Genomic DNA, 72,089 nt, shown 5'->3' with positions numbered 1-72,089 from the left:
CTGGTTTCAACTACATTGTGACAAAGATTTATGTTGTATTCCAGTATTAGAAAAATACATATGTCAGTGTGAAGACTACTTGTATTGAACCAGGAGTTGCTGGAGCTTAGAGACTAAGACACTGCTGAATCACCAAGGCCATTTTTGAGTTCTGAAACCTTCTGCATCCACTTGAACTGTGCTGGAACATTGAAATGGCAAGGACAGTGTCTGTCCTAGTAAATGCCACTCACCGCAAAGTGGCTGCTCAGGATGAGAAAGAGTGTTAACTGTGTATGAGCTCATGCCAAGTTACAACCTTTGAGAACCCTCCTTGCCATTCAAGAAAGTTTGTTGTTGGGTTTATCTCCCTCTCTCATCTAGGAGTGTTCTGAGTTAGCCAATTTATTCCTCAAGCATTTTAATTATTATCCTGTTTGAAGATCATTAAATTTCACAGAAGGAAGGATTCGAACAGTGCAACACTGACAAGCTTGTCTAAGGCCTGCACATTTTCTTCAGACTTGTTCAGCACTGTATGTGACATAACCCAATGAAGCAGCAGGGAAAGCATCTTTTCTCAGCCAGTTCCTAGGGAGTAAATAACCTGCTTGACAAATCTGTCAAGAATCTTACTCAGGAAATAAAACTCAATGGTTATTACAGTTTAATAGATGGGCTGTATTGTCTTGCCAAAATAGATGTGTCCAGTGTCTCTCATATATCAAACGTCTCCCAGGGAGAGGGATTCATCTTTCAGAAGGTTTTGGAAGTGAAAGCAGACTTTACTTCCAAAACAGAATAGGCTTCATATTTGTTAGAGAACATTTGACTGATTAGATCAATCTGGCACCATCTGGAAAAGCTCATGTAAGCCAATTATCCGTGCTCAGATGTTCAAGTACAGAGTTTTCTAGGGCAGAAACTAATTTGGCTGAGAAATTTGAAACCAACTGTGTTCAAAACCCTCAGTACACCGCAAAAACTTGCTATCCCAGTGCTACTTTAGGCTAGAAATGTGGTCTTAATTCTGCTATACCGCGAATCAAACATTACCTGCTTCACATAGCGTGTTTACCTTTTCTATCAAAGTGCAGAAACAGCCAAAGTCTCACTTCTAGGTGGGTGGGCTAATGCAGATGGATTCACATATGCTCTGGCACAGGTGCCTCAACAGTTTCCAAATCCCAAAAACTCAAATAAGTTCTGTTATCACTGCAATTCTTACAAACACAAGCTATAGACTGGTTACCTGATCTTCTGGTAAATGTGAACTTGGGAGCACCTTATTTCAAAGTGATACACAGTGTCCCAGGCATGGTGAAACCATGATGTTAACTCCACAGGTTCAGTCTCTAAGATCCTTTGTAAGATTTCTGGGGAACCCTGAGAATCTTCCCCAGAAATCAGTTTTGCCATTACTCAGCTCACCTGCAGTGCATACAGAGGATACAGAGGAAAGGGAAGATCAGGGTAAAGTCTAAGCCCTATGCCTCTCCTGAAGGTTGTTTTTCCTTCCTTTGGATCACAGGAAAAGCCAGCTTGGTAACAATGGGAAAGACTGTGTGTAGGGATTTGAGCTGTAATAAGGGGTGAGTTCATGCCTGTGGTATAAAAGCCATCCGTTCCCACCTTTGCATAATACTCCTTGTGCAGCTTTGAGCACTTTTCTTCTCTATTCATTTTTTTCTCTGTGTAAAATAGAATTGCTAATTTGTGTTCCCTGTAATGCTGTAAGGACATATTTGTTGATATCTGAAAGATATTTGCTTGCTGCAGTCACCTGAAAGGTACATTGTTAGGTGCTGATGCCATTAGTGTTTCTTGGTATATTCAAGAACATATATTTACTGCATTAGTTCAGTGAAAATAAACATCATGAAATGCGTACCAGTAATGTGTCTGGGAAATTATTATGGCTACTAATAAGACAAGTACCACTTGCAAGTGCCACTGCAACTGTATCTATGTGTCCTGTTACTATAGAAAACTCTCTGTGATGTTCTGGCACTCCCCTTCTGCTTTTCACACTAAAGAATGCATATGAAATCACAGAATCACAGAATTGCTTTGTTTGGAAAAGACCCTTGGAAAAGTCATTGGGTCCAACAATTTGTCTAACATCACCATAGCCATTTAACCATGTGTCAAAGTCCCATGTCTGCATGTTTCTTAAACACCACCGGGAATGGTGACTCCACCACTTCCCTAGGCAGCCTGTTCCAATGCCTGACCACTCTTTCAGTACATAACTGTTTTCTAATCTGCAGATGAAACCTCCTCTGGCACAAACTCAAGGCCATTTCTTCTTGTTCTATCACTTCATACTAAGGAGAAAATACCAACACTCAGTTCATCACAATCTCCTTTCAGGTAGTTGTAGAGATCAGTGAGGTCTCCCATCAGCCTTCTCTTCCCCAGACTAAACAATGCCAGTTCCCCCAGCCATTCACAAGAGAACAAGACTTGTTCTCTAGATCCTTCTCCAGCTTTGTTGCCCACCTCTGGACACACTCCAGCAACTCACGCCCTTCTTCTAATGTGGGCCCCAAAACCGAACACAGTATTTGAGGTGCAGTTTCACCAGTGCTGACTACAGGGGCACAACAGGTTCCGTATTTCTGCTGGCCACACTATTCCTAGTACAGGCAAGGATGCTGTTGGTTTTCATGGCCACACTAGGCACTCTGCTGTGTAATGGTCAGCCAGCATTTCAATATTTCAGATTTTATAATCACAAGATTGCACCAGAATAATTGAATACATGCAAAGCTTGTGGCAGTATTCAGTTTAAGTATTAAGAGCAAAATTATAGAAGAACTTGAATAGGTACTGTGAGTACAATAACGCTTTTAAAGGTTTCTTTGAAACATGTTTTCCTCAACTACAAAAAGAGATGCATTCATATTGATTTTATTTTTTTTATTCATATTTGGTGTTTTTGCACATTGATTCGTATCACTTGTCCAGGTGGCCAGTGCTGAAAGAGCTTAGTCACTCTTCATAAAGCATAACTTTGCAGTCACAAACAAAAGTGAAAGTCACAGATTTACATTACTCTCACCTAAATTACATATCACTCTATGCAAAATTTCAGTACAAGTGTTTAGCAACTGATCTCATCCAGACTACAAACACAATGAGCAACAAGGGGTACATAGAATCATAGAATCATAGAATCAAGAAGGCTGGAAGAGACCTCAAAGATCATCGAGTCCAACCTGTCACCCTAAACCTCATGACTATCTAAACCATGGCACCAAGTGCCACGTCCAATCCCCTCTTGAACACCTCCAGGGATGGTGACTCCACCACCTCCCTGGGCAGCCCATTCCAATGGCCAACCACTCTCTCTGTGAAGAACTTTCTCCTCACCTCCAGCCTAAACCTCCCCTGGCGCAGCTTGAGACTGTGTCCTCTTGTTCTGGTGCTGGTTGCCTGGGAGAAGAGACCAACCCCCTCCTGGCTACAACCTCCCTTCAGGTAGTTGTAGACAGCAATGAGGTCACCCCTGAGTCTCCTCTTCTCCAGGCTAAACAGTCCCAGCTCCCTCAGCCTCTCCTCATAGGGCTTGTGCTCAAGGCCTCTCCCCAGCCTCGTTGCCCTTCTCTGGACATGCTCCAGCAATTCAACATCTTTCCTAAACTGAGGGGCCCAGAACTGGACACAGTACTCAAGGTGTGGCCTAACCAGTGCTGTGTACAGGGGTACAATGACCTCCCTGTTCCTGCTGGCCACACTATGCCTGATGCAGGCCAGGATGCCATTGGCCTTCTTGGCCACCTGGGCACACTGCTGGCTCATGTTCAGGCAGCTGTCAACCAGTACCCCCAGGTCCCTTTCCGCCTGGCTGCTCTCCAGCCACTCTGACCCCAGCCTGTAGCTCTGCATGGGGTTGTTGTGGCCAAAGTGCAGCACCTGGCACTTGGACTTGTTGAATGCCATCATGTTGGACTCTGCCCATCTGTCCAGCCTGTCAAGGTCCCTCTGCAGAGCCCTTCTACCTTCTAACAGATCAACACCTGCTCCCAGCTTGGTGTCATCTGCAAATTTACTGATGATGGACTCAATCCCCTCATCCAGATCATCAATAAAGATATTGAACAGGATGGGGCCCAGCACTGATCCCTGAGGGACACCACTAGTGACAGGCTGCCAGCTGGCAGTGGCACCATTCACCACCACTCTCTGGGCTCGGCCCTCCAGCCAGTTCCTAACCCAGTGCAGAGTGCTCCTGTCCAAGCCATGGGCTGCCAGCTTGGCCAGGAGTTTGCTGTGGGGGACAGTGTCAAAGGCCTTGCTGAAGTCCAGGTAGACTACATCCACAGCCTTTCCCACGTCCACCAGGCTGGTCACCTGATCATAGAAGGAGATCAGGTTGGTGAGGCAGGACCTGCCCTTCCTAAATCCATGTTGGCTGGGCCTGATTCCTTGGCTATCCTTCAGGTATGCAGTGATTGCCCCCAGGACAATCTGCTCCATGATTTTCCCTGGCACTGAGGTCAGGCTGACAGGCCTGTAGTTCCCAGGTTCTTCTGTCTGTCCCTTCTTGTGGATGGGTGTCACATTGGCCAGTTTCCAGTCTTCTGGGACCTCTCCAGTGAGCCAGGACTGGTGGAAAATGATGGAGAGAGGCTTGGCCAGCTCATCTGCCAGCTCTTTCAGCACCCTAGGATGAATCCCATCAGGTCCCATGGACTTGTGAATATCCAAGTGACTCAACAAGTCTCAAACTAATTCCACATGGATTTCAAGAGTACAACACTGCTCCTTGACCCCATCAACCAGCTCAGGAGGCCAGTTATCCTGAAGTCCTCCTGCCTTACTGCTGAAAATGAAGGCAAAGAGGGTATTGAGAATCTCAGCCTTCTCCTCATCCTTAGTTACAATGTTACCCTCCACGTCCAATAAAGAGTGGAGGCTCCTCTTGCCCCTCTTTTTAGCATTAATATATTTATAAAAATGCTTTTTGTTGTCCTTCACGGAAGCAGCCAGTTTAATTTCTAACTGTGCTTTTGCCTCTCTAATTTTTCTTCTACATGATCTAGCAACATCCTTAAACATATCACTAGTTGCCTCCCCCCCTTTCCAAAGGCGATAAACTCTCTTTTTTTCCCTTAAATCCTTCAGGAGCTCCTTGCTCATCCAGGCCGGTCGTCTTCCCCGCCGGCTCGTCTTACGGCATGTGGGAACTGCCAGTTCCTGTGCCTTTAAGAGCTCCTGTTTGAAGTAGGTCCAACCATCCTGGACCCCTTTCTTCTTAAGGGCTGTTACCCAGGGAACTTTCCGAATAAGTTGCCTGAACAACCTGAAGTTTGCCCTCCGGAAGTCCAAAGTGAGGGTTCTGTTACTGCTCCTCCCTATTTCCCTGCATATTGAAAACTCCACTATCTCATGGTCGCTGCACCCTAGACAGCCTCCAACCATCACATCTCCCACCAGCCCTTCTCTATTTGAGAACAGCAGATCAAGCAGAGCCTTATCCCTGGTAGCTTCACCTAAGAGCTGCATCAGGAAGTTGTCATCCATGCACTCTAGGAACCTTCTGGACTGTCTCCTCTCTGCTGAATTAAGTTCCCAGCAGATGTCTGGTAGGTTAAAGTCCCCCACAAGGACAAGGTCTGATGATCTTGAGACAGCTTCCAGCTGCTTATAGAATATCTCATCGGCCTCCTCGTCCTGGTTGGGTGATCTATAACAGACTCCAACCAGGATGTCAGTTTTTTGCGGCCTCCCTCTGATTTTAACCCACAAGCATTCAACCCTTTCATCTGCAACCTCAAGTTCTGAGGCATCAAAGGGTTCCCTAATACACAGGGCCACCCCTCCTCCTCTTCTCCCTTGCCTGTCTCTCCTAAAGAGCTTATAACCCCCCAGTGCGGTACTCCAATTGTGAGAACATGACTAACAAAAACTGGACTGTCAAAATTGTGAGGGCTCTTCTTTCATCCTGGGTTGGTACAAAGCAACAAATGGCCCTCATAATACTAGATACAGAACTTCCAGATCAGAATTTCAAACCCATAAAGTTTTTTCCAAATGAACTTGTGTTGGAATGTAGCTTTTTTGCAGCTTAAGATGTGAAGCTGTCTCAAATAAAAGTTAAATAAATAGTCTAGATAAGTTAATTTAGCACAAGTATAGGGCTGAGCCTGTCTCTCACTTTCTTGATGTGGCCTGGGCAGAGCTTCAAAATGTCTTTGAGAAGGAGCAACACAATTTGTTATTTTTTTATTTATGTGGAACGGGCCTATTTTAGAGATTCAGAAACTACTTTTATTACTACAAATACAGTTAGGCTCTGTTGCTCTCCTAAACAATAAAGCAGAAGGAGAATATGCACATGCAAGCTGAAGAAGTAGACACCTGAGTGGAGTTGAGAGTAGGCTATTTAAATCTTTGGAGCATGTAAACAATTCAAATCACCTTCTGATGACTCTGATAACATCTTACACCTTGACACTTCCACTGAGACTACGTTCTTTTTATTTGCTTTCTTTTTAGAGACTGATTTAGATGGAATTAATTCAGAGAGAAACTCTATTGATTTATATGATGGTTCTTAGACTAGTGGCTCACAGTTCAGAAACTTAGAATCTTGTATAATTTCCTCCCCTCCCCTTTGTTCTCACCTTCTTTCTTCTCCTCAAATCTCCTTGCCTCACCTCTCTTTTCCTTGCCTTGCCTCTCACCATTCCTAGCATCCTCCCTCTTCCCCTTCCCTCCCCTTAAGTCACAGGTTTGATGCTTTTTGCTTTTTAGTATTTGGGAAGCCCTCCACTCCACCCCAACACACTGGATATTGATGTCAGAGACTTCTAGAGTCAATGCTTGAGCAACAGTGTGGCCTGATTCTGGGTCCAGAAGGGAATGCAAACATGGGCAGACATATGTGGGAACAGAAAAGAAGGTTAACCATAGAACTATTGCGGTGTTATTCTAATCCATAAGTATACAAGAAGAACAAAGGAGATTTTTTTTCCCCCTGAGATTCATGATTTAGAGGGTGTTATCAAATATTTTATTAAATGAAGTGACCACAAAAGTTCAATACTATTACAGCTGTTGCCAATCGCTAACGACCAGACTTTGTATATATCAGAGGCCATCAACACTTCCAGCAGATGTCAGATCTATGTTATGTGGGTAAGCATTAGGTTTAGACTATGACTAGACTAGAATAACACCTTGTTTTTTGATTATGACACATTTTCAAGAGGGCAGAGAGGAATATGCTGATTGCATTCCTACACACAAATCCACATCTATTTTGGAAAATCTGTTTGACAGATTTTCTGTCGGTAAGAAGGAATATGCCAGCAAGCCTTTAATATATACATGTAACTATTAGTGTTTTCATTTTTAAAACATGCAGTGTAACTTCTTTTATCTTCCTTACATATTGTAACCCTATATATGAGAAATTACTGAAATATGTTGACTAATCACTTACTTCTGAAGTCACATAATACCAAAAAAAATACCACAACAGTAGACATCATTATGAGTTAAGAAGTAACTTTTTTTTTGAGTGCCAAAACGACTGAGAGAGACATCCTTGCTACTATGAATAGAAATAGTTCATCATAATCATCCCAACTTCTGCCACTCCTTGATGTGTTCCAGGATAACATTAGACATAACAAACTGTAGGTGTAAACAATAATTTATTTCAATGACATGTTATAAAATTGCCAAAGAATAATACAACTGAAGACAGTCTCCCCCTTCTTTTATTCCTTTGCTGTGTTGTACTGAAGTCTGAGCTTTCATGCACCTGACATCAGAAAAAAGATAATAATTGAAAAGAATGAAGATAAAGCATGCAAACTTTCCCCACCATTAATTACTGCCAGCTTTGTGAAATGAAAATCTCCTAGCACAACAGCTAGGATTTTAAAGTTCATTACACTGTACCCTCATTATGTTTGCAGATGACACTAATCTATGTGGGAGTGTTGATCTGCTTGAGGGTAGAAAGCTCTGCAAAGTGATCTGGACAGGCAGGATTGATGGCCCAAAGTCAACTGTATGAGGTTTAATGAGGCCACATGCCAGGTCCTGCACTTGAGTCACAACAACCCCACACAAAGATACAGGCCTGGGGTAGAGTGGCTGGAAAGTGACCCGGTGGAAAAGGATCTGAAGGTGCTGGTTGACAGCTGTCTGAACGTTACACATGAGAGTGTTCAGGTGGCCAAGAAGGCAAACAGCATCCTGGCTTGGATTAGGAATAGTGTGGCCAGCAGGAGTAGGGGAGTGATTGTGCCTCTCGCCCGGCCCTGGTGAAACTGCACCTCAAATACTGTCCTCAGTCTTGGGCCCCTTGCTAAAAAAAAAAAAGAGGCACTGAGTTGCAAAAGTGTGTCCACAGAAGGGCAACAGAGTTGGGAAAGGGTCTAGAGAACAAATCATATGAGGAGAGGCTGAGAGAACTGGGATTGTTTAGTCTGGAGAAGAGGAGGCTGAGGGGAGGACTCACTGCTCTCTACGACTACCTGAAAGGAGGTTGTAGTGAGGTGGGAGTCGGCTTGGTCTCTTCTTCCTTGTATCAGGTGCTATAATAAAAGGAAACCGCCTGAAACTGTGCGAGGGGAGGTTTCAACTGGATATCAGGGAAATTTTCTTTATGGAAAGAGTGGTCAGGCACTGCAATAAGTCACCTAGGGATGTGGCAGAGTCATCATCCCTGGAGGTGTTCAATGTGTAGACATGGTTTAATGGCTGTGGTGGTCTTAGGTTGAAAGTTAGACCTAATGATCTCAGAGGTCTTTTAAAACCAAAGCAATTGTATTATTCTATGATTCTGTAACAGTTCCTAGGGGGAAACAAAGAATTCAAACAAGTTCTAAATAACTTCTGCAACCTAATGTCAAAATTGAAGTTAAAACAGTAATACTACTTTCTTTTTACAGGATACATAACACTCTCCTCTAGTTATATACATAGATAAGACACATATATACATATACATGCACAGACACACGTTTGCACTGGCTAGAACTTTGACTAGTTATTCATGTCCTGGAGTCTTTATTTTAGGGAAAGGAAGGTGAAATGAAAAGTAATTGTGCTTGCAGAAGATAGGCCAGAAAGCCTTTAATGTATTAATATTGACTAAGGTATTAAAATTCTTGTGTTTATGTATGTAGGTACATATGCATCTTCATAAATGTATGCATAAATGTCTACAAAAAACAATCAGTATTATCTCTGATATTTTTACTGTGATTATTTCCATACTGAATGCAATGGAAATGTAACATTTTTTAACTTGGAGTCATACACAACTGACAAGCTAACCACTGTGATAGACCTTTGACTTACACTTCTCCTTTCAACTGCTCAGACATTCTTTAGCCCATGGAAATAAAAGGGTCAAACTGAATGTAGTAATTACCACTTTTTCCTTACAAAAGTGCATCACAGCCCCATTCAACCAAAATATGATAATTCTATTTTTGTAAAGGTAAAATGAAATAGTTATTTTCATGTTTGGATCATTTAGAATGTGGAAATAATCTTCTAGATTTACAGAGTTTAAATTCAAGGAATACCCAGCAACGTTCTAATCTAAACACAGGCATATAAAAGACCTCCAAAATTTCACCCAATTTTCCTTGTACTGAATCCAGAAAAGCAAAGAAAAGGAATTCTAATTTGTGAGGAAATCAATCACTTGGAGTGAGGTGTTAAATTCAGTCTTGGTTCTTGCATTTATTTCACATATACAAAAACTTTTATATATATATATTTATATACTGTATTAACAACAAGGCACTACTGTCTTCAGTGACTTAGACTAGCCAAATATTTGTCTATCCATATTGAATTCTGTATTAGATATAACTAAAGAAGTTTTCATTTAAGCAAAGCTTCATTGCAGTCAGCACAGTATCTCTGTCCATTTATTCAGGTTTTTTGGTCTCTTTCACACCACAGAGCTTGGAAATACAAAACACAAAATACTTTGAAATTATGGAACATATATAATAAAAATATATGTATAATCCAAACATACAATTTGAAATATAATACAAAATAGTTTAAGGGTCTTTAAAAAGACAGTAAATTACGTGACTCCAAATTCAATTTTGAAAATAACACGGAGCTCTTCTGATAAGTTGCTGATTATAGAAAGCAATTTTTTTCTGCAATAATTGCACTGATGTAAACATTGCTGTTTTGACCAGAAGGGTTCGCTGCTGGGCACATCATGGGAGGTGAAGAATCCTAGAATCAGAAATGTCCAGAAGGACACATGAAGAGACATTATCAAAAGCACTCTTAAAAGCTAAACCCCTCACATCCTCTGCCTTCCCCTTGGTCGGATAGATGAGTAATGTTCTCAGAAAAGGAAATTAAATTATTTAAGAAGGATTTTCCCCTTGTGAACCTCTGCTGGCTATGACTCGTAACGGTATTCTGTATTGTTTTTCAAGTGTTTTCAGTAACTCCCAGAATAAACTTCTACATAATTGTACCAGGCATTAAAGTGAAACTGACAAGCCTGTAGTTACTAAAGGTTTCCTTCTTAGTCTCCTTAAAAATTTGGACAATATTTCTCAGATTTCAGTTGACTGAAACCACACCAGACTTGAAAGATTCTTCAAAAATAATGGAGAGAGGTCTCATGAGAGGGAGGGAGAGAGATCTTCTGGATAGGTTAGAGAGCTGGGCTGTCAGCAGCAAGTGCCAGATTTTCCACCTGGGATGTGGTAGTCCTGTTTAAATGTACAAACAGAGGGACAAGAGGCTGGAGAGCAGACGTGAGAATAATCTGAGGGTTTAGATGGATGGGAAGTTGAATATGAGCCACAGTGCTCCCTGACAGCCAAAAAGGCAGCTGTGTCCTTAAGTGCATCAAGCAGAGCATAACTAGGTAGTTAAGAGAGGTGACTGTGCCAATCTACACTGCACTGATGAGACCTCATCTCAAGTCCTGTGCTTTGGGTGTCTCAATATAAGAAGGACATTACACAGTTAGAGTTCATCAGAGAAGGGCAACAAAGATCATGAAAGGGCTTGAGGGCAAGATTTGGCAAGAGTAGCTGAAGTCATTTGTTTTGGTCAACTTGGAGAAGGCTGGTGGGTGACCTCACTGCAGTCTACAAACTCCTCAAGAGGGACCTTCAATCCACTGGAACTGCTGAATCCACTGGAACAGTGCCAGGACCACTGAAAAATAATGGAAAGCAGCTTGGCTAGCACTTCACCAGCTTCTTCAGCACATGTGGGTGTATCCCATCCAGTCCCATAGACTTATGTATGTCTCAAGTGTGTATAAGGTTGCTAACCATTTCTCCTCAGAGCTTAGGAGCCTCATTCCCTTCCCCTTCTCTGTCTTCCAGTTTAGAGGGCTGGGTACCCAGAGGACAGCTACTCGTGCTACTAAAGACAGAGGCAAGGAAGGCATTAAGTAACTCAGCCTTTTCTTCTTCCTTTGTCACTGTATTTCCTTCCTCTTTGTAGTATTATATTTCCAGCAGACATCTGGGACATTGAAATCCTCCATGAAAAAAGCAACACAAGTGGCAGCGATTTATAAAACCTCTTGGATCTGCTTGTAGAGTATTTCATCGGCCTCATCATCCTGGCTGGGTGGTCTGTAGTAGACTCCCAGCATGGTATTTGCCTTCCCCTCAACTCCATCATCACTGTCAGTAAGTATTAGACACTCATATCCCTCCCTGACATGGAGGGTCACCCCACTGACTGCCTGTTTTTCTTTAAATATCCTTTTCTGAAAAGTTGGTATCCTTCTAAGGTTTGAAGGGGGAAGAGGATGTGGCTAGGGAAGCCACTGAGTATAATAGCTCAGCACATATGGGGCGGCGTGCCGCCATTTTTGATAATCATAATGCCTACCAACCCTCAAGGGCAAAAACGACGTGCTCAACTTCCTTCCTGAAGTCACAGAATCATAGAATGGTTTGGGTTGTAAGGGACCACTGAAGGTCATCTAGTCCAACCCCCCTGCAGTGAGCAGGGCCGTCCTCCAGTAGATGAGGTTGCTCTGAGCCTTGCTGAGCCTGACCTTGTATATCTCCAGGGCTGGTGTCTCAAACACTTCCCAAGGCAACCTGTTCCAGTGTTCCACCACCCTCATAGTAAGGACCTTGATCCTAACATCCAATCTAAGTCTACTCTTCTCTGATTTAAAAGCATTGCCCTTCATCCTATCACTGCAGGCCTTTGTAAACAGTCCTTTTCCAGCCTTCTTGTAGGCCCCCTTCAGGTACTGGAAGACTGCTATTAGGTCTCCCTGGAGAGCAATAGAGCTCACAGGGTTATGATAAATGGTGCAGAGTCCAGTTGGAGACCTGTAACAAGTAGTGCTCCCCAAGGGTCAGTAATGTTTTATTCAATGTCTTCATCAACTACCTGGATGAGGGGATAGAGTGTACCCTCATCAAGTTTGCTATGGAAAAATGGGAGGATCAGCTGACACACCTGAAGGCTGTCCATCCATTCAGTGAGACCTGGACAGAGTGGAGAGCTGGGCAAAGGAGAGCCTAATGAGGTTCAACAAGGGTAAGTGTAGAGCCCTGCACCTGGAGAGGAACAACACCGTGCACCAGTACAGATTAGAGGTTGACCTGCTGGAAAGCAGCTCCATGAAATCCTGGTGGCCAATAAGTTATCTGTGGGACAACAATGTGCCCTTGTGGCCAAGCAGGCCAAAGGTATCCTGAGGAGAAATAAGAGTGTGGCCAGCAAGACAAAGGAGGTTCTCCTCATCCTCTACTCTGCCCTAGTGAGACCACATTTGGAGTATTGTATCCAGTTCTTGGCTCTCAGTTCAAGAGAGACAGGGCTATACTAGAGTGTTCAACAGAGAGATACAAGAATGATTAAGGGACTGGAACATCTGTCTTATGAGGAAAGCCTGAGAGACCTCGGCCTGAAAGGAGATCTTCTTAATGTTTACAAATAACTTACAAATAACTTAAGGGTGGGTGTCAAGAAGAAGAGGCCAGTCTCTTTTCAATGGTATCCTGTGATAGGACAAGGGGCAATAGATACACTGGAAAATGGCAAGTTTCACCTCGGTATGGAGAAAAACTTCTTTACTGTAAGGGTGACAGAGCACTGGAGCAGGCTGCCCAGAGAGGCTGTGGAGTCTTCTCTAAAGACTTTCAAGACCCATCTGGATGTATTCCTGTGTGACCTGTCCTAGGTGATCCTGAATTGGGGGGAGGTTTGAACTCAATGATCTCTGGAGGTCCTTTCCAAACCCTATGATTCTAATTGCAGCACTCTGGTCATACGAGTTGTCCTGCCATGTTTCTGTGATGGTAACTGTATCATAATTAATTGTCTCACTGCAAAATGGCTTCAAGTTTCTCCTGCTTATTACCCATGCTACATGCATCGGTACAGATGCATTTCAGCTGCCACTTTTTTGGGGAGAGAGGCCCTAATTCCTACAAGGCCATTCACAGACATTCCCACAGTAAACAAACTATCAGACACACTGATCACCATCTCCCACCTCCACTGAGGTGACCAACTCCCACAGTTCACTAGCAAGCTGTCCCATAGGTATCAGCATGTCCCTTTCAGGTTTATCTCCAGAAAGCCCAGATTCATCCCCATTCAACTCTACTTTAGTAATAGGGTAGATTTAAAGTAGTCACAAGGGAGAAGTTCTTCACCATGAGGGTGGTAAGGCCCTGGAACACGTTGCCCAGAGAGGTTATGAATGCCCCATCCCGGCCAGAGTTCAAAAACAGGCTAGACGGGGCTTTGTGCAACATGGTTTAGTAGAAGGTGCTTCTGCTCATGGCAGAGGATTTGGAACTAGTTTATCTTTAAGATCCTTTCCAACCCAAGCCACTCTATGGTGCTTTGATTCCATATAATGTAATTATGATACATAGAAATGACGATGGTAGAGCAGTAGATGTAATTTATCTTGGTCTCAGACACCACCTTCCACAGCATCCTTGCAGCTAATCTGAGGCAGTGTAGTCTGGATGATCAGGTAGTGAGGTAGATTGTGCACTGGTTGAAGGAAAAAAGTCAGAGAGTTGTAATCAATGGGGCAGAGTCTAGTTGGAGACCTGTAGCTAGTGGAGTCCCTCAGGGGTCGATACTGGGACCAGTACTATTCAATATCTTCATCAGTGACCTGGATGAGGGCACAGAGTGCGCTGTCAGCAAGTTTGCTGATGACACAATGTAACAGTGTGAGAGCTGAAATCCCCCCACAACAACAATAACCAGGCTACCTCAGTCTGGAAGCAAAGGAAAGCTGTATTTACAAGCAAATCTACAATCTATGATGAAATGCAAGGAATATGTACAAATATACACGATTTACAACATTTACAAATATAGACAATCAACAGAAAAGCACAACCAAGCTCCCTTTGCTTCCCCCAAGGGACCTTTCCCAAGGGGCCTCCCCCCCAGCCAGAAGGAATCCCCCCAGGCTCCTTCTGGCAGAAGGCAGAGACTCAAGAAGCAGAGAGGCTGTTAGATTAGCTTGTCAAGGTCAGTGTGTTCTCTTCAGCCAGAATAGAAGAAGAAGCAGCAGCCAGACAGAAGCTGAGCAAGCAAGCTGAGTCCCAGACTGCCCAACTCCCCTAACCTTGTTTTCGAGTAGTAGTTCTTAAACATTTCTCTCTCCAATGGAAGTGTTTAGAACAATCATTATTTTGCTTTCTTACACTCAGTAGTGACTTATTTACATTCTTTCAATTTCTCTGCTCGAACTTTGTGAAGAAAAATTAAGAAGACAGACTTAAAACCATCGCACACAAAACTGGGAGGAGTGGCTGACACACCTGAAGGTTGTGCTGCCATTCAGTGGAACCTAGGCAGGCTGGAGAGTTGAGTGGGGAGAAATGTAATGAGATACAATTAAGAAAAGTATAAGAACAACCCCATGGAGCAGTATAGATTGGAGACTGACCTATTGGAGAGCAGTGCAGAGGAGAGGGACCTGGGGGTCCTTGTGGATAGAAGGATGATCATAAGCCAGAAATGTGCCTTGTGGCTGAAAAGGCCAACAGCATCCTGGGGTGTATTAGAACGGGTTTGGTTAGTAGGCTGCCCTGGTGAGGCCACAATTGGAATATTGTGTCCAGTTTCAGGCCCCTCATTTCAACAAGGACAGGACTGCTTGAAACAGTCCAGTGCAAATCCACAAAGATGATGTAGGGAGTGGAACAACTTACGAAGAAAGGTTGAGGGACCTGGGTCTTTTTAGTTTGGAGAAGTGGAGGCTGAGGGGTGACTTCATTAATGGTTGTAAATTTGTGAAGGGTGAGTGTCAGAAGGATGGAGCCAGGCTCTTCTCAGTGGTGTCCAATGACAGGACAAGGGGCAATGGATGCAAGCTGGAGCACAGGAGGTTCCATGTGAACATAGGGAGCAACTTTTTCACTGTGAAAGTGACAAAACACTGGAAGTGGCTGCCCAGACAGGTTGTAGAGTCTCCTTCTATGGAAACATTCAAAACCTGCCTGTACATGTTCCTGCATGACCTACTCAGGTAGGGGTTTGGACTAAGATGCTCTTTCAAGGTCCCTTCCAACCCCTAATATTCTATGATTCAGTGAATGATAGGTATAATGTATAAATAAACTGTTTATATAATAATATCACATTACATTATATCATACTTCTACATTATACATACGTTACACATACATAATACATACTTCTGTTTTCTATGGCACATTTAGTTCTTCAGGAAGTTATTTTTGCAGCCGGAAGAACACGTTACACTGTAATGGTATTGCTCTTTGAGGTACAAAAGAAAGACTGGGAAGATACATAAATTTTGCTGTTTCCACAAATACAAGAAGTTCACAAATTTGGGGTCTTATTATAAAGAGGATTGACTGCTTGCTGCATGGCAAATTTTCAGTTCAGTTAAAGTGAACTAGGAAAACCTGACTTTGCAAAGAATTACTCCTCACAGATGGGAAGTTTATCGGTCTGAGTAAAACAGGAAAACAGATCAAATTAAAAATGCGGTGAACCATACAGAGATCACAAAGAATATATCTGCTTTCAGTCACTGTGAAACCATTAACAGTATCATGTTAACTGATACCACAGAACTGATGCAACAACCTGCAAATAATAAAAATAACGCTTTTGCAAAGGCATATTTCTCTACATAAACTAAAAAATCACCTGAAAAAACCCTTTCAAACAGGAAGGCAGTGGCAAATTTGAATATAAGTTCATCACTATGTCATTGCTTGCCTTCACCTTCTGGTCTAGCATGGAACAAGTTTATATGTCACACAGAACAAGTGCAACATTGCAGATTGTCTTCTAAATTTAAATAAAATTTGGCCCTGCTATATTTTGGAACTGTCAGCAAGAAAAAGAAATAGAAACACAGGAGACTGCCTCCAACTCAAATCAAAACCATATCACAACTCACTGTCATCAGATCTAACACAGGAAAATGTTATGGCTTGTAGAATTACTGGATTTTTAATACCAGTACTTCACCGTAAAGAAAGGCTTACCTTATGCTGACCAAAGAACATGCCATCATCCATGTCCTTATAACCTCCTACCCTTAGTCTAGCTTTATCAGGCAGTGCCACTGATTTTTCAGCTTCAGATGTACAAAGCAGTGTCTCTAACAAATAAAACTCTGGACAGACAAAAGTAAGTCTTTCAGAAACAGTAAATTGATTATAAATTTGACGGGTACTTGAAATCAGCTTCCTAGGCTACTGAGCTGACTAGAACTCAAACGTCCTTGGAGACAGGAGACCCATCATCTGTTAACTTTGTGACCCAAGTCAAGAAGCTGGGTCAAGAACAATAAAAGGAGGTTAGTCAAGAATAATAAAAAGACTCTATACATGCTCAGCTTGTCTTATGTGTTCCCTGACATCTACAGACAGGATGCTATTGAAACCAGGACACTGGAATGGTGAATCTAGAACGGTTGTCTTGTTCTACTGGAGTATTCATCTCATGCACAGCTTAAGACCTTTCTCAAGGAGGACTTTACATCCAGTCATGACACATGTCCATAGCATAGGTGATTCAAAACATCTTGGCTCTTTGTAGCAGTGGGAACGTAACAAGCCTTGGGAAAGGGCTGAGGTATGACACAGAACATCCTCTAAAAACTGGAGGACACAAAGGCTGAGTACTTTCAAAAGATGGTGGAGTTGCTGACACCATGGTTTCTTTTCCACCAGGAATATTAAGAGATAAGAGTTTGGGGCAGGGCATTGCAGACACCTGAGTTCAGTCCAGTGCTAGGGGTGACGACAGCTATCTGTGTTTAATTGAGCTTTTCAGGTTTGTGACAAAAGGAGGAGAATTAGCAAATTATAAGAAGAAAAGGACAAGTGCAGCTGGAGAGACAAATCCAAAAGCTAAAATGACCACAACAGGCTAAACACAGTTTTTGTGTAATACTAAACCTATCTCTAGCCCTAAATCCTTCTACTAGCTCTAAACATAATCATAAACATAAACCCTAAATTCTAATGCTAACCCCAGCCCTAAGACTAATCCTCATCCTAACCCCTAACTGTAAATCTAAACATAACACTAGGCCCTAACACTAAGAGTGAATCTAACAACCCTAATAGTAAGCCTAACCCCAACCCTTAAGTACAACCTAAAATCCTAACACCATACCTAAACCTAGACCCTAATGCAAACCTCAAATCCTAACTCTAAACCCAAGCCTTACATAAGTGAACTAAATTGTAGGACCTAAACTTAACCAAAAAACTAACTTTAAAGACTCTATAGCAAACCCTAATCTCAAACACTAACCACAGACTCTAAATGTAACGCCAACCCAAACTCAAATCCTAAACCTCAGCTCTAACCCTAACTATAACCTTAAACCCTAACGTTAATCCTAACTCTAATATCTAACACCACTCCTAACCCTAACAACCTAAATATAAACCCTAGCTCCTTACAATCATAAAACTAATTGTAAACCTAGGCCCTAACCCTAAAACCAAACCTAACCCAAAAACTTAATCCTAACCATAAACGCAACAAACTTCACATTAAATCTATCTCTAAGACACAATGTTAACACTAAACCTAAGGCTACTTCAAACTTCTAAACTTAACACTAACCTTAACCCTTAATCCTAATACTAAATTTAGTCCTAAATATAACCCTTAACCCCAGCCACCAAAAATAACCCAAACTCTGACTCTAAACCTTACCCAAATTTAGATTCTAATCCAAATTGTAATCCTGTCCAAAATGTCTAATTCTAAAGACATTAAAAATACACCACTCCCTAACCCTGACCATAATGCCCCAATCCTAACTTTAACAATAAGTTTAACAACTGTAACCATAACAAAAACACTAACCCTTACACCCTATACCAAATAGTAAACCTATCCCCTAACCATAAAACTGACTCAAACTAACCCCATCCCTAAACATGACCTTAACCTTAAAACCAAGACTACATGTAAACAGAACCCTAACCCAATCCATAATGGCCCTAACTCCAACCCTAACCCTAACATGTAATGTTAACAGTAAACACTAACCATTACACTAATCCTAACCCCTATCGGAAAGATAACCCTAATCATAACCCTAAAACCTGTTCCTAAAACTAATACCAAATCCTGACTGTAACCTTAATTCTAATCCTAAACCTAAGCAACCCTAAACCCTAACCCTAATGCAAGCCCTAACCTTGAAATTTAAACCTAGTAGCATTAAATCTAACCCTAATTGAAGACCTAAATGCCCTAACCTTAATCTTAAAGGCCTTAATCCTAAACCAAACACTAATGCTCCTAACCCTAATCCTAGCCTTAATGCTAATGGCTCCAACCCTAGCACTAACTCTAACTCTAATAAGACTAAACTTAACCCTAAAAACGGGCCCTAACCATAACAGTAATTCAAACTGCAATGTTTACACCTAACTAAACACAGGCATTAACACTAAATGTAGACCTGAAACTAAACCTAAACCTAACCCATAACTCTAACCCTGATGGATATAGTCCTAAACCTAACTCTAGAGCTATCACTAATCCTAAATGTAAACCTAACACTAATCATAACCATAAGCACAAACCTAATCCTAATAGCTGTAGACCCTAATTAATCCTAAGTACAACCCCAAAAACTAAATTTAACCCTAAACATAACCTAAATCACATATCCTAAAACTGCCCCACCTGTTTGCACAGAGAAAGAGGCTGCAGAGCAGAGAGAAAGAGGCCTTGAGCAACCTGGCCTAGTCATGGTTTTAACATTAAACATTAACCCTAACAAAAATCTGAAATCTAATGAGACCAAGTACTAACCCAAAACTGTAGCACACTAAACCAAATGCTAACCCTGACCATAATCCTAACTATAAACCTAACCTTAACCCTAACTCTAAACCCCACACAGACAACTAAGTCTAAACATAAAACTAAACCTAAACCCTTACATTAATCCTAACTGCATTAACCGTAACCCTAACCTCGATGCTAATCCTAAACCTAACTCTAATACTAACTTTTAATCCTAACGCTATTGACAGTACACCTAATATTAATCACCTTAAAACTAACCTTATCAACAAACCCAATACTAATGGCTAAACCTAATCATAGCCCTAGTGACCTTAACCCTAATCCTAATCCTAAAACTAAAACTAACACTAAAACCTAAGACTAACACTAGATTTAACTGCAAGGGTAGTACTAGCAACAACTCTAACCCCTAACTCATATCCTACCCCTTACCCTATCCTAAACCCTAACATTAAAAACCCTAACCAAAATATAACACTAAATTTAACCCTAAACATAGTCCTAATACTAGCCCAAAAATTTAGGCCTTACTTTACTCCCATAACCTAAACCTAACCTTAACCACAAACCTTAAACCTAACTATAACCCTAACCATAAATCTAACCCTAAACTTAATCTTAAACTGTAAATGTAACCCTAACTGTAATTCTAACCCTAATCTAATTGCAACCATAATGGCTCTAACCCTGTTATCTAAACTCCTGTCCTGGTTTAAGACAGCCTGCTGTCACAGGCAAGCCCTCCACACAGAGATCGAGAGAGGAAAGTAACAGCAAAAAAAGACCTCCAGTTAAGATAAGGAATTTAATGGAAATAATGCAACGTACAATTACCTCACCCTGTTTTGCAGAAAAGCACAGAAAAGGCAGAAGCAGCAGCAGAAGCCAGTGATAGCATGATCCCAACCTCCAAGCAGGCAGACAGCCCAGCAGAAAACACCAACACCCCAAACCCAGAAACTAGAAGCAGGAACCAGAAAAGGAAACCCTCTCAATTTACAACCTGAACTACAAGCTCCATGATGCTTTGCTCTAGCCATCACTTTTATCTTAAGGCTAGCATGACATCAACATGGTATGGAACACTAATCAGCAAATTCAAATGGCAAAACCCATGACACTCCTAAAGGTAATACTAGCCTTAACCCTACAACTACTATTAACCGTAATAACCCTAATCCTACTCCAAATCCTAATGACACTAACTGTAACCCTAAAGATAGGCTCTACCCATAACACTTACTATAACATTAACCCTAATATTAACCTCTAACTGTAACCCTAATGACCTGAACCCTATCATCTAGAGCCTAACCCCAACCCTAAAACTAAACCTAAATGAATATGAATTCAACCCTAAACCCAAACCTTAACTCTAACCCTAAACCTAAACCCTCACATCAACCCATTTACCTCTGCCCTAATTCTAACATTAAACATAACCCTAACGATTAATGCTAACATGAACCCTAGCCTTTAACCCTTAAACCTAACCCTAATGGTAAACCTAATTGGAGTCTTAACACTAAGCCTGGTTTCTAACCTTAAGGATAATGCTTAACCAATAACCCCTAACCTTAATGATAACCCTAAATGAAAATCTAATGACCCTAACCCAGACACAAAGTCAGTTCCTCACACTACTGACACAAACATTCACACAAACACTAAGGCTAACACTGACCCTAGCGGCCCTAACCTGAACTGTAGTGCTAAACATCATGATCCGAACAATAATGCTAACCCTAAAGCTAATCACTGTAACAGAAACAAAAACCTCAACCTATCCTAACCTTGGACCCTAACCATAACCCTAACATTAAGCTATACCTAATAATGTATCCCCAACCCCTAACCCTAACCCTAATCCAAACACTAATGATATAAAATGCAACCCTAAAAATAGAGCTTCATCACTACATTGACCCTAAACCCACACCTTAACACTAATCCCAAACATAAAACTAAACCTAAACATAGGCCTTAACCTTAAAACTAGCCATAACCCAAACCCTAATTCTAATTTTAACCATTAATATTAACATGAACCTTTAACTCCTAAATCTAACTGTAACCCAAACCATAACCCTAAGCATAATGATACTAATCCTAACCTTAACTACCCTATACTTTAACCGTAAACCTATGCATGAACCCTAATCATAACTCCAAATAATATCCCTTTACCCTAGCCATAATCTCCCAAACACATCTTTTTACCTTAGCAATCATCTTGAACCTAAGAATAAATCCTAACTATAGTCCAAATCCTAACACTAAACCCTGTTTCTAATCCCAATGTTAAACTTCACCCCTAACCATAAAACTAATCCTAACAACCCTAACCTTAACACTAACCCTGATCCTAACACAAATGACACTAACACTTACACCATTAACCATAAATTCCATAATACATCTGCTGATGCATGACAACCATACTACCGAACAGCATAAATAGATTTATATTGTTTGCTCTTCCATTGATAGATGACAGAATTGATCTGTGCTATAAGATCAAAATAATGTCACATATATGCAAAAATAAGTGGGGGCAGGGAGGGGAAGGAGAGAGAGGAAGAAATGCACAGAAAAAACAAGTCCTGATCTTCCAATCCAAGTAGACTGCTGTGACATTAATTTGAAACTGGTAAAAGTATGCGGACACAGGAATCTGTTATCCCAGTACATCACTGCTGCGATCCCAGGCAAGTTTTTCAGTGAACAAACTGAACCTTCTTCTGTGTGTGTATGGAAAACTTTTTATATACTAAATCATATCAGAATCACACAACTGTTTCAAAGATTGGGTTAAAGCATTCTTAAAACTGAAAGAAGTAAAAATATCAACCATCATTTTAAGTGATGGCAGTTCTGTCTAAGTAGGAACAGGAAAGTAGTGATCAAAATAATGTTTCATGTCATTGCTTGCAATGGTGATAAAATTCACTGTCTCTTGTCAGGGCAACAGGAATTTGTTCATATGCAGTATCTCAATGAAGGATCATTTACTCCCTCCCTTCCTCCCTTCCTCCCTCCCTCTTTCCCTTCCTCTCTTCCCTTCTTCCTTTCTCTTTTTGTGCTTGGGTAAGTTCAGGAGCACCTTGTTCATCCATGCAGGCCTCCTGGCATTCTTGCCTGCCACCTTCTTTCTTGGAATACACTGCTCCTGAGCTTGGAGGGGATTATCCTTAAATACTGACCAGCTTCCTTGGGTACCTCTTCCCTCCAGGGCTTTATCCCATGACACTCTGCCAAGCAGATCCCTGAAGAGGATCAAGTCGTGAGGTTACTTTGCACCCTCTTTGAGGCCCTGAGGAACTTAAACTCTACCATTTCATGGCAGCTGCAGCAAAGGCTGCCCTTGAATTTCATACTGCTCACCAGCCCCTCCTTCTTGGTGAGGACAAGGTACAGCACAGCACCTTTTCTTGTGGGTTCCTTTACCACTTGGAGAAGAACATTATCAGTGATGCATTCCAGGATCCTCTTAGATTGCTGGTGCTCTGTTGTGTTGTGCTTTCAACAGATATCAAGGTGGTTGGAATCTCCTATGAGGACCAGGCTTGTGAAATTGAAGCTGGTCCTGTCTGTTCATAGAGGGCCTCATCCATTTGGTCTTCCTGCTCAGATGGCCTGTATTACACACTGGGCCCTGGCACCGAATGCTATTCTCTGTTTTGAAAACCCCTTGACAAATCATTCATAGACCCAAAGAATTTCAGCTTGTACCGAATTTAATTTAACTTACAACCTAACAATAGGCACAATGTGCTCTATCAGACTTCAGACAGGGCTTAGGTTCAAAACTAAAAATGCCAAGCACCCCTAGGGAAAGTGCCAGCACTGAATGCTGTTGTCCATTCTGACAAACTCTTGACAACTCATTCATAGCTGAGAGCAATTTGGGGCTACCACCTTTCCTTTAGCAAACAACTCAATATCATTGGACTAGATGATCCTTGAGGTCCTTTCCAACCTGTTATTCTATGAATCTGTGAATTTTGTGCGTTCTGATAGTCCCTTGACAAATCATTAACAGCTGCAAAGAATTGGGGACTACCACTTTAACCTAACTTACGACCCACTAACAGCTACAATGTACTCTACTCAGCCTTGGGAAAGCCTCAAGAGCCAAACTGAAAATATTGGACTCCTGATGGGAAATTGCCGGCACTGAATGCTCTTGTACATTCTGACAGACCACTGGCAACTCATTCATAACTGAGCAAATGTGGGACACCACTCTTCAAAGGCAAAGTGTTCACAATGTGCTTTATTTGGCTTCAGGAGGAGCTCAGATTCAAAACTGACATGACCATCTCCAGCTTTCCAAGGGAAAGCATCCACACTGAATTCTCATTCGTAGACCAGAGGAACTTTGGGCTATACCACATTTTCTCTGTCTTATAAGCAACTGACATTCATAATGAGCTCTCTTCAGCCTTGGGAAGGGCTCAGCTTCCAAACTGAAATTATTCAGGTCCTTTTGGGAAATCATGAGCACTGAATCCTCTTGTCTGTTTTGACAGACCCTTGACAACTCCTATATAGTCCCAAGAAATATCTATCTCCTTCCTTTAGCTTATAACCCATTAAAAGGCACAATGTGCAATATTAGGTCTTGGAAAGGGCTCAGGTAAAAACTGCAGCCTCCCCTAGGGAAATTGCTAGCACTGAAAGCTCTTGTCCATTCTCACAGTCCCTTGACAAATCATTAATAGCACTGCGGAATCTGGGACTCCCACCTTGCAAAGGAAAGATATTCATAATGTGCTTTATTTGCCTTTGGGAAGAGCTCACGTTCAAAATTTAAATGTCCATCTCCAGCTCACCCTTGAAAAGTGCCAGCACTGAACTCTCTTTTCCATTCTGAGAATCCTTGACTACTCATTCATATCGCCAAGGAACCTGGGGCTATACCACATTTTCTGTGCCTTATAAGCCACTAGCATTCATAATATGCTCTATTCAGCTTCGGGAAGGGCTCATGTTCCAAACTGAAAATGGCCACCTCCATCTGTCCCCTGGTAAGTGGTAGCACTGAAAGGTCTTGTTCATTCTGACAGTCCTTTGACAACTCATTCATAGTCCTGAAGAATACAGGGCTACACCACGTTTAATCTAACTTAAAACATACTAACATGCACTGTGTGCTCTCTTTGGCCTTGTGATGAGCTCCAGTTCAAAACTGTCTTGTCCATTCTGACACAACCTGGACAACTTATTCATAGCCTCAGTAATTTTGGGCTACCATCTTTTCTTCAGCAGTAATATTCACAGCATGCTCTAGTCAGCCTTGGGAAGGCCTTGGGTTCAAAACTGAAATTACTCAGCTATGCTTGGAAAAATGCCAGCACTGAATGCTCTTGACCATTCTGACAGTTCAATGACAGCTCATTCATAATCCCAAGCAATTTGGGTCTACCACCTTTCATAGGAAAGGTGTTCATAAAGTGCTTTATTTGGCTTCAGGAAGAGCTCAAGTTGAAAATGGAAATATCCACCTCCAGCTCCCCCTGGGAAAGTTCCAGCACTCTCATTCTGAGAGTCCTTGACAACTCATTCATAGCCCTAAGGAATCTGGGGCTATACCGTGTTTTTTCTGCTTTATAAGACACTAATATTCATAATACGATCTATTTGGCCTCCAGGAAAGGCTGAGGTTACAAAATGAAAATGCCCACTTCTGGATGTCCTTGGGAAAGCATTAGCACTGAGTGCTCTTATCCATTACAACAGTCCCCCAGTAAACCATTAATAGCCCTGAAGAATTTGGCACTACCGCTTTACCCTTGGTTATCACCCACTAACAGTTACAATGTGTTCTGTTCAGCCTTGGAAAGGCCTCAGGTTACAAATGAAAAATACCCAGTTCAAGCATCCCCTGGGAGACAGACAGCACTGAATGCTCTTGTCCATTCTGGCAGTCCTTGACAACTCATTCAAAGTCCCATGGAAATCTGGACTATGGCACATTAACTTATAAACCACTTGCTTGGCCTCAGGAAGGACTCAGGTTCCAAACTGAAATTACCCTTAGGGTATTGTGAGCACTGAATGCTCTTGTCTATTCTGACAAACACTTGAGAACTCATTCATAGCCCTGAGAAAATTTGGTCTACCACCTTACCTTAGATTATGACTGATTAAGGGGGCCAATGTGCTCTATTCAGCCTCAGGAAGGGCTCAGGTTCCAAAATGAAAATACCACGTTCCCTTAGGGAGAGTGCCAGCACTCAAGACTCTTGTCCATTCAGAGAGTCCTTGACAAGTCATTCATAGCTTCAAGGAAATTTGGGCTATGCCACATTTTCTTTACACTATAAGCCACTAAAATTTATAATGTGGTCAGTTCAGCCTCAGGAAGGGCTCCAGTTCAAAACTGAAAAAGTCCAGCTTCCCCTGGAAAGTACCAGCGTTGAAGTCTCTTGTCCATTCTGGCAGTTCCTTGACAACTCATTCATAGCCCTGAGGAAAATGGGTTTACCAACTTTCAAAGAAAAGGCGTTCACAGCGTGCTTTATTTGGCTTCAGGAAGAGCTCGGGTTCAAATTGAAATGTCCCCCTCCAGCTGTCCATGGAAAAGTGCCAGCATTGATGGCTCTTGTCTGTTCTGACTGTCCTTCAACAACTCATTCATAGGCCCAAACAATTTAGGTCTATGATCTTTTATTTAGCTGATAACTCACTAACATTCACTATGTGTTCAATGCATCCTCAGGAATGGCTCAGCAAAGGGTATGTCATGGCTGTATGTTGTGGTCTAGACTCAGACAGCAGCTCAGTTCCCACACAGCCACTCTCACAATGCCCCTGACACCTTGCTGGAGGGAAAGGAGGATAGAGAAGATTAAAACAGAAAGCCCTGTGGGTTGAAAGGAGGAAAGTTTAATAGACTAATGTCAAGAGATAGAGGATTTCACCTGACCCCGATTCCTTATGCAGGAAAGATAGAGAAGGGTGGGCATGCAAAAACATGGACGTGGATGAAGAGAGAGTGCATTGGAAGAGGAAGGATCTCATGTCTCAGGTCACAGTCTGAACTCCAAGCCTCACCTCCTGCTTTACCTCAGCAAGTCTTTCCCTTTTATAGCAGGCATGACACGGTATAGCATGATATCCAATACCCATCAGCTGGTTCAGCTGGCTGTCCTGGCCATGTTCCCTTCCAGCTTTTTGTGATGGAACCTTGCCCCAGCCACATCCCGGACACTGTACTTGTAAGGTTTTACATAATAATAGTAATTGTTTATATAATAGCCATAGGTATGAGTAGACCATCTAGAATAGAGAACAGACAGTCTCAGGTTTTTGAACTACATGCTGATGGTTCCCTGGTTGTAAAAAATACCAAACTAGACAATTTGATTTATAAGATGATACAAGATTTTTCTTGCATGCTTAACTTTTCTCATTTGCCTACCTGTCTGTTTTTATCACATACATCTATTCAGGGGATCCCCATAACAGCTCTGTCTCTGAAATTATAGGCAAAAGTCCATATTGGTTCTGGAATAAAAACAGTTGCCATTTGGGCCATGTTTAATCCCAGTGCCTTCAGATATTCCTCACAATACTTGTTTTCTAGACACTTCACCAGCTTTGCTGCCCTTCTCTGGACATATTCCAGCAACTCAATGTCTTTCCTGTAGTCAGGAGCCCAAAACTGAACAGAATATTTAAAGTGGAGTCTCACCAGTGCTGACTACAGGGGCATGGTCACTTCCCTATTCCTGTTGGCCACATCATTGCTCATACAGGCCAAGATGCTGTTGGTCCTCTTGGCCACCTCAGCACACTGTTTGCTCATGTTCAGACAGCTGTCAGTCAACACCTCCAGGTTCTCTTCCTCCAGGCAACATTGCAGCCAATCTGCCCCAACTCTGTAGTGTTGCATGGGGTTGTTGTGACCCAAGTGCTGAACCCAGCAGTTGGCTTTGTTAAAGTTCATACAAGCAACCTTGGCTTTTTGATCCAGCCTGTCTAGATCTCTTTGCAGAACCTTCCTACACTCAAGCAGATCAACACCCCCACCCAATTTAGTGTCATCTGCAAACTTACCGAGGGTGCACTCAATTCCCTTATCCAGATCACTCATAAAGATATTAAAGAGACCTGTCCCAAATATTGAGCCCTAACTGTCCACTACATATACACACCTGTAATCTATGGAGAGAAAGAGTGAAAGAGTTCTTCCATCAGGTTATCCACCACGTGCTGAAGCACATGAACCAATGAATGGAGAAAGAAAGAAAAGAACAGATGAAGAGTGAGTTGAGGGTTTCTTGGTATGGATTAAGGGGCAGGTTAACAAAAGAGACACTGTTGTGGGTGACGTAATGGAAGCATGACTGCTGAGAGAGCTGGCAGAAGTAATTGCTGGGCTTGAAAGGTCATCTTGAAAGGTCCTGGAGAACTGGTGAGGGTGCCTGAGGACTGGAGGAAAGCCAGTGCCACTCCAGGCTTCAAAAAGAGCAAGAAGGAAGATGGAGGAAGCTACAAGACAGTCAGCCTCACCTCCATTCCTGGAATGATGATGGAACCACTTGTTCTGGTTGCATCTGAAAGCATGTGGAGAAAAAGAAAGATACCAGAATTATCATAGTATCACAGTATACCAGAGGTTGAAAGGGGTCTCAAGAGATCATTGAGTCCAATCCCCCTGCCAGAGCAGGATCACTTAGGGTAGTCTGCACAGGAATGCATCCAGGTGGGTTTTAAAAGTCTCCAGAGAAGGAAACTCCACAACCCCCCTTGGGAGCCTGTTCCAGTGCTCCGTCACCCTCACTGTAAAGTTTCTCCTCATGTTGAGGTGAAATCTTCTAGGTTCAAATTTGAACCCATTGTTCCTTGTCTTATCACTGTGAACCACCGACAAGAGCCTGGCCCCCTCCAGATATTTAGCCACTCACCCCTCAGATATTTATAGACATTGATGAAATCCCCTCTCAGTCTTCTCTTCCCCAGACTAAACAGCCCCAGAGATCTCAGTCTCTCTTCACAGGGGAGATGCTCAAGTCCCCTAATCATCCTTGTGGCTCTCCATTGGATTCTCTCCAGCAGGGCTCTGTCTCTCTTGAACTAGAGAGCCCAAAACTGGATGCAGTATTCCAAGTGTGGTCTCACCAGTACAGAGTAGAGAGGTAGAAGAACTTCCCTAGGCCTACTGGGCACACCTTTCTTGATGCATCCCAGGATCCCATTGGCTCTCTTGGCCACAAGAGCACATTGTTGTTCCATGGAGAACTTGCTGTCCACCAGCATTCCAAGGTCTTTCTCTGTGGAGCTGCTTTCCAGCAGGGCAGCCCCTAACCTGTACTGGTGCCTGTTGTTATTCCTCCCCAGAAGTAGGACACTGCACTTGTCCTTATCAAACTTCATGAGGTTTGCCTGCACCCAGCTCTCCAGCCTGTCCAGGTCATGTTGGATGGCTGCACAGCCTGATGGGGTGTCAGCCAACCCCCCCTGTTTTGTGTCATCAGGAACTTGCTGAGGGTACTCTCAATGCCCTCATCCAGGTTGTTGATAAAGATATTGAACAAAACTGGACCCAGTACCAGTCCCTGGGGGACACCACTTGCCACAGGCCTCCAAGTTGACTCTGTGCCACTGATGACGACCCTCTGAACTCTGTTGTGAAGCCAGTTTTCAATCCACCTCACTGACCAACCATCTATCCCACATCTCCTGAGCTTTTTTATGAGGATGTTATGGGAGACAGTATCAAAAGCTTTACTGAAATTAAGGTTTATGACATCCACTGCTCTTCCCTCATCTACCCACTTGGTCATAACTTCATAGAAGGCTATCAGATTAGTCAGGCAGGATCTCCCCTTGGTAAATCCACGTTGGCTACTGATAACCTTCTTGTTTTCCATGTGGTTAGAGATGACCTCCAGGATGAACTGCTCCATCATCTTTCCAGGGATGGAGGTGAGGCTGACTGGTCTGTAGATGCCTGGGTCCTTCTTTTTGCCTTTTTGGAAGACTGGAGTGACATTTGGTTTCTTTCAGTCATCAGGCACCTCTCCTGTTCTCCAGGACTTTTCAAAGACAATGGAGAGAGATTCAGCAACAGTATCAGCCAGTAGTGAGCACAGATTCACCAAGTGGAAGATAGCCCTCTGGATGGACAGATGAGGGGAGGGCACTGGATGTTGTCTACCTTGACTTCAGCAAGGCTTTTGACACTGTCTCCCACAGCATCCACACAGGCAAGCTTACAAAGTGTGGGTTAGAGGAATAGACGCTGGAGAGGATTGAAAACTTACTGAAAGATAGAGCTCAGAGAGCAGTGGTCAGTGGAACAGTGTAGTTGGAGGCCTGTTACAATTGGTGTCCCCCTAGAAATTTATAGCATCTTGAGATGTTTAGCTTCAGACAGTCTTCTCAGCCAGTATTTTGGCTGCAATTTAAGTCAATCAGATGGCCTATATATGTCCAGGAGATATGGACACCACAGCCTGGACAGCACAGCTCCAGGCCAAACTCAGCAGATGAAAGTTGATACCCAACCTGAATCACTTAGATGCATATATTCAGCATGCACTGCTAAAATGTTTGTCTGCTCTTTACCAAGTTCCACATTTTGGTTACAAATGAATGAACTAACACGACTTGGCGTGTGCTTATTAACATAGCACATTTTTAAACCACTTTTGTTATAAACTAAACATTCCTGCTGAACATGTGAATTTAAGATAGTCAGTAACGCTATTGTCCATGCTGTTTAACATCTTTGTCACCACACAGACAGTAGGATTGAGTACATCCTCAGCAAGTCAGGGAATTATAGTAAGCTGTGTGGTGCAGTCAACATGCTAGAAGGAAGGGATATTATCCAGAGGGACCTTGTCATGTTTGAGGTGGGCCTGTGCAAACCTGAAGAAGTTCAAAGAAGCCTGTTGCAAGGTCCTTCCCTTGAGTTGGGGCAATCCCAAGCACAAATACAGGCTGGAAGATGAGTGGGTTGAGAGATGAAAATAGGCTTAATAAAGACATAATAAAATGTAACTTTGCATATTATTTCCTCCCTTGCTAACTCATCTCAGAAGAGTCTCATCTGGCAGAGTAAATAAAAATGGTAACTTACAGCCATCCATCAGTATACCCTTAAAGGAGTTAATGGATGTTTTAAAGGAACATTGTGAAAATAAACAGCAAGTATTTCCATAACCCTTTATTTTCTCACAGTGTTGAGTTAAACAGACAGAGTTTGTACATGTTTGAAACCAATTACCAAGAAAGATTTATGGTGGAACATTGAAAAGAACTCAATTCAGTGTCAGAGGTCCTAATTTAGAAGCTGTGCACCAACATCTTAGCCAAATGACAATCAATCTTTATAAGCTGTCATTTAACCAGACTCTTAAGAGAGAGGAATATGGAAAGATTTTTTTCCCATAATGTTTAAAGTAGAAGTGCAATTACATTCACTTAGTTCACCTTTCTACTCCTGCTACAATCAGTTCTAGCTGTATCAGAACTGGCCTACATGTCTTGATTGCAATCACTTACGTGCAAGATTCCACTGGACTTTGTCAACTTCTACCAAGACACTCCCATGCAGCTGTGATGCTACTTACCCACTGCATCTCTTCACTGACCTGCCATGGTTTTAAGACCATGTACAGTTGCTCACTAAGAATAGGTTTTGTATTGCTCCAGAGAGAAGAATTAAAAACTTTGAATGCAAAAGTACAGGACAGACGCTGCAGACCTTCAACAGGCTAAAACCTGAGTAAGGTATTACATGTGTCACAGGGCAAAGGGCACACAGCATCAAACATGTGAGCAGAAAACCACATCAGTCAAATCAAGGCCAAAGTCCTCATTTCTTATACTCAAGCAAGTAAAGGATTCCAAGATTTTCCAAACTATAGTTCAGTCATTTGAACTCTACAAAACTATCCTTCTCCAGCAGTGCTCCATTGCATATTTCAACAGTGAAAAGGTTAGAAGAACACAGAAAAATTTAAATTGCTCTCTTGCTTCTGTGTTCACAAACACTTTCCTCCTTATGTGTTTTTTAAATATAAGCACCATTAAACTTTATTACTAGACATTAAAAAACAAATACAAAAAATGAAGATACATGTTTATCTTCTACGTCTTCAGACCCCAAGGAGATAGCACTACAGAAGTCATGGTAATATTTTTGAAAAGAGAAGTTCCAAAACCTCATCACTTTACCTAAGTTAGTAGAGGAATTACATTTATAGGTAACCTTACAGGTACATTTATAGGTAATCTTGCTTGCCAGGTCTGTACAACACTGTTATTACTATACATGTCATCTTGGTGTGAAGGAAGAAGTAAGTAAGAATTCCTGGCTTCATGAATATGGATAGCTTATGTTTGTAAAGGTACAAAAGAAATCTGAGAGTACTAACTGCTAACAGGTTAGCATTTGTGATTTTTAATTAATCCAAACAAATATCTGTTATTACAGGGTAACATTTCAAATTTAAATTTCACATCATTGCAAATTAGGTTTAAAAAATTTCCCCTTCTCTCCCGCTTAAGCAAACAAGTGAATCTAAGAAAACACACTACTGCTGATTTACAAGATACTGTTGGAAATTACTAGATGTAAATTACTTTAGCCAGTACTCCTGATACAATTTAAATTACAGTCAACAGTTTTAATGACAAACACAAAACAAAATCCCCCTGTCAAAGTCACAGGAACCAGAATTACATTTACAAACTTCCAGAAAAATACTTGGTTGTATAGAAAGAGATTACTGCATTATATAAAAGTATTACTGATTATTAGCATAATTCTTTCAACTACACACATTTTGAGTTTGCTCATGTTCTATGGGAGCTTTAACACCTCATCCCCAGAAACTAGCTGCATCCAAGCTTGACTTGATGTTGTGCATATTTTCTCGACGTTGTTTCGTATAAATATTTGCCTCTCCTTTTTGCAGCCGTCGCCTCAGAGCAGATTTTTGATGTTTGGTAAGTTGATGTTTTACCTTCTGTTTCACCAGTTCCTACAAATAAAACAGTTTGGTATCAGAACTTTTGGAACATCATTCAGTGTTAAGATATGGTGTAATAGTGCACTTTCCATACCAGCATAAGCACACATACATCTAACCAGAAAACCTGTGTACATCAACAAGTTGGTGATCTACACAACAGTTAACATGAGTAAGCCCTGGTCTGTGCTGTGTTGTACTAAGCTGCACGTACACAGTCTTGAGGCCTGTACCGAGCTGCAGTAGGAGAAACTAAGATACCTCCTGCTCATTACTGGCAACTAGGCCTCCTGTGTGGTCCTGCTTTTACCTAGAAGCACAGCAAGGAGCTCTCATGTGAACATCAGTTCAGCTTGGCTAGAGAAATGATGAACAGAGTTGTATCCTTGTAAGAAAATCGTAAAATAGCTCAACTGACTGAGCAGAGAGGTTCTCTACAGACAAGGCCTGCATGGCATGCTGCACTGGGGTCCTGTTCATCCTACAGCCTCAGGGCTTCCAGCATCTAAAGATGCATGGAACTATCTAGTAAGTAGTGTTTAAAATCATACCTTACAGATCTTAAACATCTTTCCTGAAGGTATCATAAACGACCAGCACCTCTTGGTGCAAAACACAAGCCTTCCAGAAAAATGTAAAAGCTGATAATACTCTATGCCTGAAGATTAAACAAATGCTTTTTGAGTTTAAAAAGCAAACAAAAAAAAGAACAAGGACCTATAGAACATTTCACATCCTACAGTAGTTTGTGCCTTTTCTTTACCCTTTTTTTTTTTTAATAACCCTGTGTTTTCTAAAGTTTGGAATACAAAGATCTGAGTACTTTTTGTGGAAAACAACTACTCTTTACCACAAGCACAGCTAAACTGACAGGCAGTCAGAAGTGATGTACAATTCCTCCTCCAGAACTCCTGTTGCAAGGCACGAGGTCAGAATGGTCTCATGCCTCTACAGCAAAAGTACTGAAACAGCAAGAGCCACTGTTATTTCTATAACTTGAAAGCTTTTCTGCTAAAGAGCTTTTATCCTTTCAGAACAGAAAATTAGGTATGTACATAGCACTTACATATTTTTTAACACATTCTATGTTTCTGCCTACAGAATAAACATGCATCTTCTAAATATTCAAGGTTTCCATAGCTACATAATGATTACTGCCTCTACCAAGTGGTGTACAGGAGCACAATTTCAAGAAAATTTCCTTTATAGGAGTCAGTAGCACTAATTTTTATTTATTTATTAATTCTACACACTTGAATCAGCAAACTTGAAAGAAAAACAAAGCAGGGGAGGCAGGGAAGAATGGAAAGACTGTATGGACCAGAAGCTAGGGAATTCCTAGGTTATCCTGGTTCAGGTTATCCTGGTTCTTGTTTGCTTCATCCTGTAGGTCAAACCTAACATTACCCTTCTTTAAGAAGACACAATGCCATCCCCTAGAATAAGCTCTCGACCAACACCCCCAGGTCCTTTTTCCACCAGACAACTTTTCACTCACTCTGCCCCAAGCCTGTAGCACTGCATGGGGCTGTCCTGACCCAAGCACAAAACCTGGCATTTGGCTTGTTAACCTCATACGACTGAACTCAGCCCATCAATCCAGCCTGTCCAGATCTCTTTGCTGAGCCTTCCTACCCTCAAGCAGATCAAGTCTGTAAAACACATCTTAGACAAGATGCAAATATGCTGTTCTTTAACAGTTATTTACACATGTATCTTTATCAGTTATTTGTATATCTTTAAAATATTTACCGGAAAAAAAAATTCCAAACATTTACATACACATCAACCAACTATTCCATGAATATTATAGCCACCAGAAGCCATCCTGTTTAAAATAAGGCTGCTTTACAGAATAACATACCACCTACATTTGTTAGAAAAGTACTGATATAGCAAGGAGTAGACCATGAAGACTGTAAATGAGGAAGAACAAGTCTGACTAACAAACCAAACCAAACCAAAAAAAAAAACCAAGAACAAAAATGCACTTCTGTCACCCCTAGTTTTCAGACAGAGACTCCTAGAAGTTCTGAAATTAGACAATAGAAATGCTTTGAACTGACACAAATTCAAAAATCACGTGTTTACTTTTGACACACGTCATGAAAGAGCTGAAACTACTCTAACATCCTCCCCAAACCACATGTTTCAGATGACAATGAGACTGAACATATTTACAATAGCTTGTATGTAATCTGACCTAATTAAAAAAAAAAATCATGGATCAGCTGTCAGATGAAAAAAATTCCTTCCTGTTTTGTACAAGAATACTTTATAACCAGTAACAAAAAAACAGACTTTCTTCCCTTTACAAGTATTTCAAAAAAGTGACAGAGGTAGCCATACCGGTTAGTATATAGTCTGGGATTAAAGAAAAAAAGATGCCGAATTCTGCTAAAAACGAAAGTCCAATAAATTGACACTGCCAGAGAAATCACTATTAAAGTGAGTTCACACAAATATTTCAGAAAAGTGTGTGAGAGGTGAAAAAAGCCAAATTAAATCTTGACTCAGACATCCGCTTCTAAAATAAAAAAATACTGTGGTTATCAACAGAAACCAGAGTTAGTACATAGACACACACCAGGCCATTATTGGCTAATTGAGAGTTGTTAATACGGATGTAGAGCTTTGGTGAAAGAGCAAAGAGCAACACATGAGAGCAAGTGCTAGAAAAAATTCCCTGTAAACAACTGCAGATGTATCAGTCCTATTTTTCTCTGGGCATGGATGTATAAACCAGAGAGGAGCATAGTAATAGTCTTTTTAAATATAATTAATATTAGAGAACATTTTTACAAATAGGTATTAACAGCTATGTGCAATTTAAGGTAGTCTGAGAGTAAACAAGTTCATAACAAACCGTGCCAGTAACATCTAACAATAATATTTACCGCTGGAATGGTTGAACAGCTCCCAACACTTCTGACTGATGTGACACTTTTAGTCCTTGTTCTGTGTTCAGCAATATGAACGACACCATCTTCATTTCTAAAATACATCAATCAATATTTTATTCTGCTAGCAAGATGGACATATTTTGCCTCTATAAGCATTACATTTTAGCCTTAACTTTTAGAGATATAATCTGGAAACTCCCTACAGAACATGAAAGTACTATAAAGCATTTACATTTTAAATATTAACACTAGTCTAGTTGCTCAAAATACACATCATATAAAAGGAAGAACCTTATGAGAAGCTTCAGAACATGAAATATTTTCAGTTCTGCACAAGGTTTCAACGATTCATTGTACTAAAAAGCAAAGGCAGATGAGAGAGGGTATGAACTTGGTATGTGCATCCAGGTACACATACAAATAGCTAGCCTGAAGGTATTCAGGAATTTCTAAGTAGAACAATAATCAACACAATTTGTTTGAATAATACATTACAATGAGCTTCTTCCTACTAATTTGAGCTGAAAGAGCAGCAGAATATTTTGGCTTTGAGACAAAGCATTCAAATTGCCAACTTATTCACAAAACTTATTAGAAGCAGTATTTTAACATCAAGAATTCTTTCACCACCAATATTAACTGAAAAAAAGTGGAAAACTTCCACCATAGAAAACAGATTGGCCTATGAGTTAAATCCAAGACTTGTTCTCTCTACTACAGATGGACAAATGATCTGTCACACTTTACCTATGAACCATTACATATGGATTACCAGTCAACAGGCTACTTACCATGAGACCAGTAAGAAAACTACCATGTTTTCAAAATAAACCTTTTTTTTTTTTTTTCAGTCTTCAATTTAAACAAGGATAGCTGAAGAGTAGTCTTTTTGAGTTACCTGGAAGATTTACACTTATTGGGGTGAGGAATCACACTCCTGTACAGTAAACATGAATCTTTACCTGTAATTACTGAATTTCTCATTTAAAGTTGACAAGTCGATCAGATCAGGGCATTTTTCTTCATCTTCCTTATTACAGAACTCTCCTTGTTCTGTCTGGCTTTCAGTTTCAGCAGCATTTTCAGTTATGTTTTTGCCCTTAGAAATTGTAGAACTCTCTGCATCTTCACTGGACTTGCAAAGCACAGCTTCCTCTTCAACTTTTTCTAGGGCTGAACTCAACTTTGACATATTCAGTGTATTTTCACTACTTTCACTTGAACTGGCTTCTTCATTACTACACATGAAGCTGTTAAAGGTTCTGCTTTCAGAGAAATCACCTACTTTATCTATAAAGTCTGCATTGTTTTCCTTCTTTTTTCTGAAGGAGGTGAGCTTATTCTCAGCATCTTCTACAAATTCTGGTATCTCTGTTGTATTATCACCCTCATCAGAACCTGGTGGGTACAACAGTTCAGCATCTTCCTCCATTTCTTTTGCACAGCCACTGGCAGCAATCTCTCTGTCAAGAGAACACTCTTTCCTGCAAAAGAATCATGTTTTCTTTCAACATGATAAATAATCAAGTTAACAATATACCACATTAACTATTAATTAACAATATTAGTCAAGCTTGACTATAATTACTCATACTATTAACAAAGAGTATATACTCTGTTGAAACACACAGAATACCACCACAGTGCTGAACTTCAGGTATTAACAGAATGTGACCTAAGAGATTTCTACAAAAGAAGACTCCACCTTCATCATTTATTTGTCTGTTTATTTACAGGAAATTACTGCATCTTAGCAGGAATACAATTTGGCTTGAAGTTTAAATTCTGATTAAGCAAACAGAAGAATAAAGGATATGCTGATAGGCAGAGTGATTCAAGTGTACAATATCCCTTTGGGAAAGTCCTCAATGAAATAAACTCCCCTTTATTGCAACAGCTTCACTCTTAAAGTATAAACTTACTTTTTAGAAAGGACAAAAAAGACACAAGGAAGAAAACTTTGACTATAATAATGTTTGAAGTGTCAGTAGCCATATTTACTAGCATTTTAAATATAGATTTAAAATTAAAACTCAAATTAAACCTCATTACATTATAACTGTCAAAGAGGCTTTGAGAAGTGGGAGAAACTGATTCTGCATCACTGTTAACATTTCTTAGACATCTATTATTTGGATCAAACTTTTGGACTGCTGATCTGAAAGAGCAAAGGCAAAAGAGGCAGTACAGGATTTTGAAGCACACTTCAGCTTTTGGAAACTACTTACAATAATTTCAGCTGAATGAAAGACAATCACAATGACAAAATCATAATTTAAAATTGCACGGTTTGGCCTATTTTTTAATTTCTCCTACAAGCATCCCCCACAGACACCCATTTTCTTGCAAAACCAGCACAAACACCATAAATAGAACTGATATTCATCTGACAGTTTCTACCTGATGTCTTTGAATGATGGGAAGAGCTCACTCTCGTAGCTGAAGCGTTTCTTAAAGAACTCCTTAATACAGTTCACATCTCTGTCAAAATACCTGTAAAAAAATACATAATTCTACAAATACGAAATCAAAGTAAGTCTAATGCAATGACAATTTTTTAACCTACCTTTCTTGTCCTTTACTGGTTTTATTTGAAAAGTGTTTCTATTAGTGATTCCAAGACAAAAGGTAGGGAGACAAACTGCATGCAGTTTATTTCCAAGTATTTCTTCTCTCTACGAAGCAATTGCTTATCTATTTATCCAAAGGAGTCACTTCTACCTATTCATCAAACTACACTTGGAATGTTATTTGGGATGCATGACAACAACGGTAGAATCAGAAACAGGCTTACAAAAACATGTGATGGTTGACCGTTTCCTCGTTGGCACTCGCCAGATTTAATTTGACAACATCTTTAAATTTGAACCTACCATTCAGCATTCACATGAGATGTTGATATCATCTGAGGGAAGTCAATCATAGTGACACGGTCTTCATTATCCAGTATGAGATTAAATTCATTGAAATCACCATGGATCAAGCCGTGACTGGCGAGTTTTACAATCAGATCCATTAACTCACTGTAGACAGATGAAGGATCTTCCAGCTGGTGCACCTGACACCTGAAGAGTTAAAGAAAATAAAATATTCTGAACCTTGAAAGACTCTGAAACCACAAAGTATATTAAATACATCTGACAGAATGCCAGGGTAATTCAAGTTAAAAGGGCCCTCCAGTCACTAGTCTAATAGCCTCCACCAAGCTGAGTCAGCTCTGGGGATCAAACCAGATTGCTCAGGACTTGAAAAATTATGGGGATGGATACAGACTGTGTAATCTCCCCGAGCATCCTGTTCTACTGCCTCACTGTCCTCAATGGGAGAAAATGTCTCCTTATATCCAGGCTAATTCTCATTTCAAATTATGTCCACTGTATCCATCAGCATGTAGTGCCAAAATACATTATTTAAATAATATATCTGGAAATTTTTACATCTCTTCCATTTTAGCTAACCTTACAGTCTCAGTAGGAACTAGGTCTTCACGTATTCACATACCTTGTGCCCTTTTCTTTTACAAAAGCATATTTTCTAGACTAAGTTAGGTAAAGAAAAAAATAAAATAAAATTAAAAAAAGTTTAAAGTATTCCTGAACATATACCTGAGAAAGCAAAGTACCTTAAGTGGTGAAATGAAAATCAGCTGGTCTTTAGAAACAAGACAAGTAAAAAGGCAGCTATAATTATTGTACCATGAGCAGTCAGGAAGTGATCAGCATTTACAGTTCTTATGTGAAATATTTTGGTCTGAATGCAACACTGCAGTTATTATGAGAGTGAATGTACAGTCAAATAACAAACAATGCCATACTAGCAGCTCTCTGTAACAGGCTCCCATTGAATACTTTCAGACTCATACCAAAATTAACCTGTGACATTTCTCATAGCTGCAAGTCTGTACCACAAAATGTCCCACTTGCCCTTTGAATTTGGAAGTCATTAGCTGGCATCTTCCAAGATGGGAATCTCAGATCCCAGGGACCAAAAGGAAGAGATGGAGTAACAAAGATGCATTCTTGTTGTAGAATGTCGTTTGAGGGAATACTTAAACAAATTGGACCCTGGACCCTGATGTGATGTATCCCCGAACACTGAGTAAGCTGGCAGGTGTCATTGCTTGGTCACCCTTGATAATCACTTATGACCAATAGGAGAAGTATCTGAAGATCAGAAATAAGCAAACATCACTCCTATCTTCATGAAGAGCAAGAAGAAAGACTTGGGGGATTATAGGCAGTGGTAAGTCTCACCTCAAGCACTGTAAAGCTGACAGAGCTGCTAAATCCTGGAAAACAATGTCAGGCACATTAAGGACAAGAAAATTGTTCATAGTCAACTTCACCAAGTCATGCCTGACCAACCTGAATTTCTGTGATGAATGATGAAGTGACTGGCAGGTTAGATGAGGGGACAGCAGTTGCCATTATCTTTCTGGACTTCAGTACCGCTCTGACACTGTCTCCCTTAAGACTCACACAGAAAAGTACTGGATGTGTAGACAGTGAGGTGGTTTGAAAACTGCCTGAATTGCTGGACACAAAGTCTAAATGGAGCCCAGAGACTAGCAGCATAACGCAGCAGTCCAAAGTGGTTCCAGTCCTGTTTAACACCTTTGGCAATGAGCTGGATGATGGGGCAGAGTTTGCAGATGACTAGAATATAGTTGATATGCCTGAGGGTCATGAAGCTGCCATCCAGAGGGACCTCCAAAGGAGAAATAGGCGAGCATGGACCTCATAAAGTTCAATATGGAAAGTCTTGCACATGGGGAGGAACGACCTCATGAATCAGCTCACAGATGGAAAGTAGCTTGGCAGAAAAGGATCTGATGGTCCTGGCCAACATTCAGTTGAACATGAGCCAGGAATGTGCCTTCACTGCAAAGGTGGCTAACAGCATCCTTGGCTGCACTAGACAAAGCATATTATTCCACACAAGTGAGGGCACACCAGGAGTACCATGTCCAGTTCTGGCTTCCCTAGTATAAGAGACATGAACATACTGGAGACAGTCCAGCAAAGGGTCACAAGGATGATTAAGGGATTGGAACATCACTCCTATGTGAAAAAGGATGGAAGTGAAATATCGGACTGTTCAGCCTACAGATGAGAAGGCTTAGGGAATCTCACTGATGTTCTTAAAAACCTTAAGGAAGGTTCAAAGAGGACAAAGACAGGCTTCCTGTGGCAGGACATAAGCCAAGGAGCACAAACTGCAACACAACAGGATCTATCTTTTTCCACTGTAAGTGTGACCGGCAGAGGTTGCCCAAATAAGTTCTGAAGTCTCCCCTTCTTAGAGATTCAAAAGTCACCTCAGCATGGTCCTAGACAATCAGCTCTAAGTAGCCCTGCTCAGGCAGGGAGATTGGACCAGATGACCTCAGGAGGTCCCTTTCAACTTCAACTATTCTGAGAGATGTGAAATAAAGTAGGTAGACAAAGAAAAACTTAAGTCAAATTTGGCTCTTCTGCTCTTCTGACACATTCCTTAATTTAAAAGTTATTCTATTTCACCACTTTCTTTGAACTAAGGAAGAAACACTTTCTCTGAATAAAGAGGTAAGAGAAGAGAGACTACAACTAAATGGAACGGTAGTGAGTGTGGTTTGGAGAGCATTATTCAGCATGGTGAAGTCAGAATTCACTCATACGACAAGGAAAAACCCTAAGCCTGATGTTAAAATTTTTAGGTTTTCTGTAACATAGAGAATTCAAGATTCAGTACTTACAATGGATAGCCATCAATAAGTTCCATAACAACTGCATGCCTGTTGAAGTCTATAGGTTTTGGGACAGGAAAATTTCTGTCATGCAAAGCCTGGAAAGAAATTAAAACTAAAATATAAATGGTTAAGAATACATTAGATATGTTGACAAACTCCCATCTAAGATAAGCAACAAATATTACTGTGAAAGCAGCATACATTACTCAAATGTTACTCAAACTAGAAACACAAAATCACCTGCTTAAGAACGAAGACTGCAACAGCCATTTGAACTTACACTGAAAAGACAAACAACATCTGTATGTTTGTACACCAAGTGCACTGCTGTATTTTAGAGTTTAAATGCCATGCATCTGGAAGAAAAATACAACAGAATGGAAAACTTATACAATCATATTGAGTCTGTTAGCCCAAGCATCAACAGCAGAGAACTGGGAATGGATGTCAGCCATTAGAAAAAAATTCCACAGTGAGCTGCTGCCAATACAATTTTGCCTGACTAGTTGATTTATACTTAGTTGCTGCATGACAAAAACACATTTTTAAATATTAATAACCAGCACTACACATTAAGTAAATAAAGGTAGGTCACAGTATTTTGAAGCTATTTTTCTAATGCAAATTTAGCCATTCACTTGATCCACTCACTTCATTCAGCGTTCACTCTTTTTTGTCTCATCTTGTTACCAGTGAATTTTCCCTAAGAGTTCTACAATAAAGGAGCATAATTACAGCTTTTGTTACTTAATTATCACTTAATTTTGTTACTTATCATTTTTCAGCACATAATTCATCTTCCAGTCAAATCTCTTTTCAGGGAAACTGAACCCCATGACTCTTACAAGTTCAAACAACGTAATGTGTTAACAACTGGACCAAAGGGACCAATACAGAGGTTGAAAATGATGATAAAAGCTCTTTCTCTGTGAAAGGCCACTGGTAGAACCTATGAAGGTTTTAACAAAAAAATGAAAATAATATTTTATGTGCAGAGTATTGTTGAACAGCACAAAAAGGAGAAGGGAAGTTTTTTTTACAAATAAATCTTTTTCCACAACGAACTGTTTATCACTATATAACATTTGCATTTTTTTTAAGCAAGCAAAAAAATCTCAAACTCTAAGAGTAGCAATACATGTGTGGAAATGAAACCTTTTCCCATAGCATAGAACAAAATGCCTTTTCAAATCTGAACACTAGTCTGGACTGAAAGATTTCCTTCAAGGGCACAGCAACAACTGAAAACATGGTAAAAAAATTAATTAAAGAAATGACAACTGAACAACAACAACATAATAATTCTGATAAGTAGCTATAAATTTCCTTAGTTTTACAGATGTTCTTCCAAGCCTATGCAATTGATTTTTAAATTAAAACCAGCAGAATTAATCATATATAAATTATCTATCCATAAATAGCATGAAGTCCTTTCACAGTCTCTCTGCTTCTGCTCAATGCTTCCACTGCAGATTGATTATGTCATTGCAAAGTGTAAGGCATATAGCATTTGAAATTCTCTGAAATGTATACTGTAAGACCAACAGGACAACGAAGAGATTAATAAATGAGAGTTTAAACACATAAATCCTACCAATACTGCAATTATGAACTGACCAAAAGATACTCTGAAAAGCGTCTTCTAATCTATTACACCATTGCTCATACTGCGTAAAGGCCACCTACCTTCATGTAGGCAAACTCCTTCATTGCTGCTAGCCGGGATAAATACAGCCACGACATTTTATGCCTGTGCTTGTGGTAGTCACGTTTATTTTTCAGACTGCGAAAGGAAGTTCTTCCAAGCCTGTGCAACTTCAATGCAAACTGTTGCTCCTCTTCATTTGCAACAATATAAATATCTAAGAAGACACACAATGACACAGATCTAAGAAATAAATGATAACTAACAATCTAGTATCCAACAAAAAAGTGCAGACACAAGTTTATCTCTTTCTCACCACTGCTGTTTCTGGAATGGCAAATTCTATTGCAGTTAGTTACATTTACATATTGTATATTAAGAGATATGTACAAGATATGTACTCCATTAAAAAATACCGATGTGATCATCGAGCATGCTCTTTTGAAACATCTCTGAGAGTATGAAATCTTCAGCTTTCTATATTCAGGTTAACATCTCCAGGCTATTCACACAAAAACCAACAAATATAAGCTCTCCTTAACAGAAATCTAAGGCAGATGCTGTTTTTTCTTCATCACACTCTGGAAGAGTCATCTTCTTTCTAATAAGTGGACAGAAAACCCAAAGGACCAGCCTCTCAACTAAACAATGTTAACAATTAGACTATGTTTAGTCTCTACCATCTGTCCCAAATAATCCCCTTCTCATCCTACAATTATACAAGTCACATGCTATGTTCAAATTATGACCTACATGAACATAAGCAGAACCAAGACAGTACTGCCATAGTCTTGAGCCTATTTTACTTTACTTATTTTGAAGTGGAATGAAACAGATTAAATTATCTTTTTGCAAAAATGCTTCAAAACTCCTCACAAAGCATGAGACAAACAGCATCTGCCTGGGAAGCACTGTTTTAAGTGATAAACCAAGAATCAGACAAAATGGTTAAAGGAGAGTGACACAGGCCAGGAGCCTCACATAACATTTCAACAAGTGACCCATAAATCTTGGGGCTCGGCAGACTAACTGATGTGACTATCCAGAGGAAAATTTACCTAGTTTCTAGCAAAAAACCTGCATAATTACAACTGTATTTCCTTAAAAAAAATATTAAAACATTCTTATTACCTGATTCTTTGCCAACACCCATCTGGTTTCCAACAGAATTTATGACTTGTCGGGAAGACAGAGTTTTCAAAGCAAGGTAATCATATCCTGCATTAGTTAACCGATAACCCTGGACAGCTAGGTAAGAATAAAACACAAACCATTTCAGTCCTTATTATGTATACATTACTTCTTATATATGTCTCAATTTAGTAGTTTCTTTTTCAGCTTGCAGTACACAATACCCAAGCAATATTCCACTCATTGGCTAATATCAGCCCAATTTGGCAGAATGGTAAAGACATTTCAGTTCCTTCAAGTTTTATGAAAATTGACCACTGGGCTAGCTCTTCTCAAACAGAGGTAACGGCAATACTTTGAATAGCCTGGGAAAAGCCAGGTAGCATTTTGGAAGATAAACATGTAAGAGGCACAGCAGGGATCTGGGATTGTTGTGATGATCTAGGGTGACCCTTAATGTTTTAAAGAACTGGGACAAAATGGGTAAGAATTTCCTGTAAAATTCTACAGTGTTTGCAAAGCCAGGTGCAACTAAAAAGAAGGAAAAGGGAAAGGCCTGCACAAACTACTACTTGTCACATTAGAACAAAACCTTCTTTGGTAGCTGCTTTTGAGGGGGTAAAATGTACAAGGCTTTTCTGCTCCAGCTTGTGTACTGTAAGACTGTAACATTTGGGTTGATTCCTGCCTGTATGGAATGAAATATTGCCTTAAATGATGACTCTCTTATTTTTTTATCACTTTGGTGGCCTGAGAAAAGAAGAGTCAATTGTTCATCTCTTCACTGCTTTTATAGGCAGCTCAGCAGACAGCTAAACCATTTGGTGCTGCACAACTCCATATTTCCAGTGTAGGTCCAAAACAAGATAAGGCTAGCACATGGTCTGGATGCTCATGTGTGTCAAGCCGTGGTACTTCTGCAAGTACCACTGTGAGACATTGGGGACAGAATGAGAGAGGGAGCCAAACAAAAAATTCAAACTCACTTTTAGTTCGTTCATAAGCTAGAAGTTTATGCTTCACCAGCTCTCTCAAAATCTTATTACAGCCACCATGTTTAAGGCTGGCAATAGAAGCAATTAAGCTAGCAGGAACTATTTCATGGTTCTTCATGCCCATTTCCACCTAAAAAGAGTGAATAAAATTAAAACTTGTTAGCCCCTGTGTTCAACAATGAAATAATATCAGATCTCACTTGAGACTAAAATCACCTTCCATTCATTACTTTTTCTTTATTTTTTTAAATTGAAATGCGGATCTCCACCCCTTGAAATCCTTTGTGTAACTCAGGCTTGAAATTTCTACTGTACTGGCCAGAAAATGAACAGCTAATTAGATCTCAGTTTCAGGAGTGGATGAAAGAGCTGTTCTTCATTTTTTAAATGAGACTCTTATCATGCTTGCACAGTCATAACTCAGTTTGCCCTTCTACTAGGTACTCCTGCTCTCACCACTGTCAAATTGCGGCCTGCGCTTATCGTAGAGCTGGCCAAGGCAGCATGCTATGCACTCGTAAACGTTTGTTCGCTCCTCGTCAGAGAGTGTGCCAAATACAATCAGCACACGTGGAGGAACTGTTAACAGCATCGCACTGGGCAGCCACTACCTGCAATGCCCTTCCCACCCGCGCACGGAACCTGGCCGACCCCACTTAGCCAGCCGGCCATGCGGAACTCCGGGCGCAGCGCCCAGCTAGGCAGGCCTCCCCTCCTCCCCGCAGTGGCCCGTTCCCTCAGCCAGGCCCCCCACAGGCTCACCGCTATCAGGACTCTAAAGTGATCCCTGGAGAGGTACCGAAGCATCACCACGTCCAGCTTCCCCATGATCGCTGAGGCCAATGCAAGTTAGCGGCCTTCTTACTCCAAAGGAAACGGACAACTTTCTCTAACCCAAACGCAACACGGCACCAGGCCAACACATGCGCAGAACGCTCGGCATCGCTGCAGCAGGCACCTCCCAGGCCGAGGTTGCTGCAGGTCCTGGCAGATACATGATGCATACACTCATGTCCTCCGCCGGAGGACGTGAGTCCTTCATTCGTCACTAAGTCATTATCGGCTAGAAATCAAAACACAGCAAGCTTCTACTCCGAACCTCTACTCCGAGACGGGCTTGACCTCTTTCCCTACTGCGAATGAGTTAGTGGCTGGCGTGTGCATCTGCTGAGACCGACTTCCAGGAAAGGATCACTCTTCAGATGCGCAGGTTAGGAAGCTGTCTGGTCTCAGCACTGCTTCCTCGGAGCGCCGGCGGGACGCGGTGACGGCTGGCCCCTGCCTCACCCTGAGAGTCGCGCCTCCACTGCGACTGCACCTGCGCACAACCCGGGCACGGAGAGTATGTGAGGTGCTACGGAAGTAGTGCGAGGGATGGGCGAATTGTGTGTAGGGTGGTGTTGCACTACCGTGCTGTTTCCTCTGAGTACAGAGCGAAGCGAGCCGCGGCGGTGTCGTAGCTGTTGAGGGCGTTTCGGTGGTTTTTGGTTGGTTGTTTTTTTGTTTTTGTTTTTGTTTTTTTAATTTATCATGCGCGGTAGTAGGGCTAAAAGAAATAGAAGTACTAATGGGACAAAATCACAAACGCACACACACAAACCAATCAAAAAAACCCCCAACAATACCATTACACTTTTTCGATGAGAAACCTGGAATGGTTCTTCCCCTCTGTCCCAAGCTTAAACTCACGTTTACTACTAACTGGGAAAGGAAATGCTTTTACTGCTTTGTTAGTAACTATTCTTCATTGTGTATCAGACTACAGTGGTGCAGCAGTAATGAAAAATTGGACATCCTTTTCTCAATTGATTTGTAATAGAGCTAGTTGTGATTGAAATACATCTGGAGAACTTTGTCTACTGCGTTTTCCAGATTCTTTCAAACGGTCTGTGAATGGTGGAAAGTGTATCTATAGACTTAAACCTTGATACATTGTTGAGAAAAGTTTCGACAATGATAGCTCTGTGTATTTTTGTCCTTTTTCTTTTTTTTCTGGTAGTAAGTTGCCAGCAGTACAGGCACAAACCATACATAAACATCTGAACTGTATTAACTATGCAGTGCACTAGGCTGTGATGGAGTGTTCTTCAAGTAGTGAAAAAGAAATTATGTGGAAGAATGGCATATACTGTGTTGAAATTCTGTACATCATTTGTGCGTGCACAAGTCTAATAAGTGAGTTTCATCCCATGTGCCTTCTGCCAAACTGCTGATTACTATAATCTAAAGGTGATAAACCAGGAAAAAAGCACACACACCCCCCAACAAACAAACAAACAAACCCCACACAAAACAAAAAGAAAAAACAACCAACCAAAAAAAAAATCACCAAAAAACCAAACACCAACAACAGGTTAGCTTGGGCAGTTTGTGCCATCTCTGCAATTTAACCTCATTCTTGTCACCTGTAACTGAGTTCTTGCATCCTTATCACTGAAACTTCCACATACATCTTCCCTTAACTGACAAAAGGTCTTTCAAATCCAGAGGGAACTGGTTGATATGGTCCAGGACCTGACAATGTGATGAGCTAACTTGTGACACTATAAGGAAGAAGACTTCAAAGGTTCAAAGAAAGTTCAAGAAATGTTCATTTCCTGGTGACCATCAGGGACTGCTAAAGACCACCAAAGACCCCTGCCTAAAATAAACCTCTCGCTCTATAAACATAAGTAGTGAATTTAAGAGAAACTGTATCTTTAATGCAACCCAAGCAACAGAATGACCAATGGATGGTTAATAGGTTGACACGAGGCATTGCTAATACGTTTCCCTGTACCACAGACTTAAGGTGCTGTGCTAGATCTGTGGGAATGCCTGTAGCACCTGAACTTGCACAACTTTGTAATAAAGTAACATCTGCTTGTTAATGACAAACCCATTGTTAAAGTTTTATTCCTAATTTCAGTGACAGTTTGGCACCTTCAGGGTTCATGGATAAAAGCTTCTTCAGTTGACAAGTTCTTGTTTCTTTCCAAGTTCCAAGTTCCAAGATTCCAAGTTCTTGGAATCTTCTCACAGCCTTTTGGTTTGGTTTGGTGGGAATTTCCAGCACAGGCATCATCAATCTGCCAGCTGCTCTTCAAGGACATGGTTGCTAGCAAAGGATGCATTGCTTAGGCAAAACCCTTTTGAAGCCCAGGTAGATACACTCATGTGGAAGCAGATGTCATGATACAAGTTTGCTGGAAGTACAAGTGGTAGTGGCAGGACCTATGTACTTGGAATTGCCCTGTAACATGTCCTGAGATTTAGCAATAAAATTGCAGTGAAAAGAGAAGACAGAGGGGAAGCTGTGAATCGATTAAAAGAAAATTTACTCCAGAAAGCCAAACCTGAAACTGAATGGCAACACAGTCAGAAATCTCTGCCCAGGATGTGGGTTGCCTGAGCTCAAAGCAATGAGGAACGTGTTCATGACTGGTTTTGCTGATGGGAAGTTCTACCACGTACTATCAAGCAGTACATCTCACCTACCAAAAAGCATACATGTTGTTTCTTTCTAGACATATTATACACTCTTATTACTTGCTTTCATACCTTTCCCCAGCCTGGTCTCCTCTTTGTCCTTTATTCCTGATTAGCCTCTGAGCACAATGGGGCTGTGCCCATTACAGGAAATTTTGGAGACAAAGCAGTACAAGCAGGAAAAACTTGTAATAGCATGACTGTTCATTGTTATGTTTCACATCTGATTGTGCTTCATACCTCAAAAGAGTATAGCTCCAGGAAATCTAGTTCAACTATTTTAGAATAAAGAAGTATATGTAGAAAAGCTTTTCTATACGGTGTATAAGAAAAGCTTTTCTACTGTTTCACAGCATCCCTTTAAAGATACTTCCAACAAAATAAGACAGTGAAGATCTAGTATTGTCATAGTCCAAAGCAAACTGAGGGATAACTTCAGATCACCTTCTTATTATATTCCATTTTTGCTGACAGTTCTTTGAATCACAGAATCAATAAGGTTGGAAAAGACCTCAAGGATCATCAAATCCAACCTGTCACCCAAATGCTTTAAAAGCGCAGCTATATTCCAAAATACATTAATAATGTACAATTATGTGCCATGTGGTTGTTATTTTGACCCCAAAGAGTAACAGCTGAGAAGCAAATGACTTAAAGTCTCAAAGAGTATTCTACACTTATTTGCAAATAACTGTACCTCTTCCATACTTCTGTCACACAATCTCCTATTATCAATCATATTTTTAATGAGAAGTTTATTAATGTAGTCTCCTTTTACTAGGTTGATACTAAGCAGTTCTGTAATTCTTATAAAACAAGAATCAGCAAAACTAGAAATTTTGAAATTTGTAAAGGTTAGGCTTTTCTCAGGTGTATGTACACCCACCATTTCCACAGCACTTGTTCAAAATTATGTCCAATCTCATCCCTCTTCTTCAAATATACGTTGCTTGAATGCTACAAACATGAACATGAATTAAGTATACTCAGACACATGACCTCTAGCACTTCCATGAGGTATAAAATATATCATTTGTTAGATTGTGTTTACACTGCATGCAGGACGGGCTTAAATCAATATGCAAAGTATCTTTGTAATATTCGCTGCCGAACTGCTGGAAAGACAATAGCCAACTGTGAAAAGAACAGCTTTCCCCCCAGCCCTTCCATTCATAATCCCTGTAACTAGGGACAAACTAGACTGGATTTTCCATATCTCCCTTCAGGAGCCCTGTGTTGGTTGGAAAGTTTTCATCACACCTCTACTATTGACTCAAGAACTTTCTCTTGCTGTATGAACAATAAAATTATTATAATGAATCATGGAATGTGATCATCCTTCCCACCCCAGAGGGCTTCTGGACACAGAATTTATCCTTTCAGTATATCTCATACAATGACTCATCCTCACACTCTTATGAATACTCTAGGTGATGATCCGAGAAGTCATCTCTCATCAGGTCTCAGAGAACACTGCAACATCATGATTACACTTGCTTCCTAAAGTGCCTCTAATAGCTGATCTTATTAACACTGGAGTTGATACTCTCAGATACTCACATTTCAGGATCTGCTCCTTTGATACCAGACTAGGCATCCCAAGATAAAGGGATTATCTTTTAACTTTATCGTCATTTTCTTCTTACTCATTATGCCAGCCCTACAGAAATAATGTTGCACTGCCGTTCAGATTTTTTTTTTTAATATTTTGGAAGACAATTTTTTTTTACGTTCTGGAAGAAAGTCTATTAGAAAAGTCTAAGTATTTGCATTCTGCCAATAGGAAAAAAAAATGTCCAGGACATTATGTCTGTCTTGGTGTCTCACAGATACCTATTTTGGCTTCCTAAGTCTTAAGAAACCTCTTGGCTTTAGACTTTTTTTTCCCTGCCAAACTCTGCCTGGTTATCCTTACTTGCCTGTAATCATGTCACTGAAAATATCAGATTCCTACTCTCTGAGAACAGTTAGAAGGGTTTAGAGAGCAAAAAGGCATTTATTTACAGCTGAATGCATGAGCAAATCATTTCACAAAGGCCATGCATATCAAACAGGGTTTGGATACAGTCTTCTAAAACATGAATCAATGCATATTCATTGCTTTTCTGAGAAATCACAGAATCACAGAAAACATCAGGTTGGAAGAGACCTCAAAGATTACCCAGTTCAACCCTTGACCCAACACTGAAAGGTCAACACTAAACCATGTGCCTAAGTGTGAGGTCTACACACTGCTTAAACACCTCCATGGATGGTGGCTCCTGCTGCCCTGGGTAGATCATTCCAATGTTTCATATACCTTTCAGTGAAGAAATATTTCCTAATATCCAGCCTAAACCTCCCCTGACACAGCTTGAAATCATTTCCTCTAGTCCTGTCGCTTGCCACCAAGGAGAAGAGGCTGGCCCCCTCCTTGCTCCAGCCTCCTTTCAGGTAGTTGTAGAGAGTGATGAGATCTCCCCTCAGCCTCCTTTTCTCCAGATTGAACAATCCCAGCTCCCTCAGATGCTCCTAGTGGATCATATGATCCAGGCCGTTCATGAGTCATCTTGTCCTCCTCTGAACACACTCAGTGTCCCCTTGTGAGGAGCCCAGAACTGAACATAGTACTCAAGACGTGGCCTCACCAGTGCTTATTAGAGGGGGATGACCACCTCCCTGTTCCTCCTGGCCACCATGTTTCTAATATAAGCCAAGATGCTATTGGCTTTCTTGGCCACCTGAGCACTCACTTGGCCACTGCTGACTCATATTTAGTCAACTGACTCATATTTAGTTAACCTCTAGGTCCTTCTCCAAGTCCCAGCTTTTCAACCACACATCCCCAAGTCTGTAGCTTACCATGGGATTGTTGTGACCCAAGTGCAAGATCTAGTACTTGGCTTTCTTGAACTTCATACAATTAGCCTTGGCACATCAATCTAACCTGTCCAGATCCCACTGCAAAGCTTCCCCACTCTCTAGCAGATCAACACAACCACCCAGCTTAGTGTCATATGCAAAATTACTGAGGGTACACTCGATCCCCTCATCCAGATCATGGCTACAGATATGAACATATTAATTAATCTTCCAGGGCTCATACTAATATATGGAAATGTGTCTTCTGCATGCACACTCCCATCCTCTGGCAAATTTTGGGGAAGGATATTCAAGAAAAATCCCCCTGACTTCCTCTCCTTCTGATACTCTGATGGTCTTCATCAGTCTGTTCACTAGTTAACCCTAAGGTTCATGCGTATTGAAAGAGTTGTGGACTCATTATTGAATGTCATATTTAGAAGACTCTGTTCTTTCTTACCTATTTACTGCTGGACTGAGGAACAGAGAAACCAGTGACGTGTAGCAAAGGGGTGGTCATTTTAAGATGTACCTGCTCAAGGGCACAACACAGCCCCTAGCCCCCAAAACACCAGAGACACATCTGCTACTTCAAAAGACAGTGTAGTAAATTCAGGAGTTAAAAGGTAATGAGCCAGAGAAAGAACATCAGGCTGGATCTGTAGGTTTTATAGTAACCCAACCAAGACTTTCCTAGCCACAAGGCTGGAAGGTTTTTTTCCTCTTTGTTCACCCTTCTGCTCAACTACTAGACTCTGCCTTTGCTTTTGTGAGGCTCCCAGTACTCTAATAAGTATAAGGCTATTGGCTGCTGAGGGGGCTGAGAATCAGAGGCATGTGAAGAGGATAAGCACTGCGCCACGGCAGGAACAGAAAGCTGCTCAGGGCTGCCCCGCAGGTGCAGAGTTCAAGCAAGTTGTCGGGGCGAGAGATCAAGGGGCTGGGGTCAGACCGATGATTCGTATACGGGCCGATGAGTACTGACTGCGGGCGCGATCGAGTAGCCAAGAACCAAGAGGAGAGTGGAGAAGCAGGCGGAGGGGCATCCCTGCCCTTCCGGGTGTGCTGCTCGTACTCCTTGTTTTCTCCCCATGTCCTCTAAATTAGCTTTCTATAGGTGGCTGACACTGAAAGCCTATCTCATCCTTCTGTGCCCATGCCAGAGAAAGAGGACGGACGGCAGACACGCTGAGGCGCGCAGCTCGCTTTCGCTGACACTTCTCCGACGCCAGCCACTGTCTGGGCTGCCGCTAAGGGGGTGGCATCCCGGCCGCAGGGCCCGGCCGCTGACTTAGCGACGGCCCCTTCAGCTCCCAGCACCTCTCCACTCACCCGCTCCGTCGCCTAGGGAACGGCTTGACGGCCTGGCTGCGCCCGGACCCCGCCGCCTGCGATGCAGGCGGGCGAGAGGGGATGGATGCCCCGGGTGAATAGTTTGTCGTTTACAGACTGGTGTTGCAGATAAGCGTGTTTTCTTGTTCATTGTGGTGACTTTCTTCTACCTGCCTTAAAGCAGCTCCGAGATGCTGAGGTCTCGGGGATCGGGGACTAAAGAGAGAATGGAACTATTGTCGAGCTGTCCAGCACACATATGGATTCACTCGTGATTTTGCAAACTGCAGGTTGCTTCTTACGAAGCAAACAGCTCCTGATACAGAGTGCTTCCAGTGAATGTCACCTTCAGGAGTACCATGGGTTTTCCTTGCTCTGTGCCGGAAACGTGTTCTCTTCTTGAAGTTGAGGTGAGTGAAAAAGTTCCCCCACTGGTTGCTACTGAAAAGGCAGACCTAGTGGTAACAAAATGGCAAGTAAACTCCCTAACATTGGCTTTAATTTTGAAGAGTAGGCATTCCTTTCATTTATGGCCAGGCACAGAGGGGATCACTCTACCCGTGAGCATCTTACAGAGAATATATATCAGCATTCTATGCATATTCACTAAATTTCTGGGGATTGATTAACGTGTTCCATCAACCTTTCAGAGCTCATGCTAATATATGCAAATGTATCTTCTGCATATGCATTCCCATCCTCTCATGAATTTTAGGGAAGGGTCTTCAAGAAGAATTTTCCTGACTTCCTCCTCCTCTGATGCTCCAATGTTCTTCATCATCCTGTTCACTAGTTGGCCCCAAGGTTCACATTTGTTCAGAGTGGTGTGGACTCATTAGTGAGAGTCTTAACTGTTTAGAAGCTTTCTTATCTTCAAGAAAACTGCTGACTTCACCATTTATTACCTTTCCTTCTGCAATTAATCATCTCCTTATCTGAGGCCTACAAAGATGATCCCTTTCTCCATCTGTGTTTTGTGCTATCTCAAAGAAACAAAGGCTAACAAACCAGTTACTTCTCCCGCACAGTGTCACTAGTAGGAGCAGTGCTGGCAGCATGCATTTTGCTCAGGCATCCTCCAAAGGCAGGCAGCATAATGCAGCTCTCCAGGTGCATGCTTGGTACAACTAACAGGCCTCTGCACTGGGGTACAAGGCCAAAGAACCTAAAGTACGACACATGGCAATGACTGCCTTTTCTCATCTGGAAAGAAGCAAGAAATAAAAATGCCAGAGCATTTGGGAGGCTGCTATGCTTTCAGGTTTTTGCAGGTTTTGCATGATGAGATTAACATTGTTTGGCAGGGAGGTAGTGGAGTTGCCCTAGAGAAATGGGTGAGAAACTTGCTACCTCTTCAGCCCTGTCAGAAAAGCCTCAATTGTGTTTTGCATTGGCTGGCATGTCTGCAGCAGCATGCTCCACAATGAAGATGTGGAGCCACCTCTGTGCAGGTGTTGTTCTTGTCCTCACAGCACAGACTGCTCACCACATCCATTTTGACACATATTTGATATGCAGGTCCTGCAAAGCATCATATACTATCTAGTGGGACAGCACATGAAGCGTTAACCCGACCAAGCCACTGAGCACACTAAAATCAAATATGCTGTAGTACCGTGACTTCTACCCTCCCCATGTGAGGACACAGAGGAACACGGTGCTACCTGTGATGCCCAGGACAGCCCGGTAGGAGCCACCCGTAGTGCTCCCTCCAGGGACTGGTGATGCTGTCTACAGGGGAGCACCTCAGGAATCACATATGCCTTCTGGAAAGTAAACCACGGTGAGTTCAAATAGTACTTCTTACACTGACATGCCCGTTTAATTTCGCTATTTTTGCCACTTCTGCCGCGAGTGTTCTTGGAGCCATGTCTGGGGACAAGCGGGCGGCACAGATCCTCTGTCTGCTATGAAAAAGCAGCTAATACGACTTGTGCTAGGATGGACCCGTCTACAGCAGGTTTCACCGCTGCCTGGTGGAGACCCCCGTGTCGCTCCCGCTGAGCTGCTACCATCCTGACTTGGCCGGACCTTGGCCAAGCCGTATCCACGCGAGCCATGCGCGAGCCCTGGGGGCAGCGCCTGGCACTGCGGACCCTCCCGCCGCCTGCGCGTCAGCGCAGCCAATCGCCGTCGTAGGGACAGTGTAGACGCCCCGACGGTGATTCCGAGAGTGACCGTCAGCTACCGATCCGCGGGACCGGCGGTAGGCAGGCGGAGCCACCCCGCCTAGGGCCGGAGGTGGGGCTTGTTGCGCAGGGCAGGAGGCGAGGAGCGAGGGAGTGCGAATCAGCCTCGGCCGTGGGGGCGAGACCACGCTGACGGCCCGTCGTGGAGCTTGTTGGACAGGCCGGGTAGCCAGTGGGAGGCGGTGGGTGGGGCGTAGTGCGCTTGGCATCGCGGGACCTGCGGGCTACTCGGGGCCGCCGGGCTACCGCCCGGCTGTGTTCTCGTTTTACTCAATTGCCCGCTGACCGACTTAGTTCTTCTTTGTGCTCGTCTCCTCCTGCCGCCATGCCACACCGTCCCGCTCCTGTCCCGCTGTGGCCTAGCGGCTTCCGCTCATCGTCACGCCGCTGAAAGAAAGGGAGGAGGAGGAAGCAGTGAGGAAGTTACCCGCCCGCCGCCTCATGCCGCGGCCCTGTCTCGCCGCCAGCCTGGAGACCTGCATGGACGGGCATGGGGAGAGCTGCGCCTTGTCGCGCCGCTGGGGCTGAGCCACCGCATTGCAGACCGCGCCCACCATCGCTTGCCGCCTTCGGCCTTCTCGCCGTCCTGGGGCTGCTGCTGCGCTCAGGTACAGGGGTGGGCCCGAGTCCGAGGCGGGTCGTAGTGCGGGGGGCCGGGGCTTTGCGGGTACCGCCTACGCGGTGGCCTCGGGCTGTCCACAGCGGAACCGGGTCGAAGGGAGGGTTGCGCGCTTGGGTGACGCGAGCCGTTGAGGGGTTGCTAGCAGTGTCAGTATGGACCCACCCTGCCTCCCGCCTGGGTAGCGTCGTGAGTCTGCGGATGGGAAGACGGGAAGACTGATGGATACAGCTCTGGACGTGATGGGGGGGCGAAGCCGCGCAGCGCAAGTCATTGTGGCAGCCTGCTTGAAGACAAGGGAACTGCTGTTTGTTTTTTTGCTTTGGGAAGAACCAGAATTTGCTTGGCAGCTGGAAGATAGGGAGATGATGGAAGGTATTCTACACTCTGCATATGGCCGCTAAAATGGTCTGTGTGTTCAACTCGGAACAGTTGTAATTCTGTGAAAACATTTCTCTCTAGCTTGAGCCAATGTATGTATTTACAGTTGCAGGGAGAGGTAATCCAATTTTCGTCAAATCATTTCTGCCAAGAATCCACTGAAGCAGCGAGCAAATTTCGTAGTTGCAAGGAGTGTTGAAGAGACAGATTTATTAGATGTTTGGCAACATGCTCAGCTAGATTAATTTATGTGTGATTAGAATATTATCACAAATCATAACTGAAGAGAAATACAAGAAAAGTTGTGATGCTTTGAAAATCCCTGAACCAACATTGCTTGTGTCAGTTTTGCTTGGCATAGTGTTGGGGGTTTTTTTATTTGTTTTTTTTCTATCTGAAAACGGTTTGGTTTTTTTTCAGTGCTTCTGCAAATCTACCTGTCTCTTGAACAAAGGTCAATTGAGAACTTACTACTTACTCATACAGTTAGTTGTCATGCTTGGCCATACGTTAGAGACTTCCAGCTTCAACTGTGTATTGTCTTGGGATTTTGACAGGAGATTTGTTTTAGCTACCCATCACTGACAAAACATTTTGTCCTTTAAAATTCATGGTTTGGATATTTGGAGTAAGTCCTGTGAGTACTGACTCACAGGACTCCTCCTCACAGGAGGGTCGACTAAGGAATAAGCAAAGAAATTGCTAATATCCTCTCATCGCTGTGTGAGTTGCAGAAAACTGATTAAAAATGAGAAGTTTTACATTACTGCTTAGTCCATTTTTCAATGCTTGTGTCTTAGGAGTTCAAAACCACTTAAATTAGGCCATTAAAGTCAGACTAGACCCATGCCTATTTGGTGAAACACAAAACAAGTGGAAAATGTTTTAAGGAGGTGTTTGAGGGCGGGGAAGAGTATCTGTTAAGGTATATTTTATTTTTCCATGTTTTCATACTTCCATGTATCTTTGTAAGCATTTTTGTGGTGTTCGAAATCTGCTTTATAACAATTTGAAGTTACAGATTAATTATGTGTTCACAGCTGAATTTTATAGGTTATAGAAGGAACAAATATGCACAGAGTGTTTTGGATGCTTGGACAGCACATAGTCTTCCTGAATGTCCATTTTCTGTAATGGCTGTTTTCAGCTCTGGATGGGTGGGAACCCAGTTTCTCCTTTGACTGGAATCCTCTTAGTTTTAACTCCTGGAGAATGTGTCTCTTTGCTTTAGTGAGCTCTTGTTCATTTTATTTCTACTGCTTACAAGTTCTTGTGTCAAAGTTACCTACATGCTGTGACAATCTGGAAAGATTTCAGATCATGACAGTGAGAGCTGTGTAGGAGAGGACTGTAAAACATGAGTATGCTTTCTAGGGTAGTAATTATGCTTTCCTTGCAGAAATCAGATGACCAGATAAGATCTGTTATATTAATGTAGACTGAACTGTGTACCTGTTGTGTACATCCCAAATACTTATTTTTTTGTGGGTAGAGGATTTCTTTGTCTCTTGTCTTATTGTTGAATTACATTATAAGAGGTTATTGCAGTGTATAGGTTCATTAGCTGACAACTTCCACTTCAAACAACTGCTGGTTTTCTTGGTTAGTCCCAGAAAGCGAGTAGTGAAGCTTTAGCTGTGGCAGTGCCAAAGCTTGAATTTGTGGTCTGCCCACTTCCCTACCATCCTTCTCACCTTGCTTGCTAGAAGAGAAACTTTCCTGTTTTGTGCAGTCTGTTTTTGTCTGAAGGTGTATTGCTTGTTGCCTTTACCACATCCATTTGAGGGGGAGGATTCTGCTTGTGTATGATGTAACTTACGTAAAATGCTAAAAGACTAAATGGAGACTTTCTTATTAACTGATTAACTTCACAGAATTGCATCACTTTGATAGCTGGAAAGAAATGCTGAGCTCGTACTTGGCATGAGTTAGTGCTTTTAGTTTTCATCTAGGCAATATTAAGTAATGTATTAAGTAATGTTATCTTAGTCTTTGAGATGGTCTGTATCACTATCTTTCTGCCTCTCAACCCCTTTTTCTCTATTACATAGTGTTTCCCTAGTGGACAAGCACTCTAAGTTGTCTTCAAGTTGTTTTCTACAATACCTTTGGGTGTGGAATGGGGTGTTGCAATCTAAGAGTTTTGGTTGATTTCTCTCTGACATCTGTTTTGTGCTTAGGTGACTGCCAGCTGCAAACGCCTTGTCGAATTCAAAAGTGCACCGCTGATTTTGTGTCCTTAACTTCACATCTAAACTCAGCTCTTGCAGACTTCGATGTGGAGTTCTGCAAGGCCTTGCGAGCGTACTCTGCCTGTACCTACCGTAATTCCAAAGTATGCCGTGGAAACTTAGTCTACCATTCAGCAGTGCTTGGGATCAGTGACCTCATGAGCCAGAGAAACTGTTCCAAAGATGGGCCCACATCCTCCACCAACTCTGAAGAGGCCCATGATCCCTGCAGTTACAGCGGCCACAAAGAAGGCAGAGAACATCGTGGAGGGGAGAAGACTCCTCCTACTACGTACCTGTTTTGTGGCTTGTTTGGTGATCCTCATCTGAGGACTTTTAAGGATCACTTCCAGACATGCAAAGTGGAAGGTGCTTGGCCTCTTGTAGACAATGACTACTTATCAGTCCAAGTGACCAATGTGCCTGTGGTCCCAGGATCCAGTGCTACTGCTACAAATAAGGTGTGGATTGTTCTTAAGTACTGTGCATGCATGCAGAAGCAAAAGGCTGAGGTGGTAGAGTAAGTCACTTAGTTCTTAACAGCTAAGAACTGTAGCATCTGTGAGAATCTCGTATGCAATAATCTTAAAGTGAACTGTTACTCTCATCTAAGAATCAATCAAAATTTACACTAGGTCTTTTTCTTTCTTTGTCTCTTCCACACCACAAGAAAATCCTCTACTTGTCACCACATAACCCTTTAAGGATACTAAATATAATACTTTATAACAGTTACTCAGTTGTGTCATGGGTGACTTCCTCTGCACTAAGTCAAGTCCTAGGCAAGATGCAAGGAAGGAGTGTAAGTCTCTGCTTTTCATTAATTATTTAAACTTTATAGCCATAGCAGCAGAACACAAAAAATATTGACAGAGTGGCATGAGTTACCAAGACACTGAGGGTTCAGAACAGAGACAAGAAGGGAGACTGTGGAGAATTGAGAGGAAGTAGCAAAAAAATACACGGGATGGCTTACACCCAAGGGTACTGAGAGAGCTGGTGGGAATGCACACCAAGCCACACTCCACCATTTATCAACAGTCCTGACTAAGTGGGGAGGTCCCAGCTGACTGGAGATTGGCAAACGTGACGGCTGTCTATAAGAAGGGCTGAAATGAGATTCTAGGAAACTGCAGACCTATCAGTATGCCTTCTGTGCCAGGTAAGGTTATTGAGCAGATTATCTTGAGTGCCATTATGCAGCACATGCAGGGGCACCCAGATGATCAGGCCCAGTCCGCATGGATTTCTAAAGGGCAGGTCTGATTTGATGAACTTAATCTTCTATGACAAGGTGACCCACTTAATGGATGAGGGAAAGATTGTGGATGTTGTTTACCTGGATTTTAGTAGAGCCTTTGACATTGTCTCTGACAGGATTGTCATGGAGAAAGTGGTGGGTCATGTCTGGATGGCCAGACCCTAGAAGAGTTAGTGAATAGAGTTAAATCCATTTGGTGGCAGGTCACAAGTGGTGTTCCCCAGTGCTCAGATATCTTTATCGGTTATCTTTATGAGGGGATTGAATGTCTGCAGAGGCACATAGACAAGCTGTGTTAATGGGCCACTGCCCATTGTATGTGGTTCAGTAATGTTAAATGCTGGGTCCTGCACTTGGGTTGGAGCAGCCTCATGCAACACTTACAGGCTGGGGAAAGAGTGGCTGGAAATCTATCCAGCAGAAGGTGTTGGTTGAAATGGCCTCAAGTTGTGCCAGTGGAGGCTTAGATTGGGTAAGAGGAGAAACTTCTTCACTGAAAGGGTTATCAGGCATTGGAACAGACTGCACATTGAAGTATTTGACTCACCATCTCTGAGGGTATTTAAAAGATATGTACATTTTTTAGCAGGTAGGGTCTTAATTTAGTGGTTTGTGGAGGAAGGCTGGCTTTTGCTCCACTTAGAGAAGGATTTGTTTAGTTTTTGAGTTGGGAAAGAAGGTAAACATCTTGTAACTGAAGAGAAAGACTAAGCAGAATTTGGTTGGATGTGTTAAAAAGGTGGTTTACTAATTATAACCTATTGTATGCTTTGCTTAAACTCGTGTCAGGAATTAATAGCCAATAGGATATGCCAACTCTTGTTTAAAGAAAAGTATATAATCTGTCTGTGTAACGCAATAAACGTCTTCACTCGGGAACAACTGGGCCTCACACAGCCAGTGGAGGTGTGTGCTTGCCCCCATCAGTGGTTAACTTAGTGGGCTCATGATTTGAAAGGTCTTCTCCAACCTAAGTGATTATATGAAGGCACAGTAAAATAGCAACATATATTCAGAGATCCAGCATTATTATTCAGACATTGCATTATGGCCCTAATGAAGACTAGTACAAGAACTCAGAATTAGAAGTGTGGTTTTTGTTAAAGACACACAAGCTAGGCATCTTCTACAATTGTGTGAAGGTTTCCCAAGTCTTTGGAAGCTCGGTAGCACTGTCCTTGAAAGGCCTTCCATATGCAGTGTGATTTTTAGTAATCTTTGTTTTCTTCATTTGGATGAATTCCAAAATGAAATATTGCAAGTGCAGATTGATTTTATGGAGGTTTTTTATTGTTGTTGGTTTTAGTACTCTTAGTACTAAAGAATGTAGTTTCTATATTTTATCTTCAGGTAAGTCTTTTGAATGACCTTATTTGCATGTTTTAGAGTTCCTCACTGCAGTAGCTTTAGAGCTCTGTGTGTCTCCAGAGAATAAGGCTGATACTTTCGAAGACACTTCTTCATCTGAGGATTCTGGCATTTGGATTTTGCTGTCCTATGTTTAGAAAGGCAGCTAGTTTCTAGTCAATTAAGAGTGACACATGAGCAGCTTTGTAGGGACATTGTTACAATCCAGCCAGCATAGAAGGGCCTTAGAGATAACATGTACATGTATAACAGAGGTTAAATTTGAAACAACTTCTCCCCCCCACTACCCCCCACACTATTTAGTGCTTTCTGCTACTGTGAGAACTTAAACGGAGAAAACTTTGTAGTGAAATTTGTTTCGGCACCCTTTCGGAGCAGACTTTTGATACCCTGTCAGTATCAGGGTGTGAGACTGAGGCAGGAGTGTGAGGAGGGGAAGGATTTCACAAAACTCTGGTTACTGGTCTGGTCTATGTGTTAGGTGGATGTCACACAAAAGAAAACACAGTATCCAAATGCCTTGAGATTACATGTTTAAATATGAGGATATCCTTGGAAAGTTGTAATGGTCTGTGTTGATTCTGTTTGGAGCATCCTTGCAAGATATGTGGAAACCTTCATTCACTTAATTGCCATTCAACCTTCCTTCAGTGTGCAGTGTTACTGCTAACATTGCCTGAGGGTGAAGGCTTCTGTTTTCCTCCTCTGTCTCTGAAATTCTGCGTGTTTCAGTCTTGCAGAGGAGGGAACTTTGTAGAGAATAGTTCAGTGGCTGCTTCCTGATAAATGGTGCCCAGTGTCTTAACTATTTTATCAAGCAGACAGTTGTGTCTCATTAAAACCATTAACTCTTTTTGACTCCAGACTGGTTCAGGTGCTGAGCAGATTTAGAGCTTTAAATCTGTTGAAATGGAGATCATTCTTTCCTTGCAGGACAATGGAAATGTACGTGAAGTAGGAATGCTTCAGTGTCAAAGCAGGCTGAAACAGAAATTGTTTTGTCAAAACTGTGTTACCTAAAATACAAGACTTGATTTAGTGCACAAGACCCTAAATTATATGTGGAAACACTGTTCATGGATCTTGTGTTTCTCTTATCTGGGTTGCTGAAGCTTACCTCTCTAAGCACAGATTTGTGAGCTGGTCTTTACAGCGACAAGGGCACCTGTGCCTTTTTTGCATGTTTGGGTTTAGGCATTCAAGTTTAGCTGTGGTCTGCAGGCCTCCATTTACCAAATTGCTTGGCTATAGGTGATCTCAGGCTGACTGTGTAATTGATCAATGCAAATAAACAAAACTGGAAAAGTTCCGGTCAGACAGCATCAGTAAGAATCTATGAAATTAAAATAGCAAGTATTGTATTTGTGTGTGAGACAGAAAGACTGACTGGGACAAACTGAACATTGAAAAGTAATGTGATACCATTTAGGAGTGGTTTTGCAGTGGGAAAAAGGAGAAGGGAAGACTTTTGTCTTGTACAACTGGTACAGAGAGGTGAGGTTAACAAGGGTAGAGGCTTTATTCAGATTGTCTGTAGTCAGCTATTTAACCAGGAAATAACAGCTGTTGTGTAGAAGTGTGCTGGTTAACTGAATTGAAGAGGTGAGGTTCCTATAAACTAGATTTCAAGGAAAAAGTGTAATACTAGATTCTAATATGTTTTGGAGTACTCTGAATCTTACAGCAGACTGCTTAAATAATAGACTATAAGTAATTTTGATGTATACAGTTAGTGGTGAAAGTAATAATTAAAATACCTGTTCTTGGTGCAGAATTTATTTTTTTCCAAGAGGTCACTCCTCTGTGAAACTGTAAAGGAAGCAGCATATATCTCTTTTGCATTTATATGCAATTCCCCATTATACTTTTCATTTTAAGAAAAGCCAATGGACATTCCAAACTTGATCTGCCAGATAGCCTAATTATTCCCTTTATGTAAGACTGGAGGACCTACTGTTTCTGTTTTGGCTTAAGGCTTTAAACTCCTGGTTTCTGTGTTGGAAGTCACTCTTCAAAGGCATATCTTTGAGTATCTTTCAGCCTTGCTCTGTTTCTGCCTGGGCACATTTTCTAGCAGCAGTGGACTGGAATTAAACTCTGAAGTAGTGGGCAGTCCCAGGTATGTTTTGCTCCAAAATGAAAAAGGAATGAAATTATGATTTTTTTTCTTCCACTAACTTTGCTTTTTGCTTGGTTCCCTCCCAGATAACTATTATCTTTAAATCATACCAAGACTGTACAGATCAGAAAGTATATCAAGCAGTGACTGATGACTTGCCTGCAGCTTTTGTTGATGGTACAACAAGTGGAGGTGATGGAAACACCAAGAGCTTGCAAATTGTGGAGAAGATCAGTGGCAAATACATTGAAATGGATGCCAGGTACATTGGGACTACGGTGTATGTACGCCAGCTTGGGCACTTCTTGACTTTGGCCATTCGCATGCCTCAAGAGTTGGTCATGGACTATGAGGAGAGCCAAGATCTGCAGCTGTGTGTGAATGGTTGTCCTTCAAGTGAACGTATTGATGATAGTGGCCACTTAACATTGCCTGTTAGGGAGCAGTTGCTCCCTGACAGTGGTACTTCTCATCCCTGGTCAGTGTACACACTGGAAACTGCCACCACTAAATGCCACGAGAAGATGCTGGTGAAGGACATCTATTTTTACTCATGCATATTTGATCTTCTCACTACTGGTGACACTAATTTCACGGCTGCAGCTCACAGTGCCTTGCAGGATGTGGAGGCACTGCACCCCAGAAAAGAGCACTGGCATATCTTTCCCAGCAGTGGAGGTGGTAGCATAGGCAAAGGTAGCAAATTCTTTGTGGGTATTGGACTTTTGTGCTTGATCCTAATGGCATTTTCATATTTTTTTTGTCTTTAACAAAGTTTTGAAATATATATTGTCATAATATATTGAGTGAAGATGGGTTTATATGTATATACAATATATATGAAGGGATGGCTTGTCTTTGGACACCCACCAGATTGTACATATTGTTTTAACTGTTTTCATAAATGTTTTGTGCAATATTTTTATTTATTTGTTTTCCATTTGGTGAAATGTTTTGTAATGCCCCTGCATCGGGGCCTGATAAAAGCACTTTATTTTTTATATATTAAATATTTATGTGTGTATCTGACTATTACGTATTATACATATAAACATCTGCATACCATATTTAGGGCTTCCTCTAATTACTACTTGATTTAACACATTTTTTTTAAACTGAATTATTTTGTGGTGTTTTTATATAATTTCTTTCACTCTAGAGACAGTATGTGTCTAGTCCTGTGATGACATGGGTGATTTTCTGGGTTAATTAATTAAAATAATTAAGAATTGGATTGTATCCTGCCCATCAAACAAATGGCCATCTCTTCTTCGGAGTGAGAGAATGAATTGCTTGCCCTTAGCTCAGGTGACCACCTTGGATTGCACAAATTCCACAACCTTTTTTGCAATTCAGATATTTCCTTATTTCACGGCAGAGTTTCAAAAGAAGAACAGAGAATGTATTGAAGTGACACTTCATAGCTTTATCTTCTCCACCAGTGCTATAATTTTGAAATACATTAATGGTCCAGTTGTGTAAGCATGTAACTACTGCAGCTGCCTTCTAACCTCAAGGTTTAAGTCATTCCCCAGACTGGACCGTAGAAATCACAAGCGTGAATTCAGTCCCTTCCTTAGGTGCTAGTTCTATCTGTATATTCAGAAGGAGGAGGAAAGTGAGGCTTCACACTGACTATTTTTACTGAAGAGCTAGGATAAGAATGATTTTGTGGCCTGGAGGTTGGTTTTATTTAGTACTTTGTATAACTGCAAGAAGTGAAAGGTTTAATATGTGCTGCAATAAACAGAGCTCCAAGACAGGCTTTGGACTGTTGGAAGTGCTAAGACTCAAACAGTACTTTTTTGCTTTTGTTAACCATACTTGAGCTAGTGTTTGCCTTCATGGAGATAAGAGTTCATTCATGAAATGAAAGTTCCTACTTTTTAAGAAGACTCTTTTGGCTAGGTTAGGGATTGGTTTACTAGTAAGGATAGAAGTAGCCTTCTCAAAGAAACTAATTAATTCCCTGTATGGATAGATGTTGCCATGTGAGTGTTATTCTGGTAATACTTGAGATTAAAGTGAGAACTGAGCTAAGGCTGAAGGTAAGACTGGACTAGTGGCACATTGTTCTGTCTGTGCTGTCTAATGGTGCTGTTTCAGTTGAGTTAGACTTAAGGATTTATGCTGTCTCTGATAATGTAGCTCCTGCAGTTTTGTAGAATCACGGAATGCTTCAGGTTGGAAGGAACCTTTAAAGGTCATCTAGTTCAGCCCTTCTGCAGTAAGCAGAGACAACTTATATCAAGTTGCTCAGAGTCCCATCCAGCAACGTAGTCCAATGTTTCACCACCCTCATCATAAAAAAAATCAAAATCTTCCTTGTATCTACTCTAAGTTTACCCTCTTTTAGTTTACAACCATTATCCCTAGACCTGTCCACAGGCCTTGCTAAAAACCCCTTTTAAGTGCTGATAGGCTGCAGTAAAGGGCTCTGTGCGGTTTTCTTTTCTCCAGGCTGAACAGTCCCAACTCTCTCCACTTTTCATCATGGGAGAGGTATTCCAACCCTCTGATCATTTTTGTGGCCCTTGTCTGGACCCACCCCAACAGGTCCGCGTCCTTCCTGTGCTGTGAGGGCTCCAGGTGAGGTCTCATCAGAGGGGAGTCAAGCAGCAGAAGCATCTTCCTTGGAATGCTGACTGTGCTTCTTTTTTGGTGCAGCCCAAATGCTATTTGTGCTTCCAAGCTGTGAGCACGCATTGTTGGGTTCTATCCAGCTTTCCTTCCATCAGTCCTTCTCCACAGGGCTCCTCTCAGTCCCTATATCCCTCAGCCTCTATTGACACCATGGCTTGTGCTGACCCCGGTGCAGCACCTTGCACTTGGCCTTGTTGAGTTTTACGAGGTTCATCAGGCCCGCTTCTTGATCCCTCTGGATGGCATCCCATGTCTCTGGTTTGTCAGCTGCATTACTTATCTTGGTGTCATCTCCAGATTTGCTGATGGTGCACTTGATCCCATTGTCTTTGCCACTGTGGACTCCTGAGGGACACCACTTGTCACTGATTTCCATATAAACATTGACCACTACCCTTTGGATGCAGCTATTCAATCAAAGGCCTTACGGAAGTCCAGACAGATGACATCCATAGCTCTTCCCTTGCCCACTGATTTGGTTACTCCATCTTAGAAAGCCAGTCTATTTGCCACCAGGTTTTGCTTAATGGTGACAGACCTCACTTTTTGTGGCTGAACATCCTCATCAGTGCTCTGAATTTAATGTTCTTGTGGCGGAATGCTGATGGATGGACCTAGAGTTGCTTGCAGTGGTGTACACGCTTACTGGGCAAGCATCATGCATAACTTAATTTCCTCTGTCCCTGGATCCTGTATGTGTATACATATATATGTTACATACATGTGTACTAGCATTGAGTGATGAGCCTTTCACATAAATATTATTTCAGAAATGTAGCAATGCCCCTAAAGAGTTTTCTATTTTCTTGTTCTTCCTGTGCCATTTCTTGTATGCACATGTTCATTCTTGGGAGTCTGCCATCACCGGGAGATCTGAAGTTAATGCTAAATGTGGATATTTTGAAGCCAGTGAATGGTCTCTTGAGAGAATTTTTGCTTAGAGGGAATGCTTTTTTTGACAGGTCTTCCAAGTGACTCTTTTAGAAGGTTACAGGTATATTTTGGTTTATGCTTGGAAACTCCACAGTGTGAATCATTGCAAAATCTGATTATAACAGTTAAGTATGTGTTTGTGTAAAAGAGTGACTGTGCAGTATGTAAATATTTTAAATTGTTTTGACAGAAGAATAAAGTTGTCTAACCTGCTGAGAAACATCTCTAATGAGGTATTAATGAACCTTGGTGAGGTGCAGAGAACATGGAGATGCAGGTCACATACTAGGTGGGCTATCTATAAATAAAGCCCCAATCTCCTAGCCATTACTTGTTGGATAGAAATATGCTGAGTACAATCATTATACTTCCCTTGTAGATGCTTGTTTTTCCCTCTGCTAAATGAGCTCTATAGTGAAATTTATGACCAGCAGCTGCAAACTAGGCCAATTTATTGAAGAAATAATATATGGGAAACCAAGAGAGGAACCATCCCCTCAGCTCCCACTTGTATGGTTTCTTGGCAGTGTTGGTGGAGATTCTTGGAAGCACTTTTAATACAGTGATCTGATATTGCTGCATCCATCCTAAGAGGCATTATGAAGATCTTATTTGAAAGACGCTGGAGAACTTTCAGACCAGAATAACCCTGGAAGAGAAAATTGCTCGCTGTAAAACTGAAGAAGAGGCATTGAAAGAATAAATTATACAGAAGAGTCCCTTAGATTACATGGAAACTGTAACATTTCAGCTGCAGGGCTAGTCACACATATGAAGGTAAACTCAAAGTGACAAAACTTAAATCAAGTTACATCAGATACCTACCAAGAAAGACAGACCTAGTAAACACATCTTTGTTGTTTCGCTTGTGTTCCAGCTACAATTTAAGGGGTGTGGAACAGTCTGATGTGTTAGACACATCTTTGAAATGCTTTGTGGAAATGACACAGTGTATATGTTTAGGGTATACAAAAGGCAGCCATCATACCTGTAACAGCTCGCCTCTAAGGGTGTTAATCTACTGCCACAAACTCTGCAGAAGGAAACAGCACAATCATCAGGATTTAGTAACAGCCTTTTTCTTAAGAAAAACTTATCTGATGCCTTGGGCAGTCATGGCTTATTCAGAAGGTAATTTGAAATGTCTTCTACAGCATTTCTAACCAGAGTATTTCCTGATCCACAATGGAGCTTTTAACAGAAGCTGAGGATAGTTCTCTGTAGTTGTGGAGTCTGACAGCTTCCCTAGAAGGCATGCCACAGAACTGAGCAGAGAGCTGGGGTGTGTAATCCTTCATTTTCTATGTATGTGAGCTCCATGACCAAAGAGCTATAAAAGGAAATAGTATGCCCCACTGACTGTCAAACCATAAATTCTTTTGTAAATATAATACAGAGCACCTGTTAAGTGAAACACAACCTGATAGAATGCGTGGCTCTTGTTCTTACAGTCAAGTTTAAGGCCCTTTCAGTAGTGGATTTCCTTTCAAGTTGCTGCTGTACTGCCAGAAAATACATCACCAACAATTTGCATTCTCTTACCTTAGCATTATGGACATCAAACATTGTTTTATGGGTTTTAAGGATATGATAATAGCTCTCTACTTACATATAGCCTGAGATGAAGCAAGCAATGTTGCCAGTTTTGCACTGCCTAATGAGGGGGTTCATCAGTGGACATGTTTCAAAAAGCAAGGCCCAGGTGGCTTGTGGCTATCTTCGCTTTTGACAGACTCACTGCACAGTTTCAAATCTTGCATTCATTTTCTTCCTGTGAGTACAGCTGCAGTGTTTTACACTGGCAGTGTTATGCTTTAGGTTATTTAATTCCCATCTGTGTCATAACTGATCTGAGCTGTATTTCTATCTGTCTTACTCCAGTTATTAAAGACCATCTATACAATGCCTAGTCATGATTTGTAGTGACTCATTTTTTTAGAAGGTCTTCTTTGTTATTGTTTACAGGATAAGTGTTTTCTATGTTATAGTGCTCTGTGTTATATTCAAAACAAGAATTGTGTAGGTCAGTATAGTTCGTTAGATTTAATCATTAGTTAGCTTGTTTTGGAAATTAACATAGCCACAGATCAAGTACAAGTATGCAGGTAAGTTTATTGTGATGCTGTTGTAAATTAATTGCATCTGATCTGATTCCGAATTCTTTTAATCTGACTGTAAATCACGCTTCTTTGAAATTAAAAGGTGCTGATAGTAAAGTGTGAACAGAAAGGTTGATTACAAACTTTGCATACACACAGAAGCATGTGTGAGAATTGATAGTTGGATATGAAAATAACTTAATATGTAATGTGTGCAGTGTCAAAGCTTAATTTCCTTTCATTTTCTATACCATAACAGGATAATCTATTACACACACACACACACATATATATATATGTGTGTGTGTGTGTGTGTATGTATGTATGTATATATATGTATATATGAATGAAATATGTGTGTGCCATTGATTCTAGCATGTGCTGGAGGCAGGGTCTGTAAAAGGTTTTATATGTCTAGTAGGTGTGTGAAGTTTTTAAATCCAAAACTGAGATACACAGTAAAACCTTCTCAGCCTCAATCCAGACATTTCTTTAGGGCTGCTAGTTCTCTCTTTTTGATACAATAAAGTCTCTCAAGGAACCTGTGTTTTTGCTATTGAGCAGAGAAAATGCTACAGTCTTGAGGGTTGTGCCTGCACACTAGTCAGATTCACATGTTCATCAGCCTGGTTTACTTGCAGGACTTCTGTGGTAGTTGTCTGACTTGCTCATTCATGTTTCAGATGATGATGGTAGGAGTTGTTTAAAGTGTAGGGGTGATAAGCATACTCCTGGAGCTTGGAAGAGGCAAGTTAAAATTCCTCCTCTGCCTTAGTCTTTCACATCTTGCAAGAGTGGCCAGTGCTTTAATAGTTGGGTGCTATTATCCAATAAATGTCATTCTGTGTTGTTATAAATTGACAGCTTTATCCAAACAGGTCTTAGATGCCTTGAAAGAGTTTGGAGGCATATTATATACTTGATAGTTATTTCACCTAAATTCAGTAAACTAAACATGTAAACCTTCTCAATAGTAACTGGAGAAATTCAGGCAGCTGATTTTTAAATAGCTGAAGTCTGATGAAATCAGTTCACCTCTGATGAATAAATTTAAAATTCCAGTCTAGATTCCTGTTGAAGCTGTGAAGTAAGAAATATTTGATGACTTTATCCAAGCCAGGTCTTAGATGCCCTGAAAGAGCTGTTTAATCTAAACTTAGTAAACTAAACATGTAGACCTTCCCAATAGTCAATGGAGTAAATGGCAATATTGTAGGCTAGGAGAAACTCTTCAGAAGTGATAGTCAAGGGAGGAGAAGTGGTAGGGTGTCCCCCTATGTTAGGGAGTGTTTTGATTGTTTTGAGCTTAATGATGATGATGACAGGGTTGAGTGTTTATGGGTGAAAATCAGGGAAAAGGCCAGTAAGGCAGGTATCATGGTGTGAGTGTTAGGAACCAGCCAACCGAACAGGAGAGACAGATAAAATATTCTTTGGGCATCTGGGAGAAGTCTTACTGTTCTGCTTTTTTAAGATGGCAGGTTCATGTAACATGCTCAGTACAAACTGCTCATTCCCTAGCTATATCTGATGAAATCCTTTAAACCAGGCCCCACTTTTATAAGAACCCCAGAGGCCTGGTCTAGAAACTGGTTTTTCTCAGAACAAATGCTCAGCTGTTTCAAACCATTCTGCTTGAAAGAATATGAGACCTGCTTTCAAAGACTGCGTTAAGATTGAAACTCATCACTCCCACTGTCTATAGGTGTGGTAGCATCTCATGTCAGAGGGATAACTCTAACCCTGTCTCTGTGAGACAACCTAAGTGTCAAACCCAAGCTAGGACAGGTTAAAATACAATGTACATCACTGTCTGTGGTGCTGTCTCTACTGCTTTTGTCCTGACCTTGATGCGGTACCAGTGGTTTGGCATGACTTGCCTTCATGTAGTCTTTGCCTTTTCAGATGCTGCAGTCATCTCTCCTCAGCTTGTTAAAACACCATTAATTAATTCTTGTAAAATAAGTGATTTGATAATAACCTTTTTTAATTTAGTAGTTTTACAATACTTAAGCAATTATAAATCCTGTAAAAAGGCCCTAATATTTAAGTAGTACCTTGTATAAGTAGTATTTGTGATTCTTTGGAATGTTAATCTCAGAACATTTACATATTTTTTTAAATATGCATATAAAAGACTCACAAGTCTCACCTCTTCTTGCAAATGAGGTGGCTTTTATGTATACTAAAGAAATCAATAAATAGTCCCACTGGGAAAATCACATATAAATATTCCTCTTTAATAAGAATAATAGGGGAATGACCATTTGTATGCACCTGTATCTGTGTCAGTCACAGTCTTCTGCCCTCTCCCAGAAACTAGTAAGGCTCCTCAGTCAAAAAAACCCCAAGTCGTTCCCTGATGACCCCCTGTGTTTGAGCCCTTGAAAGCTTTCTACAAGTAGACGTGCATGTTCATTGACAGAATGCTAAGAGTTTCTTCTTTGTCAGCTTCTAAGAATGGCTTTCTCTAGATGCACCTTTTTTTCATTGTTGACTGTCCTGGTTTCAGACAGCCCACTTTCACAAGTGAGCCCCCCTGCCCCAGTTGGGAGGGAAAGTAACACAAATAGCCCTCTGGTTGAGAAAAGGAATTTAATGGAAATAATGCAATGCACAATGACCTTAGCCTGTTTCACAGAAAAGCACAGCAAAAGCAGAAGCAGCAGCAGAAGGCAGCAATAAAACAACTCCCCCTACCCTTCAGGTACTACTGGATTAAACACTAGCTGTGTGAGGGCTCTGAGGACTGCAGAATTGAGTCTAGGTGTTCAAATTCTTCAGTGATTAAATGCTTGAATTAACAAACCTCATGTAGGCATACCTGCATTAGCAGGGGGGAGTTGGACTAGATGATTTCCAGAGGTCCATTCCAGCCTCTGCTATTCTTTGATTCTATGATTCTAAACTACTGTTGTTGATGAGCCTAGATCTTGAACATCCACAAATCCATGAGACCTGATGAGTTGCAGCCAAGCTTCTGCAGGATCTGGCAGATGAAGTTTCTAGGCCACTCTTGTATTTGAAAAGTCAGGCGAAGTCCCTGGTGCAGGCACCAGCCACAATGATTTTCTGGCATGCATGTGAGAGCTTTAACCATCATGCAGGCTTCTCTGCACACCTTTTTTTATGTGCCTACAGTCTGGGTGGGCCCCATTCTGTCTTATTTTGATGGCTGCAAGCTCTCTCCTGACCACGTCACACTGTGCCATTTGTTTCTTGATCCAGGCCACTTCCTTTCTTGGTTGTGGATCATTGTCTCTCTCCCTTGCTCTTTCTAGTTTAAAAGCTCTTCTCCCCATGTAAACAAACCTGACAAAATTTTTGTCACACTCAGCCAGGTGGGCCCTTATTAGAAGTTCTTGATCCTCAAACTGGCCCATAGTCATAAAAGCTGAAAATTTCCAGTTGATACCAGCTGCAAAGGTAGTTGTTGACCTGCAGTCTACACTTCTCCTCAAGATCCTTCTTCTCCTGGCCCATAGTGCCTTTTGTCCTTGCCGCAAGATCCACATTCTTGCTATACTCCAAGTATGGCTCTCCCCCAGCCCCACTGCTGGGAATAACCCAAGAGCCAAAGAAGCCTAGGCAGTCTCCCCACAAGGCCCTGGACCTGAACCCCCAGCAAGCAGCCAGCCTCTAGGTCAGGTCAGCAGACTTCTGCCACACAGCAGGAAATTTTATACTGCTATCACTTGCTACTTCCTTTGACTGCTGCCTCAATATGCCTGCTTTCAGCTTCCTCATATTTTACATTTGCTGAGCATTTTATTTTTAATTCAGGAGCCAATGAAAAGACTTAGTTTAGTAATCAGAAATCCCACATGCTACTTTCCAGACAAGCCAATGAGCTTGTCTCATCTCTCAGCTTGCCTTGACAGGAACCCAAGGCAGCAATCTCACTTGCCTTCCTGCACCACTCAGAAGATGGAAGCA

At 41.6% G+C, this 72,089-nt stretch overlaps 2 protein-coding genes across 2 annotated transcripts; one reads left to right on the top strand and one right to left on the bottom strand.

The window, feature by feature from the left end:
- Positions 1-30,980: 30,980 nt before the first annotated feature.
- RIOK2 (RIO kinase 2) lies at positions 30,981-45,578 on the bottom strand. Its single transcript, XM_054397380.1, has 10 exons — positions 45,432-45,578; positions 44,661-44,799; positions 43,675-43,791; positions 42,585-42,760; positions 40,905-40,993; positions 38,044-38,235; positions 37,571-37,663; positions 36,133-36,654; positions 35,165-35,261; positions 30,981-32,279 (listed from the first exon to the last, which is right to left on the bottom strand). The coding sequence occupies exons 1-10, from the start codon at positions 45,495-45,497 to the stop codon at positions 32,118-32,120; spliced, it is 1,653 nt and encodes a 550-aa protein (XP_054253355.1). The 5' UTR covers positions 45,498-45,578; the 3' UTR covers positions 30,981-32,117.
- Positions 45,579-54,989: 9,411 nt separating this feature from the next.
- On the top strand, positions 54,990-63,248 carry RGMB (repulsive guidance molecule BMP co-receptor b). The gene is made up of 3 exons (XM_054397603.1): positions 54,990-55,107; positions 57,680-58,191; positions 62,565-63,248. The coding sequence occupies exons 1-3, from the start codon at positions 54,990-54,992 to the stop codon at positions 63,246-63,248; spliced, it is 1,314 nt and encodes a 437-aa protein (XP_054253578.1).
- Positions 63,249-72,089: the final 8,841 nt, after the last annotated feature.

Source organism: Indicator indicator, chromosome Z (assembly GCF_027791375.1).
Source record: "Indicator indicator isolate 239-I01 chromosome Z, UM_Iind_1.1, whole genome shotgun sequence".
Lineage (NCBI taxonomy): Eukaryota > Metazoa > Chordata > Aves > Piciformes > Indicatoridae > Indicator > Indicator indicator.
The sequence above is the reverse complement of the archived record's forward strand: the minus strand, read 5'-3'. Positions and strand labels throughout refer to the sequence as shown.

What these genes read in the sequence shown, in the direction of transcription:
- RIOK2 (XM_054397380.1), bottom strand. Translation starts at nt 45,497, where the DNA reads ATGGGGAAGCTGGACGTGGTGATGCTTCGGTACCTCTCCAGGGATCAC. An exon ending in GGGTGTTGGCAAAGAATCAG is followed by an intron (nt 42,761 to 43,674) that starts GTAATAAGAATG and finishes GTGTCTTCTTAG; the next exon opens with ATATTTATATTGTTGCAAAT. An exon ending in GCTGTTCAACCATTCCAGCG is followed by an intron (nt 32,280 to 35,164) that starts GTAAATATTATT and finishes TTTTATTTGTAG; the next exon opens with GAACTGGTGAAACAGAAGGT.
- RGMB (XM_054397603.1), top strand. Translation starts at nt 54,990, where the DNA reads ATGGGGAGAGCTGCGCCTTGTCGCGCCGCTGGGGCTGAGCCACCGCAT. An exon ending in GGGGCTGCTGCTGCGCTCAG is followed by an intron (nt 55,108 to 57,679) that starts GTACAGGGGTGG and finishes TTTTGTGCTTAG; the next exon opens with GTGACTGCCAGCTGCAAACG. An exon ending in GTGCTACTGCTACAAATAAG is followed by an intron (nt 58,192 to 62,564) that starts GTGTGGATTGTT and finishes GTTCCCTCCCAG; the next exon opens with ATAACTATTATCTTTAAATC.